Raw genomic sequence first — 72089 nt, 5'->3', positions numbered from 1 at the left:
TCTATTCCCTTTTAATTGCAATGAATAACTCAGTATTCAAAGGCAGTTGGTCTGGATTTTCTACCTGTCAGTTGATTGAATAAGGAGAAAGGAAAGTCTTTAAAGATAATGGAAATTAACACCCTTGAAATAGATATTCATTTAGTCAGAATTCATGTCCACCCAATTCCGAAACCCAGTTCCAAATCGTGTTGACAAAGTTCCAAAATTAGATTTCCGTACTTTCAAATGTCAACAAATACATAGTCTAAAATGTTTTGAAGATACAGCATGATGGGGAAATGGAGTTGATAAATTTTTAGACATTCCACAAGGATTAGGATGTCCAACTTTACCTGAAAGGAGGGTGAAACTATAATTCTGAATAGAAAGAAAATAAAAATTTCATCCATAGTGGTTAAAAAATAATGTTATTTGAATATTTTGATTTCCCTAACTGGAGAATAAAACCAATCTCTTGTGTTGGGGAAAAATTACTGGTTTAGAACTCAAAATAGGTGAGATCATTTTATCAACTAATTGTGCAACTTCCACAAAATAGTATCTGGGCCTTATTCTTTCTTCAAGCATAAAACAGGGGTCATGAAATACATCATCTGGAAGCTCACATCTAACATGGAAGTTAATGGAATCCTAGACTCTCAGAAGTAGAAGGAAACAGTAGTGATAAAGTGTAACGTTTCAGAATTTTGAATTATTTTCTCAGCATATATTCTAAGTGGTGTTTCTAGAGACAGGAAGATCATTACATTTCAATGAATCAGTTTATTTCATCTCTAGAGGTATTTCAATAAGGTCTTCTTTATATTAAGTAAAATCTGTCATTGTTATTCAGTCACTAAGTCATGTCTGACTGTTTGCAAACCCATGGACTGCAGCATGCCAGACTTCACTATTTTCCTGTCCTTCACTATTTCCTGGAGTTTGCTCAAACTCATGTCCCTTGAGTCAGTGATGCGATCCAACCATCTCATCCTCTGTTGCTCCCTTCTCCTCTTGCTCTCAATCTTTCCCAGGCTCAGGGTCTTTTCTGATGAGTTGATGCTTCACATCAGGTGGCCAAAATATTGGCGCTTCAGCAACAGTCCTTCCAATGTGAATATTCAGGGTTGATTTCCTTTAGGATTGACTGATTTGATCTCCTTGCTGTCCATGGGACTCTCAAGAGTCTTCTCCAACTCCATAGTTCAAAGGCATCAATTTTTCGGCACTCAGCCTTCTTTATGGTCCAACTCTCAATCTGTACATAACTACTGGAAAAACCATAGCTTTGACTAGATGTACCTTTGTCAGCAAAGTGATGTCTCTGCTTTTTAATATGCTATCTAGGTTTGTCATAGCTTTTCTTCCAAGGAGCAAGCATCTTTTAATTTCATGCCTACCATCACCATCCACAGTGATTTTGGAGGCCAATAAAATAAAATCTGTCACTGCTTCCATTGTTTTCCCATCTATTTGCCATGAAGTTAATGGACCGAATGTCATGATCTTCGTTTTTTGAATGTTGAGTTCTGAGCCAGCTTTTCACTCTCCTCTTTCACCTTCGTCAAGAGGCTCTTTAGTTCCTATTGTAACTTTTATCATTGATCCTGGATTAACTTCTGGACCATAAATAATCTCTTTTTCCCCAATTCTAGTTTATTAGTTATTTGAAGTAGGTAATCACGTCACAGACCTCTTCTCTTTTCTAATCTATTAATCCCTGATTTCTATAAATGTTTCTACATATGAGTCTTGTGTTCCTTCAAATTCTGGCTGGCTTTAAATTGTAAGCTGTTTCATGCAGGCCCGTATACTTTAGACACCAAACAGAATTCTGTCCATCACTCTTCCTGAAAAATTTTTCTAGAAGTGGAAGAACTAGTATCAGAAAATGACCCCCATGGGCAGTGGATCCTGTCCAAGGTGGTGATGGTGGGGCTGGGGGTTGGGTAGGAAGCCAGGACTGATTCTGCCTCAGTTCAGTTCAGTTCAGTCGCTCAGTCATGTCTGATTCTTTGTGACCCCATGAATCGCAGCATGCCAGGCCACCCTGTCCATCACCAACCCCTGGAGTTCACTCAGACTCATGTCCATTAAGTCAGTGATGCCATCCAGCCATCTCATCCTCTATCATCCCCTTCTCCTCCTGCCCCCAATCCCTCCCAGCATCAGAGTCTTTTCCAATGAGTCAACTCTTTGCATGAGGTGGCCAAAGTACTAGAGTTTCAGCTTCAGCATCATTCCTTCCAAAGAAATCCCAGGACTGATCTCCTTCAGAATGGACTGGTTGGATCTCCTTGCAGTCCAAGGGACTCTCAAGAGTCTTCTCCAACACCACAGTTCAAAAGCATCAATTCTTTGGTGCTCAGCTTTCTTCACAGTCCAACTCTCACATCCATACATGACCACTGGAAAAACCATAGCCTTGACTAGACGGACCTTTGTTGGCAAAGCAATGTCTCTGCTTTTGAATATGCTATCTAGGTTAGTCATAACTTTCCTTCCAAGGAGTAAGCATCTTTTAATTTCATGGCTGCAGTCACCATCTGCAGTATTCTGCCTAGTGGAATTTAAAAGTCTAAATGCATCAACACAGGAAAGCTAATGGGGCCAAATTAAATTCTGTCAAGCATGTGCACATACCAGGGGAAGAGGGTAGTTAACCTCTTCCCCTGGTAAATGTGATTTTCTCAGTTGGGAGCCAAAGGATCAATTGGGGTCACTCAATTTACAGTGTAGCTTGGGACAGGCCTCCCTAGTCTAATACTTATATTGGAAGATTATCCTGATGGTTTTCATATTTTAATGTAACACACATCTCATCAGAGGAGTTTGTTAAAAGGTGACCCTCAGAGACCATAGATTCATTCTCTAAGTCTGTGAGTCTGTTTCCGTTTTGTAAGTACGTTCATTTGTATCATTTTTATAGACTCCACATATAAGAGATATTATGTGATATTTGACTTTCTCTGATTTCACTTAGTATGAGATCTCCAGGTCCATCTATATTGCTGCAAATGACATTCTTTCTTACTTTTTAATAGCTGAGTAATATTTTATTATTTACATGTACCACCCCTTCCTTATCCATTCATCTGTCTATGAAACATTTAGTTTGCATCCATGTCTTGGCTATTGTCAACAGCCCTGCAATGAACACTGAGGTGCATGTATCCATTCCAGTCATGTTTTTCTCAGGATACATGCCCAGGAATGGGACTGCTAGATCATATGGTAGTTTTTTAAAGAAGTTCCATACTGCTTACCACCAATAGTACAACAGAGTTCCCTTTTCACCACACCCTCTCCAGCATTTAGTTTGTAGATCTTTTTCACGATGGCTATTATGACTGGTGTGAAGTAGCAACTCACTGTAGTTTTAATTTAGATTTCTCTAATAATTAGTGATGTTGAACATCTTTTCATGTGCCTCTTGCTCTCTGTATGTCTTCTTTGGAGAAATGTCTATTTAGATCTTTTATTTAGGAGTGCGAGGGGGACTAAGAGCAATAAAATATTATCATGTTACGGAAGCCAAAGTAAGAAAGTATCAAGGAAGAAAGATTTCTTGATTTAACAGAACATTTTTACAAATTGGTAGTAAATTCACACTGTGAAGATTTAAGGAATAGGTCAGTAATGAAGAAAGCAAGTCATAGCAAGCTGCTCTATTTAGATGTAACACAATAAAAATGAATGAGTGAAGCGACAGATGGAAAAAGAATGAAGTAGTAGTGTGATTTATTGTCCTTAGAAGAAAATGGTTGATGCTTGTGTGCTGGAGAAACCAACACGTTCAATGTCAGAAAATGCAAGAAAAAGGGGTAGGGAAAGCCTGAGAGGATAACTGATTGATAAAAACATAAAGGTAAAAGAGGAGGAAACTGATTATCACATCAGACTTTCTTGGAGTCAAGTCAGAGATAATATCATTGGGGAGAGTGAGAAGATGGAGACACCATGTCAATCATAAAATGACAGGTTAACAGGCAGAAATCTTCTTGTCTCTTATATGTGAGAAGTCATGAGGTAGGCAGACAGGGTTTCTTTTGTGGTTTCAAGTCATGAGGGACCCTGGCGTGTCCTGTTTTCGCTTCACCATCCTAGTTTAATGGCTTCCATCTTCAAGGTTCAGAAGAGCTGCTGAATCTCCACTGATCACACCCATGTGTGCTGGTTAGAAAGGAAAAGCAAAAAAGCACAAAAGACTTCTTGCAGCTGCATTAGTTCTATTTCAGCATCCTTCTTGGAAGTATCACAAAAGTTTTGCGTTCATATAGTTGGCCAGATCTTATATTAGCTAAACCTATTGACTGAGCAACTGAACTGAACTGAACTGATTGATCAAAGAGTCTGAAAAACGTAGTCCTTTTTCTCCCTCAATGATCAGAGAAAAGTCAGGGTTCTCTTACAGAGAAAGAAGGAAGATGTTACTGGTGTTAGGTAATTGTCAGTCTCTGCCATAGACCTGGTAAAAGTTTGTGTGTGGTTCAGTCTCTCCGTTGTGTCTGGCTCTGCAACACCATGGACTGCAGCATACCAGCCTCCCCATCCTTCACTCTGTGAGTTCGGTCAGATTCATGCCCATAGAGTCGGTGATGCCATCCAACCATCTCATCCTCTGCCACCCCCTTCTCCTCCTACCTTTAATCTTTCCCAGAATCAGGCTCTTTTCCAATGAGTCAATTCTTCGCATCAGGTGGCCAAAGTATTGGGAGTTTCACTTCAACATCAGTCCTTCCAATGAATATTCAGGACTGATTTCCTTTAGGATGGACTGGTTGGATCTCCTTGCAGTACAAGGAACTCACAAGAGTCTTCTCCAACACCACAGTTTGAAAGCATCAATTCTTCGGCACTTAGCCTTCTTTCTAGTCCAACTCTCACATCCGTACATGACTACTGGAAAAACCATAGCTTTGACTATATGGACATTTGTTAGCAAAGTAATGTCTCTGCTTTTTAATGCACTGTCTAGGTTTGTCTTAGCTTTCCTTCCAGTTCAGTTTGTGGTGAGGCCATTATTGCAGTTTTGTCACTTTGTCTAGCAAAACTGCTTATCAGGAAAAGAAGTGGCCAGGCTCTGTGCTGTGCTGATGAGTTTTGGCCGGGGCTATGGATTGGAGTGTCAGTTACCTATAAGGGAATGAGCAGTTTCAGGCTAGAAGCAAACACATTGCTGATGCCCTGATACTGAGCTCCAGGCTGATGGACTGAAAAAGAACAATGTGTACTCACAGGGCTGGAGATCACAAGAAGGGCAAAGAGCTAGTTGAACAAAGAAGAAAGGATCAGGAAAGTGGAAGACGGTGTGATTAGAAAAGGAAATTTGACATTGGCAAAAATTAGGCAGTTACAAGTACTCAGAGTTTGAGATGTGATTGTTTTTAGCTGGAATGGAAAAATAGATTATTATATTGATGTGTAAGAGTTCTGGAAACATGCCTAGAAGGATCATTGATAAGGATGATAATCAAGAGATTAAAGTAGAAAGGAGCATTGGAGACTAAAAACCTAGATATTCATGTAATAAATAGGAAACAGAATGAGAAGGAACAGTACCAATGTAGAGACTTACCTACAACTGAGGTTGACTGGAAATCACAGGGAAATGGTAATTACGGACATTTATTCAGTACTTGCTATGTGACAGTCAACAAACTGTGTTTTTAACACAAAATGATTTTTAAATAAACTATTTAGGAATAATTTTAGATTTACATAAAAGTTTTAAAGATACAGAGTTCCTTTATTGTCTCCATTCATTTTCCTCTAAATTGAACCTGTTACATAACCATGGTACTTTGGTAAAACTAGGAAATGATACTGGTCCAATACTATCACCTAAATTTTAATTTGGCTTTCTGCAGGTGTTCCACTAAAGCTTCTTTTCTGTTGCAGAACGCTGTCCAGGATACTCTATTATATTTTGTCTTTATCAACAGTTATGTCTCCTTAGTCTTCTAACCTGTGAAAATGTCTCAGTCTCCGGTTTCCTTAACACTTTGAAGAAGAAGAACACTCCCAAAAATCTTGAGGAATCTCTCAATTTGGGGTTTCTCTGACATTTTTCTCATGATTAGACTAGGGTTCGGAGAAGGCAATGGCACCCCACTCCAGTACTCTTCCCTGGAAAATCCCACAGACGGAGGAGCCTGGTAGGCTGCAGTCCATGGGGTCGGGAAGAATCAGACACGACTGAGTGACTTCACTTTGACCTTTCACTTTCATGCATTGGAGAAGGAAATGGCAACCCATCCAGTGTTCTTGCCTGGAGAATCCCAGGGATGGTGAAGCCTGGTGGGCTGCTGTCTATGGGGTTGCACAGAGTCGGACATGACTGAAGCGACTTAGCAGCAGCAGCAGCAGCAGACTAGGGTTACGTGTTTTTGAGAAAATGCCACAGAGCAGAAGTGTACTGATCATACCATTATATCTGAGAGGAACACCAACACTTATCATTGTTAAACTCGACTGCTTGGTTAAAGTGGTGCTAGACAGATTTCTACAATGCCAACTTTTAACTTTTTCCCTTTCTTTACTGTATTCTTTGGAAGCAAGAGGCTGAGTTTAGCCCACACTCAAGGGAAGGGGGCTATTAAGCTCCCTGGAAGCTTAATTATCTATTAGAAGGCATAGTTATCTATACTCAGGATTCTGCTATTAGGAAGATTTGCCCTTTTCCCCATTTATGCAGCCCTTTATATCAGCATGGATTCATGGATATTTCATTCCTTGAGTTGTAATCCAATACTGTTATCGTTTTGCTCAAATTGTTCCCATTTTGGCCTCCTGAGAACTGTTTTTATATAAAGTTTCTGTGGAATCCCCCAACAATACAGTGAAGCATTACTGTTATCCTTATTTTGTAGAAACAGAAACCCAGGCTCAGAGAGGAAGAAACCTTCCCAGTGATTCACATCATATGTGCGCTGAAGCCAGGAGTCTGACCTCAGTGTCTGAGTGCTTAGCTCTCTTGGAGGAAAAGGATCTCTACGAATACAGATCAGAGATAAGCTGTCTCTATCACCATTTCAGAGGTAAGATCTGTTTTTGAGAGGATCATCACAAAAGTAGTCATTGCAGAGAGGACGTGCTTCCAAACGGTCAGTGTGAAGAGAAGGAACCACAAACAGTGATCAGAAATGAGACTCTTGCCAGGTGGGAGGAGAGGAGAGTAATTGAAGGAATAATCAGATGCAGGGCAACTAATACCACAGAAGCAACTGGAGGAAAGAAATCCACTGAGGCTACAATATATTTGGCTGCAGGGCCACAGAGAACCAGCCTATGGTAAGAAGGAAGTTAAGTGAACTTCAACAGAGCTACATAAGGGGAGGAAAACAAGATTTCAGGAGCTCAACACTGTTTTAGAGAAAGGAGGCAAAGAAGTGATAAGGAAAGGGATGCAGAATTAAGTAACATTTTTTCCAGGACAGAGGATGACCTGTGCACAGGTAAGCTTATAGGAGAGAGAAGATTCTGGAAGAGGAAAATACAGTGGTTTACAATGTTAATTTCTGTTGTACAAAGTGATTCAGTTGTACATATACATACATTTTAAAAATAATCTTTTCCATTATAGTTTATCATACTGAATATAGTTCTCTGTTGCTCCATGTCCAGTTCTAACTGTTGCTTCCTGACCTCCATATAGGTTTCTCAAGAGGCAGGTCAGGTGGTCTGGTATTCCCAGCTCTCTCAGAATTTTCCATAGTTTATTGTGATCCACACAGTCAAAGGCTTTGGCATAGTCAATAAAGTAGAAATAGATGTTTTTCTGGAACTCTCTTGCTTTTTTGATGATCCAGCGGATGTTAGCAATTTGATCTCTGGTTCCTCTGTCTTTTCTAAAAACAGCTTGAACATCTGGAAGTTCATGGTTCATGTATTGCTGAAGCCTGGCTTGGAGAATTTTGAGCACTACTTTACTAGCATGTGAGATGAGTGCAATTGTGGGGTAGTTTGAGCATTCTTTGGCATTGCCTTTCTTTGGAATTGGAATGAAAGCTGACCTTTTCCAGTCCTGTGGCCACTGCTGAGTTTTCCAAATATGCTGGCATATTGAGTGCAGCACTTTCACAGCATCATCTTTCAGGATTTGAAATAGCTCAACTGGAATTCCGTTACCTCCACTAGCTTTGTTCATAGTGATGCTTTTTAAGGCCCACTTGACTTTACATTCCAGGATGTCTGGCTCTAGGTGAGTGATCACACCATCATAATTAACTTGGTCGTGAAGATCTCTTTTGTACAGTTCTTCTGTGTATTCTTGCCACCTCTTCTTAATATCTTCTGCTTCTGTTAGGTCCATACCATTTCTGTCCTTTATTGAGCCCATCTTTGCATGAAATGTTCCCTTGGTATCTCTAATTTTCTTGAAGAGATCTCTAGTCCCTTGGACTGCAAGGAGATCCAACCAGTCCATTCTGAAGGAGATCAGCCCTGGGTGTTCTTTGGAGGGAATGATGCTAAAGCTGAAGCTCCAGTACTCTGGCCACCTCATGCGATGAGTTGACTCATTGGAAAAGACCCTGATGCTGGGAGGGATTGGGGGCAGGAGAAGGGTCCGACAGAGGATGAGATGGCTGTATGGCATCACAGACTCAATGGACATGAGTTTGAGTGAACTCTGTTGAGTTGGTGATGGACAAGGAGGCCTGGCGTGCTGCAATCCATGGGATCGCAAAGTCGGACACGACTGACTGAACTGAACTGAACTGAACTGAACTGAACTGATAAGTTCTCTGTGCTATACAGTAGGACCTTGTTTATCCATTCCATATAGAATAGCTTACATCTGCTAACCCTCCTCATGGACATAAGAGAATAGACTTGTCATTCCCAAGGGGGTGGGCGAGGGTTGAGGGAGGGATAGAGTGGGAAGCTGGGGTTAGGAAGGGTGTTTAATCTTGAAGGCAAGGGATCTTCTTCTTCTCCCTCATTGGAGGTTGGCTTAAGAGCAGAGGCCAATGGTACTGCTGGGGTCAAAGTACATAGTCACTTAGGATGTGCTGTGGGGTTTTGATAGTTTCAGTTGTATTAGTGGAACTGGAAGCATGGTCCTCTGGATTGGGAAAAAACTTAGAGCAATATTCCTTAGTCTGGTGAGTAGCTAATAACATCCCTGGTCAGTGTCTGATAGGCTTGATAATGGGGGGTCAAGTTGAAGTCACTCATGCTGAAGGAAACCAATTGACTAAATGAAAGCAGCCATCAGGATTATGATTATCTGGATTTTTTTCTTGGTTCTTTGATATCAAATATTTGAAACTGAATATATTATGCACTTTTCAGACAAAAGACAGTGTTAGTCTTTCTCAAATGTTCAGACTCAGGTGTAATGCACACTTGCTATGTTACTATCAAGTTGTTATGATTAAGAATAAGTGTAAAATTAATGTAAACAATTGTTACTGAGAATGAAAACTTTTTCTCAGGAATTTTTCTTCAAATAATGCCAACTGCAAAATTCAAGGTGAGTGTTTAATAGTTATAATGTAATACCAAAGGCTTAACATACCATTTATATTTGATAGAGACATAAGTTCAGGCAATAACTTTTCTTATCTAAGCACAAAATAGAACATGGGTTGTTTAAAATTTTTTTCATAAATATTCTTAAAATACTATTAAAATGGAATGAATACTACCACCACTAAACTATAACACTGATTGTGCAAGGTTTAAAAGAACAGTCCATTGCAGAAGCATTTTAATCTATGAGTTTCCTTGAAGTCTTTTTTTATATTCCAGTAAAGCCCAAAATATCCAGGGGAGCAGAACTTCATAAAAAGTTTAGGAATTACTGACATAACCTATCCTTAAATATTATAGGTTGCCTTCATCTGACATAATTACAATACTATACTATAAGTGCTCATTTCCTTTATGTGGACCAAAATAATTTGCGTTAAAACATACTATTCATACTTGGTGATTATTTTATTACCATAAATTATTGTATACAATTTTTTGATAAGGATATTATAAATCATATTTTAAACAAAAATGTATGCATGGCATATGTAAGCAGTAACATCTTGAAGGAGAAAACACCCATGAAAACATTTACCTAAAATTTAGTAATACTGAAAAACACTAGATTGTGCAGAGTAATGATTAAAAGCTATGTGTAATACACCGGAACACTGGTAAGTCTTCAGGTACTGGAGGAACAACCTGGCATAGGGAAAAGATCAGCGTAGGAACAGCCACATCCTTAGAAGTGCACATCATCGAAAAATAAATCCCTCAATATAGCATTACACAAAGATTCTTCCTTTGGCACTTAACAATACAGACAAAGGTGTATTGGGTTTAATGTGATTTTATTATTAGGTAAATTTTAGTTACTTTATATAGATAAAAATATACAATATTGCTTTAAGTTTTTTAAGTGTATACTTGATCGTCAACATATTCACATACAGTTTAGAAGCCTGTTTTTCCCCTACTAAACAGTTCATCCGGTAACATGTGGAAGAGACTAACAAAAATTATTTAGATGAAGACTTTTCATAAAAGGTTTCAATGTAAAAGTGGAATATTAATCTGGTCTAAATCTTTAGTGATTCCTCCTGCTACAAACAAATTATGAAATGTTTTAGACAAATTTATTTTTTTCAACACTTGAATTCATTGTCCAGGTTCAAAATTCTGTTGGAAAATGCATAAAACTGACTTAGCTATTGTGTCTGAAGTCACTTTTATATACATTGATTTACTAAAAAAAGAAAAGTATAGTATTTTAATACTATATTTCAGTTTGGGATTTCATTGTGTTTTTATATAATACATGCAAAACATGTCTATGCCTTTCAGCTGTCCTATTTAAGTAAAAGAAAGTCAGATGGTGGCACTTTTAAGTCACCCAAGGATGGTAAAGTTATTAGTGGTCTGATTAATCTGCTTACTTAAAAAGACACAGTGATAAAATATGTTAAGACCCAAACAAGTTATTTATGTGCATATATAAGGTATGCACTATTTTTAAATCAAAGACTGAAAACATTTTACAAATATTATTGTTCATTATAAACTATACAATGCACCATTTTTTCACTTATACCAATACTTTGCACCAAACATTGCTATATTTAATCTTAACACTCCTCAAATATGAGAAAAACAAATAGTTTCCACTGTACTAAGAAGTGAAATTTATAAAGTCAACATATTACATTTTAAAGGATTACAGGTCTAAAACAGTTTTTAAAGAATTTATACATATTGAAATGGGTGCTGTACTTATTAAAGAGCTAAAAATAAAGCTGCTTCTCTTCATTTTAAGTTAATACTCAGGGTTGCATTTAACAGCAGATTCTTTACAGGGCAACATTCAACTATTAAGGTGGAGATTTTAGTAAAGCTAAATGGTGATATGTCTCTTACTTCTGAAAACTCTTGAAATTTTAGTGCTGCTCTCTTACAATAACTAAAAAAAAAATTTAGGAAGATATTTCCACTTCCAAAATTTTTCAACGTAAGGCACACGGCAACATTAAAATCTAGAAACAACTAGAGTAAGTAATAAATATTTCTCTTTTCAACCATTATTTGCTCTTTATCTGAAGAAAGTGGGTGAGTAGTGCAGTTGAAACATGCCTAGATTAATAAAAATGACTGAATTTAAGAAATACCAATAATATTTGTGTGCAGAATGTTATTAATTTTAAAAAGAAGTGTATTTTATGTAAATATACATTTTACATAAAATATACTCCCTACAGTGTTATAGGTAGAAAAAAGTGTGAGGCACTTACATTACCAAGGAGGGAGGAGCATACTGAGATTATCATCTTTTTATACAAGCACCAAACCATTTGTTTTAACCTCTGAGATAAAAGCAGAAGCTAAAAGTAAAAGGAAATAGCTCATATTTGGTACACTAATAATCTACAAGTTCAAAACTCAAAGTATTTGATTTTAATCTGATGGAAGTAATCCCACCAGAGAAAAATTTTTCATATTTAAAACTGTCAAAATATCTCCCTGAAAAAGTTCTGTATATTCTGTGGTATTATTTCAGAATACTGTAAACTGTAGATGGTATTTCACTCCTCTGTGACAGCATACTATTCTAATGATGGTAGTATAGGTGAATAACTCCTCTTATTACAAACCAGATTTTAATGTTTTTATAACAGTAAAAATAACACGTACATCAATGTCTCCATGTGAACTTGCTGACATCCAACAAGGACAGTCTTATTACTCTGTGATGCTTCACAAACTACTCAAAAACCAAGGTGAGGAGTGGGCTTGGAATTACAGGAATCCACCAGATGTCAAATCAGGGTAAGTTCTGGCTTCTGATGGGTGACGATGGGTGGCAGGCTGAGTGTTACTCATGCTATTTAATTCAGCTGGATATGTTTCATTTAAAATTGCTCCGTTCTGAAACTGCAAACAGCAATGCAACTTATTAGAACAGATCCTTCATATATATTAAACCATTAGATATGTGAAATGTAGTTCTAAAATCTTTATCCTCCAAGTTGTTATTGTTAAACTTCAAACTCCTTTACTGCTATTTTAACTCATTCAGTGAAGTTGTACTGAACACATGTATTAGTTGCACTTACAATCTTTCGGTTTCTCCATTAGATAGTATAGGTGAGTGATATGATTGTCTCGCTTTAGATGTGGCACTCCACTGACTATTTGATCAATGAAATGCCTTTGGTTTGGGCAGGAGCCACTGGATCAGAAAGTACTAGTCACGAACCACAGGTACTATTCTCTGTCATAAGTCTGCTTTGACCAGATTGTATCTCAGTAAGTTTTAGGTACCAATAAACTAACTACATTCAAGATCACCACACTGGACTACAGATAACCCAGAACTTTCTGAAAAGTGGCAAGTTATGGTTTGCAAGAGGTTTCTTAATATGCCTTATATACTATATACCATGGGTATGATTTCTATAACCAATTTTATTCATAATATGCTTTCAAAGTACTACTAAACTTATTGTCCTAATTATGGAAATAAAAATTACCAAAGTAAAATGCTTGCTCTTGCCTTTTAACAATGAAATTTAGTCTCATTTCCATAAGTGTTACTGGAAAAAAAGGAGGGAGGGGAGGACCTTGAGACACACAGTTCTGTGGAATAATAATTAGTTGGTGATGAACAGGGAATCCTGGCGTGCTGCAGTCCATGGGTTTGCAAAGAATTGGACATGAGTGAGCGATTGACCTGAATAATTCCTAATAGTTCTGTAGGTTTTTATAGATTACAGAACTTTTTGAATTTAGTATAATTAGTGAAAGTAATGGATTATAATCATACCTTTAACTGCTTCAAATGAAATTTACCTTTCTAAAGCCTATGGAACATTAGGTTTCAGTCCTTCTAAACTCTGTCAAGTTTTCAAAGGGAAGGTAATAATCGCCCACTAAAAGGTAGGTTTTGGATAAATTACTTTAATCACTCAATACAATGCACATCAGCAATTGTCTTTAAAGAGACTGTGCTAAGTCACTTCAGTCGTGTCCTACCCTTTGGGATCCTATGGACTGTAGCCCATCAGGCTCCTCTGTCCATGGGATTTCCCAGGCAAGAATACCAGAGTGGACTGCCATTTCCTCCTTCAGGGTGTATTTCCAACCCAGGGATCGACCCTGTGTCTCTTACGTCTCCTGCATTGGCAGGCGGGTTCTTTACCACTAGCGCCACCCGAAAAAAGACTGTCTAGAGCAGTGCTAGTCAACAGAAATATAATGATGTGAGCCACAAATGGAGTTCCAATTTTTTTTAGATTTAATAACTTTTTTTTTTTTAAGTTGCTTAGTCATTTCCAAGTCTTTGCGACTCCATGGACTGTAACCCTCTAGGCTCCTCTGTTCATGGAATTCTCCAGGCCAGAATACTGGAGTAGCTAGCCATTCCCTTCTCCAGGAGATCTTCCCAACCCAGGGATTGAACCCAGGTCTGCTGCACTGCAGGCGGATTCTTTACTGTCTGAGCCACCAGGGAAGTCCAATAACTCCTTGGGGGAATATGTAGGTCCAGAATTCTTACTATTCATAAGGAAGCAACACAAAACAGTGGGAAAGAAAACAAACACTGTAAGGAGCTGGTGCTAATGCAGGCCCTCTTCAGAATATAATTTTATATAATTCACTTCTCTACAGTTTACAAGTTACCCACCTGTGCTTATTCTGCAGCAATGTTGTGAGATAGACTGTAACTCACTGTTAAATTTTAACTGAACAATGTCAGGAATGAGGATAAGAAATTTTTTCGCAGTCTTTTTCTAGGGAAAAACTCATATGTAATCAAACAAACCAAGTGTATGAAAAAGATCAGGAAAAAACAATTAATGAGAAAGCTGCAAATGACATTTATAAACTGTTATTACAGTCTTTAATGGGATTTGCTTCACAACTAAAATACACAACATGAACTCAATATTTTCTAATGGAAAAGCATAAAGGCAAGCGTAAGAGATTCCTGGGTGGTCACAAAGAGCAGCGATCATTAGGAAGCACTTTAAGGTACCATGTTGGTAGAAGGGTCTGAATGACACATTTAAAAAATTCAGCTTGAGTCTCGTGATAGAAAGCCAGATAAGTTACCTTTCTTATTTTTCTTCAGATACCAGGGAAAAAACTATTTTACCTTGAAGGATAAAATGAAGATAGAACACAGAGGAGCCTAGGACTTTTAACAGAGATCACCTAGGACAAAAGTATTTGAAGGAAGCACATCGATACTGGTTTTAACCCAATTTCAACAGGAAGAGAGTCAACATTTAATAATAATGAGTATAATCTATAAAAATACTGAGTCACTGTGTTCTATACCTGAAAATGTAAATCAACTATGTCAGGAAAAAAAAAAAAAAGAGCTTTGAAAAACCTATTTTTAAAACCTTAAAGCTTTCTAAGTCAGCATGTTTAAAAGGTCAGATTTTAAAAAATAATCAACATTATTCTAAACAGTGTATTTTTAACTAATTTTACTTGGTAATTTTACTTTTAACTTATGGATGTATTCATACTGCTTTTGTCCTTGATTTCTTTTAAATATGATATACTTGTATTAGTAATGTAAAGGTACCAGCTTACACAAAATGGTCACAAATAAAATTAGAAATGTTCTCCCATACATGCTACAGATAAAATGTTAAAATCAGTCACTGACAGAAAACTCATAATTTACATCTGTTTATAATTTATGAAGAGGCATTTGAAAGGACTTACTCAGTTTGAGAACACCTTTACCTTGTTTACAAATGCCTGTGAGCCCGGCGTGGTTGGGTTGTACGGCATCTGAGCCAGCTGGCTGTGCTGAGGGTCTGGCTGGCACTGGTACATTGAAACAGCCCCGGTGTAACACGTCTGAGGAGCTACCATGGCCGACTGTGGATTGAGTCCATGCTGTTGGTTTTCAGGAACTTGTAAACATGAGACAAAATCTTCTAAATTAGAAGCAGTAGTAGGGTACGGGGCTGGTTCAAAATTACCCATGGGAAAGTCTAACTGTGTACCCTGAGGTTGTGGTGGCAACCCAGGCTGACTACAGGGTATCAAGTTCTGGGAGTAAGGCATAGGATCAAGCTCAGGTTTGTAGGGAAACTCTTGACTAGCCCCGGGTAAGTCTGCAAAGACATTGTACTGCTGGAGGTCTTGCTGAGGACAATTCAAAGGCACAGATTGGTTAGAATTCCAGTTTGCAAACATGTTGTTAACTTGCATATGCTTCATTTTCTGACACAGTTGTTGCTGCTGCTCCACTGCTGTGTGCATCTGATGGGGCTGCAGCTGCTGCTGGTCTAACTGGAGCTGCTCCTGGACCATACAGCTAGGGTTCAGAGCCACGGATGGCTGCTGAGGGTACCCTGAACACCCGAAGGTAGGCTTATTTAAAGAGTCTTCAACGTAGGTCAGAATTTCATCTGTTAAGTCAATATCTCTGAAGTCATCTTCACCAGAAAAGTCAGTTCTGAAAAATTCCTCATTCTGTTGCATGTGTTGGATGTCTTCAAAATCAATGCCTAGGTGTTTCATAATGCTGTACAAGTCACTGTTTCTGTTATCTGCAAAGAGCCTGGCATGATCTTCAGAGAGAGTTGGGTTCATGTCCTGAGACTGGCTGATCTGCTCATGTTTCAGGATAGTGTCACTCCCCATAGGTACAACACTGTTTTGCCAGTTACTGCACTCATTCAGAGAGTCACTGAAAAAATTCCTTTCAAAAGGTGTACTAGTTGAAGCAGGACAGAGATAAATAGCCTCATCTTGTTGCATCATGGCATTCAGGAGGGAACTGGGGCTGAGGGAATCCTTACTTAGAGTTGATGTGTCTTTTCCACCAGCACCATTTTTAGTCTTTATTGGTAAGGGATCCATTATGGAAGGAAAGGGGCTGCTTATCTCATATAGAACGGCATCTCCAGTGGTAAACATAAATGGCAACTTCATATTGCGTTTGTTTAAGTGCTCCATTCCTTCTTCATCTCTACAATTGGGCACAAGAAAGTTTGCATGTATTAGAAAAAGCTGTATCCTAAACATTTCCAAAATAAGAAATTTTAAAAAAGAAAAACTAGCACACAAAATACACAGTAGTTAAATTTGCTAGAGGTGAACATAAATTTGAGAGAAATCTTTCTGATGACAAGTACTTAAAACTGTTTATAGAAATTTAGATAGAATTCGTCCAAAAATTTAATTTCACTCTCAGATTCCATCCCTACCTGAAAAAAAAAATTCTGAATGGAATACAGATCCAAATATACAAGTGAGGCATGCTGAAATATAAAGCTCTAAAGGAAGATTGACATATGAAAATTAAAATTTTTTGCATGGGAAAAGAATTCATAGGTTAAGGCATGGAATAAATGTCATAGTTTCATATATACTCTGTAGTGTGTATATGTGTAAAATTTAATGCTGGTATTAGGTAAAGAGCTCCAAATAGGTCTAACAACCTCTTAATAACTAATAGAACAAGCAAACAAAAATAGCAAATGTATAAAAACATGAACAAAACAAACCAGACCACTGATATGTAAAGAATACTATACATACAAAAGAACGAGTAGTCTTGACAAGAGTATGTAGGATATTTTATCAACACTGACCATACACTGGATTATAAAATAAGCCACAACAAATTTCAAAGGACTGAATTCCTTCAGGCTATTGTCTAACCTCAGTGGAATTAAAGTAACAAAAAGACAACTAGAAAATCCCCTAGTATGGAACAGTACATAACACTATGTTTCTAAATAATTCCTGAATAAACAAGTCAAATACTAGCACATATTTTCAACTGAATGATAAAGACAAAGGACTGTAGTTAAAATCATACTTAAAGAAAAACTAATACCTTAACCAAATACATTAAAAAAGAAAAAGGTGGAAAGAAATTCAAATTATACCTAAGAAGAGTAGAAGGTAGGAAATAAGAACAGACATAACTAGGGAACAAACGTATAACAGGAAAAAAATCAATGAAACAAAAGCTGACTCCTTGAGAAGGATAATAAAATTAATGGCCTTCTAGGAATAGTGACGAAGACAGGGCACAAATTCCTAATACCAGAAAATATGTCTTAAAATTATATGAGTGCAGAACTTTTAGAACAGAAAGAAAATAAGAGCATAAGGGAGAAAAATCATGAAGTTGATGAATGCGAAGTAAGTATTTGGCATAAAAATTCAACAGCCACTCATGATGATGATATCCTTCTGGTAAACGAAAGACAGGGATGCTTTTAAACCTGAAACAATAAACTCAGTATTTACAAAAATAACAAAAGACTACTTACAAATATCATATGAAATGATCAAGCATTTGAAGTCTTTCTCCCTTAAAGTTGGGAATAAGACCAAAATGAATTATCATTATTTCCATTGCATTCTACTGAGGGCCTAGCCAGTACAATGGAAGAACTTAAAAAAAAGAACAAAACTAAGTCTAAAGGTTAAAAGAAAAAAATTATTTGCAAACAACATAGGACATATTAGAAAACCTTAAAAAAGTCTACAGACACTTTGTTAGAATTAATAAGTGAGTTGAAGTAAGGTCACTAAAACACCAATATTAAAAACTCAACTATTTCTATATATTAAAATTATATATAATATATACGCACACCATTTAAAATAACATCATAGAACATATCTAGGAATAAAATTAAAATATGTATAAGACTCAGGTAAGAACAATACAGCCCATTATTAAGATAAAAACATGGGTACATACACATGGACCACCACATTCATGGGTTGCAAGATTCAATAATTTCAATATAGTCCCATTAAAAATCTCAACAGATTTTCCCATAGGAATTGGCAACTGATTTCTAAATATATATGGAAATATAAAGGGTAAAGAAGAGGCCAAGACTCTATCCAAGGAGAACAAAAATTCTGACCAAACGAAATGGTGGGCATAAAGATATCAAGGCATATCAAGATACAGAATAGTTAAGACAATGTGCTTTGGAATAAAAACAGACAACTTGACCAATGGAACTGAGAAGCAGAATCACAGATACAATCCTCTGATTGAAATGTAGTGCAGTGAGGAAAAGGTGGTCTTTTCAAAAAACTCTTTTAAATAAATGTTACTAGTCGACTAAATGTCCATATAAGGGAAAAAGACTAATTGTGATCCTTACCCTCAAAGCCACATACACAAATCAATTCTCCAGAGTAGAGAAAATGTGTGCAATGTGAATATTTGACAACATACCTACTTCTAGAACATATGAGAAACTTAATCACTGCCTGCTTATTAGCAAACACATGCTAAATAAAGCACTATTATATTTTTATTTTAACAGAAGGCCCTGGCTTTTCACCTTACTTTCAGATACCCAGGATGAACCCTTGGAGTTTTTGTTAATCATTCTCTTCAATAGCTCTACATCCATAGTTGCTCAAGAAAGTTGGTTAACTCTGATTTCTCAGTGTCTTTAACTTACCTAGGCTTCTCTCTGCACATATTACCTTTTCGGTGCTTATTTCCAGTGTAAATTCTCCTCGAATTTACTTTAAGGTTTTCATGTAAGAGGATTTCTAAACCAAAGTGTTAAAAATAAAAAAACCAAAACATGAAACATTCTAGGTCTTTGTGCTTACGTTAGAGGTCTCTGAGTTGCAATGATATAATCTGGTCTTCCATTTTTATAAACTAAGCGTGCATTTGACTGCACCCAAGCCCATCGATTGTCTTTCGTAAGAAGCCTGAACACTATCATGCCACTCTCTCCAGTCTTAATCACTAAAACAAACAAACAAACAAAATTAAATTAGCAAATCTAAAATCAACACAGTAAAGAAAATCTCTGTAATATTTCTGGGTGTAATTCACGTATCACCAAAGATGATAAATACACTGATGACTTCTAAGCACAGTATATTAAAATGCATCAAGATAGTTCTTCAGCATTGCTGTTTTTTCCTATTTCAGACTAAATTTATTATTTAAATGATTCAAGGAAAGATTAATATGTAATATTATTATCAAGTAATATGTGAAACTATAGGGAGTATAGTTTGGGGGGGGGGGATTGTTTTCATTTTTAAAAGGGAACATGTCCTACAGTCTGATATTTTACTCTACAATTTTAAAGTATAATCTGGGCTTCCATGGTGGCTCAGATGGTAAAGAATCGGCCTGTGACGCAAGAGATGCAGGTTCAATCTCTGGGTCGGGAAGACTGCCTGGAGAATTCCATGAAGAGGAGCCTGATGGGCTACAGTCTGTGGGGTTGCAAAGAGACACAACTGAGCAACTAACATTTTCACTATATTAACAAAGTTGAAATAAATTGATGAGACAAAATGGCCATTTTCAGAGTAATTAAGCTACTCCATTCCTGTGTGGCAGCTAATGAATTAAACGTGTAACTCCAGTTACTCACAGTTGTGTGGTACTGAGTAGAAGCTAATCCAGATAGTTTCCTTAAACACTTTTACATCAATAATAATCTGAAACATGTCCTCGAGTAAAAGGTATTTTCTCAGTCAAGTTCATAAGAAACTGCAACTTACTTCGGATGTGGTACTCAGCACAGTAGAGCATGTCAGCAGCATGAACGAACTGGTATCCTGATCCTCTCATGCACAGCTCTGCTTCAGTGTAGCCTAAAACAAGTTTTCCTCTGTTTAAAGGGAAAATAACCACAAAATTGAAATTTAACACAAATGAAGTCACCTACATAAATTATTTAGTTATTTTCTGCACTATGTTGACACTCCGAATTTCACACTAGCAGGTAGAAACGAACACATTTCTATAATTGCTCTCTTTTGTATATGTCTGCAAATTTCAGTTTTAGATAACTTTCATGGTCTTCATTCAGGAGAATAGTCACTAAAGATGAGTCTAACAGAGTAGATCATATAGATGAAATACAAAATCTTTAATTATATTTTAGAATACTTTTACTTCATTTGGAGGGGCAGGGTTTCTCAAACCTGTATGCATTCCCATACTAGGAAGGAGAAAAGCAGTAACATACTTTGGTTACTGAACTTCCAGGGCAAAAAGTCAAACTTCGTACAATGTAAAACAAGCCAGCAATAAATGGATACTGAATCTTATTAATATAAACACATTATCTGTAATACAGAAATTGCGGCAATACTGTAAGATATAAAATAAATGATCCGTGAATGTGATGAAATTATTTGAAAAGGCTATGCTACAAACTATGAACTAACACTAGCTACTGTGATAATAAAGTTATAAACTATACCATATGGAAAAAAAATATATAAGACAGACACATTTATAAAATACACATTTGGTAAAATAAACCCGAAAAAGTTTCACTTACTTGGCATCACAACCAGTAGGTGTGAAGTCGAGTTTGTGTTTGGTTCTAAAGATGAAATTTTTGGTTCGAATTTCAAGTATGGATGGTGGCTGCAGGGGAGTAGCTATTGCAAACAAAGCCAACTGAGGTGGAAGCATCGAGCCATCTTTCCCTTTCTTGTTCTGTCCATGAAGATATTTCAATCTCCCTTGGAAATTCATTGCCTTAAGAAACAAAAAGTTCATTAAGATGAATGCTGTATCAAGGTTCCATACCACCCCAGTCTGATCACTATGACAGAAAGATATTTTCTGGGCTGTGAGTTTGCCCCGGGGTGAAAAGTGACAATAGTGGGAAGCTGAGTAGGCATTATAGCCAATAGGAAGCTTTTGGGACTGGCTGGTTGCTTCTACAAAATGTCTGTTAGATTTTCATAGCATATGTCTGTCCTCTGGGGATGGGTGAGAGACTTAGTTTCCAGTCAATCTTTTCCAGAGGAAAGCAGTAAGCCACATTTCTGCTCAACTCCAGTCTGAAGTTAAGAGGTCTGAAGAAAGAGCAAAGCACACAGAATGGAATCCAGCTCTTGGAGAATATAAAAAGTAGAATTTCCTTATACAACTTACCTGTTAAATTAGCATGCAATCACTTCATTTTAAGCCTTTTTAAATAAAAGTTTTGTTTTTTTAAACTTCTGAAAAATAAATAAAATGGTTCCTTTTTAAAGGGCTCAATCAAGGCCATTTTCAGTGTTTTGATAATTCCACAAAAGTTCATGAGGCTATCAAATGCTATTGTTGTTCCCTTCTTCCCAGGAAGCCCATTAAAAACATCCTAAAAGATAGTCTGAGACAGTCCTCAAGGGACTGCTAAGAGACCCACTCCTTGTTTTAACAGATCACAATAGGAAGACCTACATAGTCTTCTGAGCTTGCAGCTGCCCTAGCATCTATGTCTAGCATGGGTCTGTGCACAGTGCATGCTCAAAATCTATTTCCTGAACAAATGAATTGTGATAAAGTCAGCAAGTACACATTAATTTTCAAATATACATGGGCTCGATTCCATAGCTCAGAGTATATTTCAAAACTCCAGGAAATCTTTTCTGTAGAGAGAAAACACAACTGTTCAAAAACACTAAAATGAATCCTAAAACCGTATAAAGAATGCAGACCTCTATTAGGATAAAGAATAATTTTAGAAGACAGAGGAAACAGACAATCATGACCATGATCAATTTGGTTGCTTAAAACAGTACTGACCAGGCCAAGGGATGACTCTGACGTCCATACGACACCAGTACAAGGGAGAAAAGGCCCAATTACACAAAGAAATTTCATCTAGAAATACATACTAATTGACCATCAGTACAAGGAAAACTATCTCAAAGCACAATTCTAATTCTGGGTAAGCAAAATTCAGACATAAACACCCCAACAAAAATCATGTTGTGAACGGATCCGTGGTGGAGTGCTCTGTCTTAAGGATACAAGTGAGAGCCTGGACCATCTACCTCCCCTCTTAGCGTCCTCCCTCTGCAGGTCATCCTGGGAATTCACACAGGGTGTTGTGATGGAATTCACTCCAACGCATGAGAGTTCACACTACACAAGAGTGTCTCATACCAGATGACCCTGCAGTGACGAATAGGCAACCGTTTTTCTACATGGCAGTTATTCTAGCCATATGGAAAATGCCGTGATAATTTTTCCATCTAGCAGGCGTTAAACCCAAAGAAGATAATAAGCAGTGTGCCACCAAAAAAGCGCTACATAATTATCTTATACCTACAAAGTCCAAAAGAAGGGCAAAATACAATGGTCAATGTTATTCCATTCAGTCTTCGTTATACTGCATCCGAAAGGACAGAGGCTCTGAGTTACGGAAGATATTTTCAAAAATCTAAAAAGACTTTTAAAAAGTTACTTTCCTTTATAAAACTATTTAATTAAGTAGATTTTTATAACCCAAACTCAAATACATTCAGATTTGTTTCACTTTTCTTTTTAATTTTCTACAACTTCATAGTAAATGCCAGTATAAGATGCTACACCTTACCAGAAAACCAGATGAATTATCTAGCAGACACCTGAGTCGGCAGACGAAGCACCTCTCCATAAACGAAGAGTTCTCTGGAGGAATCTGGTCTGGGTTATAATACATGGCTGGCTGGGAGAGTCCATTAGCTTCTATAGAAATAAATAGCAACACAAAGTTACTTTCCGTTTTGCTAAAAATTAAGTATTTGGGCTTCTCAGGTAGTCCTAGTGCTAAAGAACCCGCCTGCCAGGGCAAGAGACATGAGAGACATGTGTTCGGTCCCTGGGTTGGGAAGATTCCGAGGGAGGGCCTGGCAACCCACTTCAGTATTCTTGCCTGGAGAATCCCATGGACCGAAGAGCCAGGCAGGCTACAGTCCACGAGGTCGCAAAGAGTCAGACACAACTGAGCAACTTAGCACAGCACAGCACAAGTGTCTGAATAGCTGAAATCTGTGTTCATTTCTAAACCAAAGCTATATTCTCATTATAAAAAAAAATCACTTTCAGAAGAGGAGCTAGTGAAAAGAAATGAAAACTTATTGAATAATACTTTTACTACATAGAACTTTACCTATTCAGCTGTTTTTATTTCTACTGAGCTATCACTGTCAACAATTTCTATCTTTTCTAACACCTTTTTTCTCCTTTTTAACATTTTTACATATGTACGGAGACACTGCTTTTGTTGAAAAAAGTATTTTTTAATTCCTCCATCTGCCAGTTTGCTTTTATATTTGGTGCATTTTAAACACAGAACAATCTATACACACTCCAGAATTAACCTTATACATTCCATCCCCTCTTTCACAATAATGTAAGAATTATTTTTATACACTATATTACTGAGTATATGGCTATACTTTATCACTTGGAATTCATCAATGGCTGTCATCTCTCGAGGTCCTCCTTAGGTCATCAGGCTTCTTGTGACCTGGTTCTGGCCCACGGCTAGAGATTCATGTCTTTCCCCTTCTTCCTCATCTTCACTGTGGAGTTCCATGCTCCTAAAGATTCTCTGCCTCCTTTCAGAGAATTCAATTCCCAACACTACCTTTGGTAAACATTCTTACCATCAATTCTTTGTCCGGAGTCTGGACACTGTTGAGGATTTAACGCCCAGTGCAGCTGGCGCTGAAATTCAGCTCGGTCTTCGGTATGGATCAGTTCATATACACTCTGATGGATGACATCAGACTAAAGAAAAAAACAACAAAGAAATTAACAAGTAGTGCTGATTTTTAAATGATCTTCCTTGGTGCCTCAGTGGTAAATAATCTGCCTACCAATGCAGGCGACACAGGAGATGTGGGTTCAATCCCCAGATTGCGAAGATCCTCTGGAGGAGGAAATGGCAACCCACCCCACTATTCTTGCCTGGAGAATCCCAAGGACAGAGGAGCCTAGCGGGCTACAGTCCATAGGGTTGCAGAGTTGGATGCGACTGAGTGATGGAGCACGCATACACTGATTTTTAAAAATGTGGTTTATTAATTTCAAAACCTAGTTGCTCGATTACAGGGTGCTTTTTAGTGGTGATGTATGCAAATCAAACAATTGCAAAGCTCTCCTGGAATTCAAAACAAGAAAAGCTAGAAAGACACAAGCACTACAGCTGACAAATCAAAGGTTATTTGTCATCGCTTCCCTATGTGAACCACTTTTTAGTCAAATAAGTCACGTTCCTGTTCCTTAACTGCAACACGTTAGGTTCTGATGATTTTTATTTATTGATCTTTTAAAATAGAGCCTCTTATACAGAGTGAAGTAAGTCAGAAAGAGAAACACAAGTATCATATATTAACACATATATATGGAATCTAGAAAAACAGTACTGATGAACCTAGTAGAGAATGAACTTGCGGACACAGCAGGGGAAGGTGCAGAAGGGACGAACTGAGAGAAGAGCACTGACACACGCATGCTATCATGTGCAGAACTGACAGTGGGAAGTTGCTACATACCACAGGGAGCCCAGCCTGGCGCTCTGTGATGACCTAGAGGGCTGGGGAGAGGGGAGGGAGGCTTAAGAGGAAGGGGGTACATATATATAAAATTATGACTGATTTGCGTTGTTGTACAGCAGAAACCACACAACACTGTAGGACAATTTTCCACCAATTAAAATTTTTTTTAAAATCTTCCTTTGACAAAACTTGTCTGAACATTCAGTTAAATTTGACTTCTCTCAGCTTGAAGTATTACATATTTCCTTCCCTGCTCTCTAACAATTTTCCTGACATGAAATTTTGACTTCTAGTAGATTCCCTAAGATTAAGGGATATTGCTTTACAAAGGTCAGAGTCTTTCCTCCACCTCTTGCTTCTCAGCATTTACTACAGTGCTGAGACCTTAGCCTTTCCACCATTAGTGTTCTAACTTTTTTATTGCAACTCACAGCAAGAAATATTTTCCATCCATTGTGTGTGTTTGTTGTGTGCATATACACAGGGAGAAAAGTTCCACAGAGAGCTTTTATGTGTGACAATATTGTATTTCCTGTTTTATTTTAAGCAGCTAAACAGAATGATTGGTGATCCTCTGTATCAATTTCATCAACCACTCATGAGTCATAACCTGCAGTTTTAGAAATGGTGCCATAAACCACCATCAATGTCAGATATAAATGTTTTCTTAAAGAATATCCAGGTTAGGTATAGATATGAAGAAGAAAAAGCAGATTGGGAAATAGCTAAGCTTTTTTATTTCTTAACTGTTAAGAATCAATCAAATAATAATTAAGCTAGTTATGTAATGAAGTTTCTAACAGGTTTTTCCATGGACATTAATACATTTCCTTTAAAATTCAAAAATACTTAGGTTTGGTGTCAGGAGCCAGATTCCACCACCTTAGCTATCCGGACTTGAACCTTCCTATGAACCTTTTCTTCTAACATGAAGTCATCTCTATGCCATTCATTACACAACTGCCAGAGTTATCTTATGACATATAGATTGGAGCACATGCATTCCCTTCAACAAAAGTATTCAGTGGCTTCTATAGTGTGTATGACATAATTTAAACTTCAGGCCATATAACAGTGCAGACAGTGTTATTCGACATCAGTCTTGGCATCACCTGTTGAGCCTGTTAGAAATAAAATACATGGGCTCCACTGTGACATACTGAATTAGATTATATGGGACTGACGCTCATCAATTTAATGACGTTTTATCAAGTTCTTCAGTGATTCTTAAGAACATTAGAAATTAAGAACTGCTGATATGTAACAGTAGCGAGCATTCAAGTGTACTTACAAACTGTTCCCAAATCATATTGGATGTTTTCGCCCCTCAAATACACAGAACACCTTACGAATCCACATTCACCATATACTTAGTACCATTAAACCAGACACGCTTACCTCCTTCAAGGCCTTCCAGCCTACTGCCTACAGGATGGCTAGCTCTTCTTCTCTGCATCCCCTCCACATCTGGAGCCCACAATCTCTTCAGATTAAATACCATTTCCTTCAGGAAAACTTTTATAATCCACACAAGTAGGAATTAAAGGGATAAGCCACAGTAGTTTGCTTGTACCTTTACATATCACCTCATTCATTTCATAGTTACCACTTGCCCTCCAACTTCCATAACTAATTTGATGGCAAATATTCTCCTGTCTGCCCCCATCCAAACCCCATCTGCTCTTTCTTATACATAAGAATTCCTTATAAATGAAAGAGGAGACACAAAACCCATGAATCACATGTACCTTTAAGGAAATTATAATGCAGTAAAATATTAAAAGCATAAAAATATATTAGCTGCAAACATATAATTTTTTATTCTATAACATATGTGTTTCAATTATATTTTAATCTAAAAATTGTCACTTGTGTCCCTAAAGTATACGATAAATAAAAAGTAGTAAGTTAATTTTCAAAAAAGAATTTTTTAAGGACCTAAGGAAGCTATATTTACCTGCTGAAACCCCAGGTAATCTTGTATGGTGGAAGAAGCGTAGAAAACCAAAGCATCTGTAGTGACAACCAGTACAAAGCCATTTAGTGCCTGCAACGAGAAAAGTTAGAAGACTGGTAATGTGACTAACTAACAGTATTATCATCCGTTAAGCACTGACTTCAATTAAGGTTATTACTGTTACTGATGCAAAATCTCTTAAACCGTTAAAATGATTACACCCCAGAAATGCAGACACACCACACCCCTAGTGGTGAAAAGAATCCATTCTTTTGATTTGGCCAAAGGAAATCTTAGAGCTCACTGAATACTCAATCACAATAACTTGAATAGAATATTGATTTCTTCTTCCTCATGCTCTACAGATTTTGTTTTTAATATACTGGACATGTTTTCTAAACATAATTGTATACATATCATTTACTGCACTCTGTCACACTGCTTTTAAAGGAAGATAGCATGTAAAGATGTTGATTAGAGCCTTAAAAGAAATTTGATAGCAGAAAATCTCTGTGTAAAGGTAGTTTAAGCACTAATGCAGTTTGAAATTTAGATACTCTCAAAGTATTATAAAACACTGAAAACATTTTTATTTTAGAAAAGGAATACAAATGGACTACACATTAGAACTAATATATACATGTAAGACAAGTATATAGCAAATTTTCTAGTTAATATAATTACTAATAATATTTAGGTTTAAAGCTATCATATTTTATAGGTGTTATTTCTATCTGTTAACCTATATACTATGCTACTTTTTCCACTTTGCCTCCGTTGGGGCAATTATTTTTTATTATCCCTTTTTCTTTCTTTTAGTTTAGAAGTTATGCTCTCTTTTCCTGTTCTTTTAGTGGTTGTTTGAGTCCTATGTTAATATCTCTATATGGTAATAAAAGTATTTAGATCACCCTAAGAATTCATTGTGATCACATCTTTTAAATCTCAAGCCCTCACTATTGCCTGCTTGAGTTCAACTCAGTACTTGTTTTTCTTCATGCTATGTGCGCTGATTGTTAAACCCTCCTGAGACACTCTTTTCTCTGTAAAGCGAGACATGGAATGGTTTAGTTTAAGAACCACATAGTTTGGAGTCAGAATTTGGACTAGATTCTTCTGTCTCTTACCAACAGTGTGGTTTTGTTATTTACCAGTTCGAGCTTTAGTGTCCCTGACTGAAAAACAGGCTCTTATCAGGTGGATAGGATGACTGTGTCTCACCTAACGCAGTATCTGGTATAGAGCTGGCACTCACCTCAGGTGAGGCAACATGCAGCTGTGGAAATGAGCAGATCAAGTATTACCAGAACTACAGGGACATACAAATGATAGCAAGTAGTCTGCTCAGCACTTAATAAAATGTTACACACCAGACAGGACGCATGCTCAGTAATGAGATTCACAAATGAACAAGCCGTCGCCCCTGTGCTTATGATGCCCACACACTAGTAAATACCCTCACTGTCAGACGGGGTGAATTATTTATAATTTGAACTGTTATTTCAAAAATGAAGCTGTAGATTTTAATAAGCACAATATTAGGTGTCACCAGACAGAACGTATATGCATAATGAAAAGATACAAAAGTTACTTATTGTTTTATTTTCATTCCTTATAAGACAGTAATAAATTTAATAAAGAAAATAAATATTTTAAACTTTTGTTAAATATTTAAAAATATTTTCTTCATGTGCCTCCTTTGTTAAAACCAAAGGCAAAGACTCACCAAAGTTATAAGCCAAATAGTGTGCTGTACCTCTGGACATATCCTCTTTGGTAACTAGTTGATAACCACACATTATGGTAACTGTACATAATGAAATATCCCATCTTCACATGTCTACTATGCTTTTGGTCCTCAACTTCATATGGGAGAATAGGTACTGTCCTAAGGAAGGGTTTCCCAGATTGTGGTAGTGCTAAACAACCCGCCTGCCAACGCAGGAGACCTAAGAGACAGGGATTCCAACCCTGGGAAGATCCCCTGGAAGAAGAAATGGCAACACACTCCAGTATTCTTGCCTGGAAAATCCCATGGACAGAGGAGCCTGGGTGGGCTACAGTCCACTGGGTTGGAAAGAGTCAGACATGGCTGAAGTGACTTAGCACGTCCTAAGCAAATTGTATAGTATGTGATGCCTCCTGCTGGAGAATAATCGACAAATGGCATAAAACAGAATTAATGACGGACTATTCATTTTAAATATTTAAATGCTTCCAATTTTTAGAACAATTAAAAAGTGAACACCAGCTTGCAGCAGTATATTTTTATTCTGGGCCCTTGACAGGATATGTTGACAATCTGTCCAAATGTTTTAGAGAGAAAATAAAAATCACTGGCCTATAATTTAAGCCAGTTTAAGATAAGAAGTATGAAGCATGCCACATTTGTCTGTTTTCACCTGAGATAAAGAACTTCCTTATTACGTTACTACATAAACCGAGATGTATTTAATCACATTGTGTGTGTGTGTGTGTGTGTGTGTGTCTGTGCGTGTGGTGTGTGCGTGCACGCACACGCTCAGTCATGTCCAACTCTTTGTGACCCCCATGGACTGTAGCCTGCCAGGCTCCTCTGTCTATGAGATTTCCGAGGCAGGAATACTGGAGTGGGTTGCCATTTCCTTCTCTAGAGGATCATCCCAACTCAGGGATCAAACTGGCATCTCTTGTGTCTCCTGCAATGGCAAGCAGATTCTCTACCATTGTATGACCTGGGAAGCCCACTATGTTTAATCATATTAAGCAGCAATTATTAGAATGCTTTCCTGTGACCTAAGGGGTCTTTGTGTTTCAGCTAATATATCAATACATAGAAATCCTCAGCCAGAGGCAGGAGGATGACTCATGGTTATTTAACTTTTTTCTAACATAATGGAAGCAAAAGTTAATTTTCCCTATCAGGGATTTGAACACAATTATAAAATTATAATTTGTTATATACAATTTTATAAATTATAATAAAGTGTTATAAATTGCCAGGTTACACTTAAGCATTTACTTAATGAATGGAGTTACTGAAACTTACAGCTACTTTTTATCACAGTTGCAAATTAAGTTCACATCTCAGTTCATTGGGTAGAATTAAAAATCGTTATGTAGAATTAAAAGTTCTGTAGAATTAAAAATCTGTAATAATAGTACAGATTACAGCACACATCCTTTAAATTTTGAGTTTGTTCTCTTTAATATTTTTAAATTGAAGTAGAGTTACTTTGCAGTACTGAGTTAGTTTCAAGTGTACAGCAAAGTGACTCAGTTATGCATATGTACATTCTTCATAGCATACATCTTCATTCTTTAACAGAATAAATATCTGAGAATTTAACTGAGAATCAAGCATTTTATCGGCTCCAAGAGAAAGAAAAATAGGAAAAGATTTCAAATACTTTCACAGACAAATCTACCAGAAACTCTCAGAGTTCTAATGCATGACAATAGGGCTGATAGAGGCTTAAAAAAATCTATAGCACGTTGCTAAGTCATACACAGCCGCTAAAAGAAAATATAGTTACAAGAACACATTGTTCAGGTTAAGAACAATTTCAAACTATTAAATAAAATTATTTTAATGGAACTATATTCCTAAAAACATATACCTAAAACCAATGTCTTAATGGGAAGCTTTAAAATGATCTAGAATTTCTTGCTATTTAAAGAAATGCAACAGGGAAAATGATAACTAGACTTCTAATACTTCATAAAATTCCATTTATTCATGTACTAGCATTATACCAACTACTGTAGTTCAGATGAAATTGCTATGAATCACTGAGTCCTAAAGGAACGAGGGACAGTTAAAAGGCTGTTAACTAATTTTCCATTTATAATGGTTCTAATGAAAAAGAACTCTATCTACTACAATTTACCTGTAGTAAGAATTCTCCTTCCTGCAAGTTCAGGCCTTCTCTGAATTTGCTTCTACAGTTGTCCTGGATTCCATTTCTGTCAGCTGGGGAGGACTTTAATGCAACTAGGGAAAAAAGAGGGAAAAACAAGGATACAGTAGTTAGTTTTTAAAATAAGTGATTTCAAAGAGCTCTAAGAAAAAAAAAACAAAAACCTATGTACACCGAAAAAAGAATTTGAAAAACTGGTATCTACTGGTACTGCAACGACTAAGTAAATAGTCCTTTGCCAACGGGTGGTTTCTAATGTCAGCTGACACTCTTAAAGACAATTTTTGATGAGTTCAGTATATGATTTTTGGCATATTACTTAAGAAGTTTCAAGTAAACTGTTTCCCAGGTGGCACGACTGGTAAAGAACCCTTCCTGCCAATGCAGAAGACCCAGGTTTGACCCCTGGGTGGGGAAGATGCCCTGGAGAAGGAAATGGCAACCCACTCCAGTATTCTTGGCAAAGCCCATGGACAGAGGAGCCTGGTGGGCGATAGTCCCTGGGGTCACAAAGAGTCGGACACAACTGAGCACACATAATTATTATTCAAAGAACTGTATGGCACTGCTATAACACTCCTCTGGTTCTCATCTATTTAGAATAATAAGGTTCCTCACAACCTAATCTATAAAAAAAAAATTAATCTCTCTATATAATCATCTAACTTCTGTGAACTAGGGGTGGAAAGAGAAAGAATCGATCAAACCCCTTATTAAAGAGATATATGTCCATTAAAGTTAGGGTCCTCTAGTTTTAGGGTAAAAAAACCTGTTAGTATTGTTATTAACTTCATATGAAACTTATAAATCAACTCATGGAGAATTAACATCTTTATGATGTTGAATCAGTCTGTCCAAGAACATGTATGTTTCTTCATTTGTTCAAGTCTCTATTTTTTGTCCCACTAGAATGCTTTAAAGTTGTCCACAAAAAAAGATTTGCACATGTATTTTTATGTCTGTTCCTAGGTATTACACCTTGTAACGTGGCTTCTCTTTCATTAAGTGAAGTGGTATCACTCAGTTGTGTCTGACTCTTTGCAATCCCATGGACTGTAGCCTACCAGGCACTTCCGTCCATGGGATTTTCAGGCAAGAGTACTAGCTAACTGCTTGTGGACTGCTTATGTGAAGGAGAGGCGGATGGGATGGGATGGTGAGATGCTTACAGTAGGAGATACCATGCTCTCAAGCAGCATGTATCACCACCTTCCCATCTGTCTCCTGAGTGTGTATGTGTGTGTACTCATTTAGTCTGGGAGATAGCACAGCTGAACAAAAATAATAACAGCCACCATTTACTTATTCAGTGTTTTCCTGAGCACTGTCGAATGTTCTCTCAGTTAAAACATGTGGGCATTGGTATCACAGAGAACTGAGTTCAAATCTCAGCTCTGCCATTTCCTAAATGTGGGAACTTTTTGAGCCTGTCTCCTGGTATGTAAAATGGTAATTGAGACAACAAAAAATTACCCTGCAGGAGCTGTTGTTAAAAAATAATTCAAATATATGTGAAATTTCCAGCACAGAGGAACTCAGTATTACTTCAGTAAATGGTAGCTTTACTTATTAGCAGTACTTCCCAGAGCTTATGGATTTCTCTTTTCTAAAGTATGGACTTTTAGACACTATTATAATACCTTTCTATTTTACTGATCTTTTTGTAACCTGTGATATTTGAATAAGAGAAGCCATTAAGCAAAACAAACCTTGACAATCTTTTTAAGGTCTCTTACTTCATTAAATTTTTATGTGCTAAGTATAATTGGGCTCAGTGATAAACCAGAGATTTATTAATAACAAAATTTCCTCTCAGTTTGAGAAAAGTGTTCCATATAAAACATTTTCATGTTTGAAGTCTATTTTCTGGTAAATCACCAATGTATGTGTCACATTTCAACATTATGCCAAGTTCTGGCCTTTGCAACTTTTAAAACATGTCTCTAAAGAAGAGGCCAAAACACTGGCCTCTGAATATAACAATTCCAAAAGGCCACAGAACAGATTTCCTTAGGCCAAAAAACAGTTTGAGGTAAACTAACTGATCTAATAGTTCGCCAAGACCAAAGGAAAAGGTTCAATATCTTCTCACTGAAAGGTAGAGGACGGAAAGGTTCTTCTCCCCTTTATATCCTATTTCTCCCCTTTATATCCTGTAAGTTCTCTTGTTTGCTTTCTAGCGGCTGCACTTGCTGGAATCCATTGAAGCCTCACAATGTCAGGGTTAACTACACTCTCCTACTTTTCCAAAAGCTCCAGCCTGAAGGAGAGGAGCACTGACAGGCAAGAATACCGGAGTGGGTTGCCATTCCCTTCTCCAGGGGATCTTCCTGACCCAGGAATCGAACCCAGGTTTCCCACACTGCAGACAGATTCTTTATGGTCTGAGCTGCCAGGGAAGCCCAATATATATACCACCATGTGTAAAATAGCTAGCTTCTGGAAGCTGCCGTACAGCACGTGGAGCTCATCAGTGGCTCTGGGATGACCGAGAGGGGTGGGATGGGGGTGAGGTGGGAGGGAGCTCAAAAGGGAGGCTGTGTATCTATACTTATGGCTGATTCCCTTTGTTGTAAAATAGAAACTAGCACAACATTGTAAAACAATTATACTCCAATAATACAATACAATAAAAGGCAAAAAAGTTATACCAAATATTGGTAAGATTTGTTCTTAAGGAAACAAAATCCAAACCCTGATATTATGAAAGAAGCAAAGTCATCCTAAAAATAGATATGAATAGTGTCAAATTTAAATGTCTAAATTAAATCAGGAATCTTTTAAAATTAACTTTCAATCAAAACAATCTATGTCAGTTTCCACTAGTATTACTGGACCGCTGAGAAGCTGAATAAGAAATGAAAGAGGACATTCATCTCAGTAACTTGTTTCTGGTCTTGTATGGGAGATATCAGCCAATGTAATTAGACATTAGACAGACTCTGCCTTTAAGCAGGGCATAGAAGCTATGGAAATAAAGAACTAGAAAAGAATGCCAAAAATATTAAGTACCAGCATGGAATTTAATTAAAATATTAGAGAAACTTGAAAGAGACAAAGTATAAACTCTTTCTAAACAACAATACTTACAGTTCTAACTGTTGGAGGGACAATACTTAATAGGTATAACTACTGCTTAAGTAGGAAAAGTGACGAGTGCATTTTGGAGAAGGATCACTAGGGTTCTTCCAAAGACAAGCAAACAAGTACTTCTGTTGCTCTCATCTTTAAGGCTAATAATCACTTAAGAATTTAAGTAAATATTGTGCAAAGATCAGTCCAGGAAGGGTACACTCCCTTCCCATTCTCACCTAAAAAAATACTAATATGACTTTTTAGAAAACTCAGATCCTAGAGACTTGCCCCAAATTATATAATTTTTGCCCTTCCATGATTCTGTCCTCTATTTCTTGATTTCATACCTACCACCTCTGCCTTCTACGAGATGTATTAATTAATAATACTCACTTTCACATGCACATTTCTTGCCTTGATTAGAAAGCAACAGAAGAGTAAGAAGCAGATGTGGGGAGGTGACCTTCCTACCACCGGAGTGCCCTTCAATAATTTCCTTAGTAATAATGTGTGATACTCAGAGCTCACACTCTATGCCAAGCCATTTCCAGGTATTACATCTTACTTAATCTTCACAAGAGTTATAAGAGACTGGCCTTATTGTCCTTTCAGTAGATTAGGAAACTAAGACTTAAGGAGGTTAAGAAACTTTCCCAAGGTTATACCTTGAAATGGTAAAGCCTAGATAAGAACCCAGAGAGCTAGACCCCAATAGCATGAGCTATTACCAGCCACCTACCAGACTTCTCCCCCATGCTAACCATCTGTGATCTTTCCTTTCCTCATCTTTAAATCAGGACAGTGATACCTCTGGAGACAAATTCTTATGAGGGCTAAAATAGCATGCGGAGTACTTGGGTAATGCCTGAATCTATAACTGACAGTCAAGTATAGAGAGAACAGGCTGTACACTGAGTTTATACACCCTCAAACCATGATGGCAGCTGACACTAAAAGTTACACACCAGGGATAACTGAGTGTTTTCTCATCTCTAACCAGGGAGCATTAATGAGTGTCTGACAGGACTGCTATGATGACTATAAACATAAATTTGAAGGTATTTCAAACTTATAAGTTGTTATAAAAACTACATGCATAATCAGATGGAGAAGACATGTTAATCATCACACCCCTGGAATTAAATACATGGTAGTTTACAGAAACAAAATATACTATCTGAAAACAAGTCATGAGTCAATTCTGCTACTGGGAAATCTCTGCCCTACTGCACAGACCTTGTTAAAACCCTTCCCTCATCTGTAGGAACAGCCATCTTCCAAAGTCTGCTGTAAGGCTCTGACTTTGAGCATTCAGTGGGATATTAAGGTTATAGACCATCACAATATTTCAACTATTTCCTCTTTGAGAGATCAGTGAAACAGCTGTATAAGAATTTAATTGATAACAGAATTTAGAGTATAAATATGTCACAGCATTATCAAATTATAAGATTCTAATTATTACCAACTGATTCAAGCCTTTTTCCCCAAATTCAAGTCTTATTCCCACATACACTTAACTGTATCCATGTTTCTTAACATGGCACTTTCTTTCCTTACATGGCAAAGCTGAGAGTTCCATTTCTCCCTACAAGCCAAATATTTCCTCTTCATAAACATGCTCTGAATTGTTAAGAGAGAAATTCACAGGGAACAAATATTGGCATGTAGTAAACTATACTTTGTATTTTGTTACTATTGTTGGCATTTAAACAGAAGGATGTCATGATAAATGCCTTGCCAGGAAAAAGCATAAGTCTTTTTAATCTCTGTTGATATAAATTCAATTTCTTTTACAATAATATTTATCACCCCCTTTATTACCTCTGGCAGGAAAAGTTTAAGTTCTATTCCCACATTCATATAAGCATGTAAGAGAGCAAAACTACCACCAAAAATTAAAAAGGGCTAAATAAAGCAGTATTTATTGAATATAAGGACTTCCCTGGTGGCTCAGAGGTTAAAGCGTCTGTCTCCAATGCAGGAGACCTGGGTTCGATCCCTGGGTCGGGAAGATCCCCTGGAGAAGGAAATGGTAACCCACTCCAATATTCTTGCCTGGAGAATCCCATGAATGGAGAAGCCTGGCAGGCTACAGTCCATGGGGTTGCAAAGAGTCGGACACAACTGAGCGACTTCACTATACTATACTATACTATTGAATATAAAAAATACTATATTACTTAATACTACATACCCCAATTGAGTATCAATGAGTATTTACATATAATTTCCAATTACATATAAGTGTACCTAAAGGGAGTTTCTTCTAGATCCTTTGAGGTAATAAGATATTTCGTTTCAGTAACATGAAGTTTGCTTTTTGGTAAAGGAAGTATTGCCCTTTTGTGAGAAAGAAGAAACTGAAGTTTAAAAAAAAACTGAGATGACCCAGAGGGATGGTACGGGGAGGGAGGAGGGAGGGGGGGTCAGGATGGGGAACACGTGTATACCTGTGGCGGATTCATGTTGATGTATGGCAAAATCAATACAATATTGTAAAGTAATTAACCTCCAATTAAAATAAATAAATTTATATTAAACAAAAACAAACAAAAACCCATGTTGCATTCTAGGAGAATATATACATACTATATTTTCCTAAGTCTCTAGGAGACAAAGATGTATATAGTTCAGTGCTTTCTGATGATAGTCACAGATTATTTTTTCTACCTGGAAGTTTCTACTCACCAAGGCAGAATAAAAGTAAATCTGGTTTTTAAAAATCCAAATGTTAGTTTATAATGAGTGAATGTAGGCTAAAGTGATAAAAAAAAACCAACCCGTCATTCTAAAGTTGAAAAAGTCCTTAAAGTTAGATCAAGTGGAAACTATCTAACTTACTCTCCATCAAGTGGAAACTAACTTTGAATGATATTACTCAAAATTTTTCAGTTTTACATTTTAGTTACGTGCAACTCTACTGTAACTACATGTTAGGCCTCTGAATTAATGAAACCAACTAGAGCAATTAGTTTACCTTTTCAGTGGGAACTGAGCTGCATTTGACTTTCCATGTAAACAGTGAAATTAAAACTGCATTCTAAGTAGGAGAATTTAATCAACCACAGCAGTGATTCTCAAACTTTCTCAGACATCAGAATCATCTGGAAGACTATTAAAACACATTGTGGGACCCCGGCCTCTAGAATTCTGATTCTGCAGGCCTAGTATGGGGCCCCTCAGTCTGCTTCATTAACAAGTTCCCAAGAGATGCTGAAGAGAAGGTACCACTGCTCCGAGTGACTCAGAAAATCAAGATTGAGGAAGTAACTCACAATGTTCTGCATCTCATTCCCTCAAATCCTCTAAAATTATCATTCATCTGCTTAAAGAGTTCATTATTAACATGAATGTCTTCAGGAAGGAATTCTCCTCTCAATTTTATAAAGATGAAAGTAGAACCACAAAACTGACGACTGAAACACAGGGCAGTAACAAAGAATTCTATACGTCCAGCTGACCCGTGAACAACATGGGGCTTGATCTGGGCAGGTCCACATATACGTGGGTTTTTTCCCCAGTAAATAACACAGCACTACATGATCCATGACGGGCTGAATCCACGGATGCAGAGCTTTGGCTAGAGAGGAACCATGGGTGTGGAGAGTTGACTATAAAGTTTCATGCCTATTTTTGACTAATCTTCATGTTGTGCAAGGGTCAACTGTAATAAATTTTAATTTCAGAATCTGGTTCACAAAGATCTTACTATTTAGGATAAATCCACTACAAACTTACAACATCAGGCAGGCAAGCATTCGTACTGTTCATGCTGAGAATAAGAAAGCTGTGGAACAGTGAGGATACAGGTCTAATCTAAAGCCACAGGGTTAGGTAACTGAACCACCTCCAAGTCCCCTTCCTGCTGGTGTTCTCCTTACACAACAATCTCCCTCTACTGGGCCAGGACAAGCAGAGGGGAGCTACCTCTGTGACACAGAGCCTAGACACTATCAACAGTCCAGTGGACAACAGTATATTCTGTAAAACCGACCATAAAAGCACTTTCACACCATGCGGGCAAACTTAAGGCTGAATGCAGTGAAAGTGGCTTGGTCATGTCCAACTCTTTGCAACCCTATGGACTGCAACCTGCCAGGCTCTTCTGTCCCCGGGATTCTCCAAGCAAAAATACTGGAGTGGGTAGCCATTCTCTTCTCCTGGGGATCTTCCAGACCCAGGGTCTGAACCCAGGTTCCCCCCCTTTGCAAGCAGATTCTTTACCATCTGAGCTACCAGGGAAGCCCAATTTAAGGCTAAAAGAATTCAATACAGACAACTTTAGGTTCCAGTTGGTCCAATTTTACTGTCTCACCTCTCAGCCTCCCACTGTGGGCACCTGGATGGCTTAATGTTTTCTATGGACAACCAAGAACCAGAAACTACTTCTTCTAGTATTATTACTTTTCTGTGGACTTAAATTTCATTTTAGTTTGTACTTTCAGGTGTAATTTTCTCCTTGACCCTCTAAGAACCTGAAACACCAAATGAGGTCATCTTTGAGCAAGCATCACCATAATGACGTTTGCTGAAACTATCACAATTTCATGTTACACATACACGCACACATGTGCTTTCCTCTCTCTCTGCCCATTCCTAAAACGTTTTATGTTTGGTATTTTCCTCTTATTCTATAGGCTTTCCCCAAGAATATTTTTTTCATTTTCATGGTTTAAAATACTATTCTAATGACACTATGATGACTCCCAAATTTAAATCTCCAGCTATGGGCAAATAAATGAATTTGACCAACAGATTAAAAATGATTGATCACCCCATGCACCTCTGGTCAATTAATCTATGACAAAGGGGGCAAGACTACACAATGGTGGAAAGACAGTGTCTTCAACAAATGGTGCTGGGAAAGCAGGACAGCTACCTGTAAAAAAATGAAATCAGATCATTCTTTAATACCATACACAAAAAATAAGCTCAAAATGGATTAAAGACTTAAGTGAGAGACTGGATATTATACAACTATAAAAACATAGGCAGAACACTCTGTGACATAAGTCATAGCAAGATATTTTTGATCTGCCTCCTAGAATGATGGAAATAAAACCAAAAATAAATGGGGCCAAATTAAACTCAAACACTTTTGCACAACAAAGGAAACCACAAACAAAATGAAAAGACAATCCACAGATTGGGAGCAAATATTTACAAATGATGTGACTGACAAGGGATTAGTCTCCAAAATGTACAAACAGCACGTGAAGCTTAATACCATCAAAAATAATCCAATCAAAAAATGGGCAGAAGACTTAAATAGATATTTCTCCAAAGAAGACATAAAGATAGCCAAGAGGCACATGAAAAGATATTCAGCATCACTAATACTGAAATGCAAATGAGGTATCATCTCACACCAGTCAAAATGGACACATGGCACCCTAATGTTCATTGCAGCACTGTTTCCAAGAGCAACCTAAATGTCATCAACAGAGGAATGGATAAAGATGTGTGTGTGTGTGTATATATATTGTGTGTGTGTATATACATATATATATACACACACACATATGCAATGGAATATTACTCAGCCATTAAAAAGAATGAAACAATGCTGTTTGCAATACCATGGATGGACCCAGAGATTCTCATACTGACTGAAGTAAGTCAGACAGGGAAAGGGAAATATATGATATCCATTATATGTGGAATCTAAAACGAAGTGATACAAATTAACTTATTTACAAAAATAGAAACAGACTCTCAGACTTAAGAGATAGAACTTATGGTTACGGGGGCAGGGGGACAGTTAGGGAGTCTGGGATTGGTATGTACACACTGCTATACTTAAAGTGGATAACCAGCAAGGCCCTACTGTATAGCACAGGGAACTCTGCTCAATGTTATGTGGCAGCCTAGATGGGAGAGGAATTTGAGCAAGGATGGAACATGTGTATGTATCACTGAGCCCCTTCACTGTTCACCTGAAACTATCACAACACTGTTAATCAACTATACTCCAATATAAAATAAAAAGTTTTAGAAAGGATACCACACACAAAAAAATCAGAAAGTCAAAAAGCCATAAGAGCATTAAAAAATAATACATACATATATAATTACTGAATAAAAATGATTAGTGGTAGTGTTACTGTGTCTCATTACAGACCCTCAAGGGATTAATTTTACATTATATGTGAAAATAGTTTCTAAAACACTATAACAGGGCAGATGTATATTTCCATTAACCAACAGTGAAGTCTCACAAAAAGTCTCACAAAGTCTCTCAAACTAAAATTTAACTAAAGACATTTACAACCTGTACTGGGGGCGGCGGGGGCGAGGGGGGCGGTAAGAGAAAACTACAAAAGTTGGGCTGGCTTTAATATTTCCCCAGTGGTAATCTTCCTTTAAAGAGACAGCTAAGCCCATAAATGTATAACCAACTGGAACTGCTCATGGCCAAGCAAGTAAGGATCAAGGATCCTAGAGTCATATAACACTAGGAAATGATCAAAGAGAAAACACATTAAAGCAGTAAATTTAAAAGAGACAAGAAAGAAGCAAAACATATTATAAAGAACATAATGAGTGCAGGTTCTGATATGCATGTCACTGTGTTTTTAAAGAATACTTGCCAAAGCAAAGAAAAACACTCTAGATAAAAGTATCCTATATAAAATATCATAAAATAATTTTGTCATTTTATTTATTTATTCATAGAATTTAAGGGTTTCCCTGGTGGCTCAGTCAGTAAAGAATCTGCCAGCAATGCAGGAGACTTGGGTTTGATCCTTGGGTTGGGAAGATCCCGGGAGAAAGAAACGACAGCCTGCTCCACTATTCTTGCCTGGAAAATCCCATGGACAGAGGAGCCTGGCAGCCTACAGTCCATAGGGTCACAAGACTTGGACACGACTAAGCCACCACCCATAGAATTTAATGCCTCTTTTGCTGTAAGTTGGACTATACGTGGAAAAGAGACATTAAATTCCTGACCCATATAGGTCATATCATTAAATATAAGAGCCAGGACTTGAATGTACTACACCCTGACTCAATAAGAAAGTCCTACCATTCTTTTCATGTATCCATGTTTCCATCTGCATGAATCTGGTTATATTAAGTCCATAAATTAAAATTTAAAAGAATCTCTAAATTTTATGAGTTTATTTATGGAAGGTATCATAAATGTTACAGTTTTCATGTTTCCAGATTCTGGGGAAAAAAACACATAAATTATCATCTGAAAACAGTGGGTTAACGAAACAACACTATTGGATGATTTCAAATGTGTTGATCTTTTAGGACATTTCTAGAACTCAGAAATTACAGTTGCTATGTATGATACTGGAAGTTTTGTGAATTACTTGGCCTACAGTATTTTTTTTTAAAGAACTTAATTTCCTTTTTTAAAAAAAAGGAAATAAAGTTAGCATGCATACAAATTCAGTGAATGTAAAAAACACATATACAAACATTTTAAACTTTTATATCAACCCTTAAAAAGGCTCTATTTCTTAGTTGGTTTTTACTGCTTGTTCAAGTTCATTCTTCAAATATATACTTCAAATATATATATACTTTTCAAGATAATGTTCTGAAATTGAGAGAAACACACAAGCTAAAGATGAATAAACACAATAACTCTTTTTTGAAAACCTAATGAACTGGAAGCGAATAATTAAATATCTACAAAAGGAAGACCAAGAAAAAAAGCACATACAATTTCTAATTTAAAACAGTCTACCAAGATCCATGGTAAACACTGAGGCTGAATATACTCTAGATCATCACATAACAGAAGTTGATGCTTCTCATCCTCTCTTCTCACGGCATTTTTAGACTCTATGAATTTAAAATACTCCAATGTGTAAAATGTTCATGCTTTATAAGACAGTGATTATTTAAGCATGCACAGTGACTCATGACTCACTGCCCCTATGTTATCCAGCTTTCTGTGTTGTGTGTAGTAAGCTGCTTCAGTTATGTCGCGTTAGCTTTGCGACCCTATGGACTGGAGCCCACCAGGCTCCTCTGTCCATGGGATTCTCCAGGCAAGAATATGGGAGTGGGTAACCAGTCCCTCCTCCAGGAATCTTCCCTACCCAGGGATTGAACCTACGTCTCTTGCATCTCCTGCATTGGTAGGTGGGTTCTTTACCACTAGCTTTACCTGGGAAGCCCCATCTAGTTTTACGAATGACCAGAAAATTGTCCCCGTGATAGCTGCAAATGCAGAGCTCTGAAATTACAAACTCGGGTCCCCAAACTCAGCTCTAGACACAACCACCTTTTTCCTGTTTCTGAGTTTTCCTTTCCACAAATTAAATCTGTACATCTTCATTGTAAACATGTCATGAAGAGTAACTCATGACTGAGGTATAATGAAGGATGTAAGATTTCACAGTTAAAGACTATATTTAAAGGGACAACAAGTACTATGGATATTTTACAGAATGAACAATTCCACATGTCCTTGACACTATTGTCTCAAAGAAAGAAAACTTTTCTGCTTTTTTTTTACTTCATTATAGATACTTGTGTTTCAACACAGAAGTGGATTAGTCATTCTCATTAATTTTGGGGAGGGCTGTCAAAAAGTAGAATAATGTAAATGATACTTACATGACGATGAATATTTTTTAAAATGATAATGAAATCTAATTTAACATTGTTCACAAGTTGAAGTTGCTCTTACTAAGAATAAACCATTACCATACTGATTCAGACTGGCTAACGAGCACAACGTCCACTCTTTGATCCTGGCTTTAAGAGACAATGAAGAAGGAAACAACCCTTTTCCTTCACGTCACTCAATTTCAAAGACTAGGTCACATGCAACCCCCCAAATCTAAGTCTCTCTTAATAAACTATTATTGATCACAGTCATTATTTAAATTTTATTCTAAATATTCTCCATCTCAGAGGTAACATATGTGAGTTTAAAACTCGCTTGTGACATAGGTCTTCCTTATATTTTCTACTTTAAAAAAAATTAGAAAAGGACAGTTTAGTTTTAACATCTGAAATCTGATAGAAAAGTATGACCACAATGTTAAAGATTTTAGGCTTTCACACTGACTTGCCAGGTCACAGGTCCACTTGGTCATTTTATGTCCAGAGGCTTGCTTCTCTTGGATTTAATCTATCAAGCAGCAAAAACTGCACTTTCCTATGTTCCTATTTAATTACTAACATCAGAAAACACCAATTTGGAATTAAAATTTGTTTTCTAAAAACAGAGAAGACTCTACAGAAATACTTCACAGATACATAATTTAGAAAAGCCTTTCAACTGTTAAGCTGGCAAGAATGGAAGGTAACCCAGAAGAGGAATGCTGCTGAGGAAACTGAACAGAACTTAAAACACTTACAATTCCAATTAATCTAGTATTAATATGTGGTTGTTAATCCTTAAACATGTCTAAATGTGTCCATGGTGCAGAAATTAAAATGTCCCTATACTCTGGGATTTTTCATCTATCGAATGTACAAAGAGAGTGCTTTTTCCTTTTAAGTTCAGAGTCCTATTTGTACGTCCCATCGGCGCTGACATAACTTAAAAATACACCTAGACTGGCAGACTACTGGGAAGTACAACAGGGACAGCCAACAAGGAAGAAAACGACCCTGGCCCAGGAGCAAGATAATAAACACAACGTGAAGGCAGAGAAGCCAGGAATGCAAGGGGCTGCAGGGAGAGCGCTGCGAAAGGGCAGTGAGAAGGTCAGTTCAAAGCAGACTGGATCCTTCAGCACTTCCACATGTCTCACTGTATGATTCAGCCCACTGATGAAAGACCATGTAAAAACCTCTTACTGCTCCAGCTCCTTAAAACAAACATTCCCTGCCTCTGTAGATTTTGAAATAAGAAAAGAAAATAATTGATAGAACCAATCACAGTCATTTTAAGTGGCTATTCACAGCAAGATTATTTGGAAATTGCAAAATATTAACATCATAAACCAAGCCCCAAAGACACATTTCATATAAAGTATATAATTCAGAATTTCAACATGAATTTTACATTGTTATTCAGATATGTTAATACAATTAATAGACTTTCTGAGTGCCCACTCCGGGGCAGGCACTGTCCTAAGTATTTAAGGTGTAACAATAAACACAATATTCTCAAGGAGCTTCTATTCTAGTGAAAAAGATAGGCAATACGTGGCATGTTTAAATGCACCAAAAAAAAAAACCATAAAGCATTGTATTATGAAAATGAAAATGCTGTAATGGTTACTTCATCTATAAAATAAGTAGAAATTACAAACTGAAAATTCTCTGGACTTTACTATCTACAATACCTGTAGTTCAAGAGTTTTCAAGGATTAAACATTCAAAGACTTCCTCCATTATTTCCTTAGTTGAAACCAAAACTAATAACTAACAAGCTTCTAATCCTTTTCCCTCCCTTGAAAATACTCCCTAACTGTTGCATTATAAATATTTCATGTGCACAATTATAAAGGATTTCACATACTGTATTTGTCACAGTTTATAAGACACTCGATCTTGAACTATTAGAGGGCAGAAAAGCCTTTCCCCCCCTTTTTTCTTCTTCATGAAATTAGCACAGTGCACAGTATTTAGAATAAATAAAGCACAATCTTGAATTACAAAAGGTATTTAAAAACCATTTTAGTTTCATAATGGTACAGAAACACCTTCTAACTTTACCATAATGACTGAGTTTTGTTCAAGTACTCTAAAGTTATAGTTTAGAATGTTCTGATTAATTAAAAATGGGTCAAGATTAATGTTGTACTTGAAACTTAAGTGCTGCTTTTCAGACAGTCATGGAAATAGAGTCATGGCTTCACAGTTTAAGAAGATCCCATCCAAGTTGGATTATTTAAACTTGCAATAAATAGATGTATTTTCTTGGAAAAATATCTATTGTTACAGTAGAACTTGAGTTTCCTTTCTAACAAGATTGTATGATTACTCGTTTATATTGTTCTTTCCGCAGGAATTAACACACCCCCTGTTTGCATCCTGTTATTCACTTAGAGCTTCCCTTCGCTCTACTCTCTCCCTAACAGTGGGAGAGTGGTTTTCACCACACACAGAAATCCTAATCACTGTCCTCAAGCTCCACATTTCCCTATTTGCACTTAGTATCTGTTTAGGTCATAACGATCACCTGAAAATTTTATTCTCTGTGTGCTTTCAAAATGCTGCATTGCCTTCCTAGACCACTGGTGGTCTGGGGGAGACTTTGGGATTTTTCACTGATTATTTCACTCACCTTCCACCTAACTCTATTCCTGTATTGAACAACCCTACAGTAACTGCTTAGAGTACACATTTCACTTAACCTCAAGCAAACACACATAAGTCTTTCTAAAACTGTCTACATCTGGATTTGTCTTTCTAAAGACAAAGAAAAAATATTTAAGTTACACAGGGCATAAAATCAGATTAAATCATTGTCCTAAACTTATCTAGATTGCTTATAAAAATACAGATTCCTGGGTTCTGGATAAACCTAATCAGAATCAGCAAAAGAAAGGTCACATCCTAGAATGTGCATTTAACAACCTTTCCAAGTTATGCTGAGGCACACTTAAGTATAAAAACCAGTAATTCAAAGGACCTCAAATGAAGGATACTTTGATGAAGGAATGACACTAAGAGGGTAATGAGAGCTTACTGTCAAATACACTGAACCAGAATAAAACATAAACTCATTAGTGAAGAGCCCAGAAAACCCTTTTTAACAAGTAACAATTCCATAATGAGCCCTGCTAAACTATGACATCCTTTATAAGGTAGATTTTGGAAACGCTTCTACTTGTGGGATTTAACAGGATACACATCCAATCATGAAAAAATGTGTATAGATAGTTTTTAATTAAATATGCATATATTAATGTGTGTATGCATATGTGTAAGCATAAACACATATACACACACAGAGAGAGAAAGACAGCCTCAAAAGCAGTAAGTATTAATATATTAGTGCTTAAATTGCACACTGGCTATCCTCTAAGCAGCTTCAATTCTGCCCCGCTGCTTCTAAACAGGAAAATCCTACACATCTTCCCCCTCTCTTAACACATAAGCTGATTGCCCGTGAGGGAGGAGCAGGCAACAAAAAGGCAGAATGGCCATGTCAGTGCCTCTTCACCAGAGTGAAGGAGCGCTGCCTCCCTGTTTCTAGACTGTAAACTCTCTACGGGCAGAGACCGCACTGTGTGTGTCACAGGCGCCCCGTCACAGGTCTGACAGCACCGCGTGTGAAGACATGCTGAGGGTCAGGACTGCATCCTAAGAAGCTGGGAGTGCCCTTGAGGTTACAGTCGACAACAGGGGCTCCCAAACTGGCCACCACACCAGAGTACTTGATTCCAATGCGCTCAGTAAGGCTCAAGATCTGTTAGGAATGCCCAGCGGACAACTGATGCTGACCGTCTGGGGACTAATAGTTTGAGAATCACAGACCGAGGGAAAAGTCTTCAGGATTTCGCTAGATATATGGTTCCCAGAAGACAGAAGTAACCGAGATGCGGTCTGCAGAGACAACAGAGGGAGTCTGGAAAGTTAGTTTCTAGCTCCTGCTCGCAAAATGACTGTACAGCTGATACACAGACACACCACTCAGTATCTCATAACTCACCCCAAAGATGCAGGGTCTGGAAAATTCAAAGACTTTTTATACAGAACAGAGAAAATGTTAAGTATCTACTATGAACCTTTAAATATATAACCCTCCCTTAAATCATCATCCTGAAATCAGTGTATATTGCCCAGATTTGCAATCACTGAACTATACAGTTTTTTAACCCAAAATAAACGACATATGGCAGGCAAACAAACCTATAAATAAAAAAGGTGCTCAGACTAAACACAGCAAACCATCTAAACACAAACCTAAAGTGAAATAACTGTCTTGCGATATTCTGCACACCAACTGCAAATTCAAGCATCTGTAACTGTGTCAAGGGCAGCACTGTTAGCATCATCTGACCGCCTGTAAGAAGCGCAAAATCTCTGATGACAGTGAAACCTACTGAATAGGCATCTTCCTCTTATCAAGGTCCCTATGTGATTGTGAGCACGTTAAAGGTTAAGAAGCACTGACATAAGTCATTGAGATTGTATCATTCATTCTCTACTGCTGTTGGTCAAATGGCATGGTACATTTAAAAGACTGAACAGTTTCTAAAAACTCTGACATAAAAGCAGAAAAAGAGAAGACAGACAGAAGAGAAATCAAGGAATTGGTCTGCATGAAGAGACCCACTGAAACAGTATTTCCAAACCAAAACTTCCATTTAAAATACTTTATGACTGCAACAGACTGCACGATTAACAAAGATCACCTAGTTCAAATCCCCTGCTTTCAGCTGAGTCAAGCGATGCTAAAAGATTAAAGCAAAATAGTTGTCAGTGGCACACTGGCGACTGAAAGCCAAGTCAAGTCCACTGCCTCCAATAACGAAATGCTCTTCCCAGTGGAAGAAGATATTTTAATTACATTTTCCTGGAGTAAACATATAGTTAATTATAAAGCAGCAGAACTATACATAACTTTCAAAGGACGAACGAAATGATATATCTGTGAAACACAGTGAAGGAAACCCAGCAAAAATATATCATAGTAGTTAATATGTCTCATTCTTTCCATTAAGAAAAGACTTTAAAAATTTGAGTTGGAAGGAGAAGAACCGGAAAGTGTCATACTTAACATGTGTTATAATTTTCAAAGAATGACATACGTATCCTTTAAGTGGCAGCATCTGTTTGATGAAGACATCGGGAGAACTGATTTTTAGAAATATTAAAAATTAGGCTTTGCTACCCAAGTTTTATTCAACAGCAATAAACAAATCTTTTTCACATAAGGCTAATTTTTTCAGTTTTCAACACAGAAGCAGTAACAGCCATAAGCAACATAAGTACTTGGTAAGTGATTATGGAAAAATTAAACCCTTCTGTCTTACCATCAAAGAAGCTCTTGGCTCTCAGATAACTGACACTGAGCCTAAGAACGGAAAGTTTGTCCAGCTTGTTAATAACATCTTGTGGGAAGGGCAGCAGGCTGGCCAGCCGGTCCAGTTCTGTATTCAGTCGGTCTCTATGCCTCTTTGAAGGATTCGATTTGATTCCTTCAGCTGGGACTGGCTTGACACTGAAAAACAAACAGAATTCTGTAAAATACATGAAAATCTAGAGAGCAAACATTTTTATCATGTTATAACATCTCAACTATTTTTCTAACAAAACATCTAAACCTACTGCAAGTTTATATAAATTTTTTTCCAAAATGCTTCTTTCACATCTTAATTAAGAAAAACAAGATAATAGGTAAACTCTTTTGTAATGTTTTATTAAAAACTATAAACCCATCACAGGAAAACGCCAAGTACCTCTTCCACACCTCATACATCTGTGGTACATGGTTCCCAGTTAACAAATCTACTAAGGTTTTTTTCTCCCTCAAACACAGCCATTGCTAGGGGGTAGAAAGAAATCTCCATAACTTATGTAAAATTATGCCTCCTTTGCTTTCTTTCACAAGAATCATCTTGGCATCATTTAGGTTGTAGATAAACAGAAATGACCTTAAATAAAAAGCTGTTTCTTCATCACCCTCAGCCTCCTGTATTAAACACTTTTCATCCTGACAGTGAGAACTTCTCAAAGCCATTCTTGCATCTCCACAGGGTCCTCCAGCCATCTAATGGGGTCCTCCAATATTAAGGCAAGAAAAATCTGACCTCAGTTATTAGTATTTATTGACCGACAAATATTCGAGGTTAGTTGCTTACCTGCAATTACTGGCAAATTTTATCTTTATGACATAATTTGTGTCTCAATTAGAAAATCCAATGAAATTCCATCATTTAGCATGATTTTCATCTGAGAGAAAAGATACTAATGGGTAGGAGTAGAACTTGAGTTCAGAAATGAGAAACTGAACTTCACACAAAGGCCTTACCCAGGATTTCATAACAGAAATCCATAAAAGTAAATTTACAGATCATCAGATACCCAATGTTAAAATATAGAGAAGATATTATTTTAAAAAAGTCATTTTTAGATCATGTCTCTGCACCCTTCCATTTACCAGAAAATACAAAGAATATTAAGAGCATTCTTAAGATGAAGACTTCTTCCTCCAGTTTTACTGGAGAAGACAAAGTATTTTTGATGACTCAAATTATAGTATTTTTAAAAGTATAAATTGGCTTGAGTATAATGCTATTAATTTGATTCAATCAAAACATTTCTAAATAGCATGCTTTCAGTGTTACATGAAGTAACATGAAGAAGTAATACTTTTTTTAAAGAAGTAATACTTCATGCAAGAATATGATAGAAAGCAATACGAAAATTCAGTGAATTTTTTACACTGTCCCTAATGGGTAATTTCTTCAGAACTTGTTTATTTCTTTTTGTTTCTGTTATAGTTCATGTCATTCCTACAAAAAAAATAAGAGTATGAAATTGGTAAAGTGGCATAGATACAAAGTAAGTCCTAGACACTTTCCTCCAGACTTTGTGCATGACTCCATACCTAGTCGAAACTGAAGACTCTCTCTCTAGCTATTTTCCCTAGTCACGTGTCAAATGAAACTCAAGTCACATCTAGTTACTGCATTTCTCCAATTAATCAACTCAATTTCAACTTTTACTTACAATGCGTGTCCACCCCATTGAATAATTTTCTACCAACCAATCACCTGTTAAATATTTGTTTGCACCTATTATGTCCCGGGCAGTCCCAGAAAACATTCTTCTCCTTTACACTGAGAGAGTGTTACAGGGGCTGAGGACAGTGAGCAACTGCTTGAAAAAAGATTTTTATACAAAAGGGGGTATATGAGCTGAACCTTGAAAGGTGAACAGGATTTCAGCAGGCGGCACAAGTGAGAAATGGTAAACAGTGAGAGGAACTATCTGAGAAGCTCAGGGTGCAAGAGAGAGACAGGGAAGCGGGTTAGGGCCAACTCCCTTCAACAATATTGACCACCCACCACGTGCCACACCCACAACACTGAGCTGTGAACAAAACAGACGAAAGCCCCTGTTCTCCCGAAGCTTACATTCCGATGGGAGGATCCAGAAATAACACAAATGAAGAAAGAAACAAATAAGCATATAACTTTCCAGGCTGGTGAGTGTTGAGAAGAAAAATAAAGCAAGATAAGGAAGCAAGGAGTGATGTGGTGCTGGTTTTGATCTGCAAGGAAGGTCTCTTGATGCGATGGTTTAGCACAGACAAGGATATAGTGAAGGAGTGAGCCATGTGGGCATCTGATGAAAAAATTCTTGAAAGAGGAGACAGCAGGTTTCCCCACAGAAATGGTATGAAGTTGGCCCTTGGTATCGGGAAGTCAGCTTCAGCTCTCAGCTGGGGTTTACATGACCAGTCTTGGGCTGCCCTAACTCTGGTGACGGAGGGGATGGGATGACAGCAGACCACAGTACAGCCAGTCCTCTTTTCTCAAACATAAATCTGTCACTCCTCTGATCCAAACCGCTCAGCAGCTCTGCACAGCCCACGTTCCTTGACCTAACAAACGAAACCCTCTCTTGATCTCTCTATGGCCCCGAACTCTTCCTCTGGTCTCTGATGCCCCAGGCAAAACCTTCCTTGCCTGTTATTCTCCAGAGCAAAGACAGGACGCAAGTCACCCATACGTACTCATGCTCTCATACACGTTACTCCCCAGTATCCCTGTGCTCTGTCACAGCAGCTTCAAAGTGCCGCTCAATTAGATCATGTTTGCTGTCTTCCCCGACCCACTCCTATGATTCCTCCCATCCGACTAGGCACTGTGTGCATCTTATGCGAGTGCCTTCGATAGCCATTCCACGAGGGAGTATTCTGGGCTGATAGCATTTCCCACAACTGAAAATAAAATCCAGTTGTGTGCTCTTGGGAGCTTTCCAGTAATGATTATAAAACACTGGGGAGAAGACAGTAACACAAACAATGAAGCAAGACAAGCTGCTAAGACACAGAAAGAAGTAACAGAACAGTCGGAGAAAGAGGTTCAGCGGTGCTTCTACACGTGATATTGCTGCCTGTCTAGTACTGGCTCTTTGCAGAAGTCAGGCCTGCACTAGCAGAAACTATTTCTTTACGCACTGCAAACTGTCCACAGTACTAATGTATTATTATGCACGTACTGGAATATTTAGCAGAAGATCAAGTTTCCTAAGTGCTATGCAACCTATATTGCATATACTTATGTGTTACTCTTGTTACGATGTTAACTTCATCATTTTGTATCTCCAATGTTCAGCATAGTACTCAACACAAAGAGGACTCTCAATTGATGGCTGCTGATCAGAAGAGTCCAGAAAGGAAACGACTGGAGCCTGTCCAAAAGGAGTGATTGTGGGGTAGTAAGGATGGCCTGGCTTGAGATTTTTTAACAGCACTTTGAATCCACCACAAAGCTCATATGTAGCCAGACTCAAATGGTCACTCAACCAGACTGACTTGCTGACTTCCTAGGTACAGGGAGTAACAGGAAAAAAAAAAAAAAAATTGGTGAGGAGAGGTCACAAATGACTGGGATTTGGAGCTCGGGATAACAACTACATTTTCTAATGGAAGGTATGCCAAACAGAGAGAAGGTACTCAAGGATAGACCTCAGTGATGTCAACATTTAGGTATAAAGTTGAGGAAAGGCAGTGGGCAAAAAGAGGACAGAGAAGAATCAATAAGGCAGACAGGAAAAGAATTAGGGTAGAATATTTTGCAGGTCACAGAACAAAGTCAGATGCACAAAGTTACTAAGGAAAGCCAGGGCTGAGAAGTACTGGACTTGGCATTTCAGATCCACTATTGTTAAAGCTGAAGGAATAGACCTGACAAACCTTTTCACTGATTTTGTGAGAAATAGTCACAACTATTTTGTGAAAATACTTCACCCTTGTCCAGGCCTATTTAAGATGCACCAAACAGTAAAAAGAGAGAGTAATTCTACATCAATCACACTTGACTTGAGTTATGCAAGTATTACTTCTGTATTCTCTTCAAACCTATGCCAAAACATACTGCCAACCATCTATTTAAACAAAAGGCTAACATTTGAAATAGAAATAAATGTCTCCAAAAGATTGGATTTGAGATATTTTGAATTCAGACATCTTCTGAGAGACGGTAGATGCTGATCATGTAAAGGAGTCAATTTATTATTTTTTTTTAAGCCTTAACCACAAAAATCTTGTCCCAACCTGTAAACCAAAACTGTTGTGAAAGCAAGCCTTCAGCTGACTGCATGCCATGCTTTGCTTTAGAAGCCGTGCGTGCCGTAAGTACTGGTGTAAAAGGCCCAATGGTATGTCCAATGCCAGCTAGCATGCTCCTTGTAAAGCCTTTTTAACATCCCGAGCTAAACTGTCTCTTAGGCTCATAATTTGTGCTCAGTATTTGAAACACAGTTAAAAAACATAAGGACCCAGTTTAACCATAAAGTACTGTAATCGTAGATGTTCATATTTTTATGTGACATTTACCATAAAACCTCAAAATGACATGCAAAGACTGTTTCAGTAATCCTATGAGATTTAGGTGACATTTTCTAACGGAGATTACCTATCACAGGACTGAGTCTGCTCTATCAGCTTTTTCCTGTGGATGATTTAATCTACTCTCACTGCTTCAAGCTACTTACCAATAACTTGTTTATTTCCAGTCTCTGTACCTGAATGTCCTCAAGTTCATGTTTTTCAGAACTCTGAGCACCCCTTCTCTGCATCTACAACGGTATGACTCTCATTCCAATAGCTAGGATATTGAAGTATTTCTCGATAAATCTGTCTACCATATCCCATTAAGCCCAGCTCCAAACACATTCATTCTTCATTTCCTCCCTATGGCTTCAGTGCATACTTATTTATCTCTAAATGTGGAATATCTACCATCATAAATTATATGCCTAATGTGATACTGGAGAGGGCAATCTATGACATGAATAAAGTCAGATTTCACATTAAGCTCAATACAGCTGGGTATCTACTTCCCTATGTGAGGCAAAAAAGGTCTACAAAAACTTCTGAGCATTCTGACTGGCAGTTCCTTGTACGGAGTCTTAGTTTCTCCGTTACTCTCCTGATCCCACTCTGTGGCAATGATGGCTTCTTCCCTTTCCTGCTTCTGCTATGCTCAAGGAGCAGTGATAAGGTACAAACAGCATGTAATCTTTAGCACAAGACTTTCACAATGAAAGCCAGAACATGAAATACGCCCTGGAAACCACTGTTACTTCCAAAATCCTAAAAGAAAAAAAAAAAAAAATGTAAGGATGATCCCTTTAGCCTCTTCTGTTTTGAATATGCACTTTTTTCTAAGTCTTTTCCTTGGAACCCATATAGAATACATCTACCATATGCAAAGCACTAAAACATGAAAAATTTTAAGTGGTGGGCAATTGTTAAATTAATAAATAGTCTCAGATATCTACTATGTGCATGGTACTAGGAGGCTCTAGTTGCTACAAAGACAAAGAAAAGACACCTATCTTTTCAGAGCTTTTCTTTCTTACTAGGAGAAGATGCACTCTGTAACATGGCAAAAATCAAACATAATGTATTGCTCAATAATGTAGGTGCCTTAAAAGTTATGTTGGAGAATTAAGGAAGGTAAGATTCAGCTATAGGTAGAATAAAGGGGGAAGGTTTCATGGAGATGTGGCTTCTCAATCAGGTCTTAAGAGATACGTAAATCGCTTCCAGTTCCATGATGGCTGAGTACATGGCTTTCTGCAACTATCCTTCTCTTCCAGAAAACCATGCCAAACAAGGAAATCAGAGACAGAAACACAAAATCTGTCTTGGATAAAGCAAAGACATAGCTAAACCCAGATGTAAACACAGATATAAACAATAGGAAGATGAAAAATAGGTAAACAATGAAATCGATGACAATGGAGAACAGAAAGGAAATGTAATCAGAGTGTATCACTTAACTCAGCAGTATACAATATATACGGTTTAAAAAATAATGAAACACTGCAAGTGAATTGAATCCAAAATTGTGATAAAACTTATATTGGGAGGATGAAGAACAGATTAAATAGCATTGATAACCATAACTATCACAATAAAAGATCATCAGATAATGCTTAGTATGCCAAACTTAACATTATACATGTATTTTTTACTTCTTAATGTACATATGTTGTTTAAAATGAATACTTTTCAAAACAGTATTTCATTAAAAATAAGGTAAAAGAGCGAACTGAAAAACATAAGACAAAGAAAACTAGTATGTAAAGGACATCTCTAATAGAAAAATCTGCAAACATACTATTATTCCACACATACAATCTCAACATAGAAGTTCAACTGCCCACCCCATCTTTTTTGCCTATGAAGTTGACAATGAATATTTGCAAAGCAAAAATGCAAGGATATAGGCTCCCCTACAGACCACCAATAGGAATATAACTTTTTTGGTAATCTGACGGTATGTTTCAGAGCATAATATCTGGCTCAACCTTAAAATTACATCATACTTTTGTACCCTAAATTTCCACTTATAGGAATTTTTCCCAAAGGAATGAACTAAAACTTCATACAGAAATTCACAAAACTCAAGGATATTCTTTGAAGTACTACTTGAAGTATTGAAAGATTAGAAAGAAAAAATTTCTGCCTCAAAATAAATTACAGAACATTAGCAGAAGGGACTACTCTGCTGCCACTGAAAACAATGTTTTGCAGGAGGTGAGGCTGGTAGTAGCTCAATGAAAATAGAAGGAAAGGAACCAAGAAGGCAGGGCGTGAAAGTACATATGGAGTGAAACAAGCATACCATCAGGTAGGGGCAATGTTGAATAATTTATTTCAGAACACTATTCGAGAAAAAACATTGAGCATTATAAGGAAATCTCCATATATGGGTGTACCATACACATCACTGAACATATTCACCTGGACAATATTGTGAAGTTGGAACAAACACAAGCTTTGGAGCCAAAAGATCTAGAATCTGATATTCCAACTCAGCCTTTCATTTACTACCTAACAACTCTGAATCTGAACCTTAGGTTCCTATAGAGGAAACTGAAATAATAATAAAACCTTTTCATAGTACTACTATAAAAATGAAATAAAATGATGTCTGCAGAGCACTGTGCATGCCTGTGTCACAGTAAACACTAACAAAGAGTAGTTTTTTGTTACATTAAACCAGTATGCAAAAAAAAAATCAATTTTAAAAGAAGCATAGAAATAGAAAGGTACTGGTGTCAAAGATCTGATGGTATTAACTTCTAAGCAACTGTCTTAATTATGTGCATCAATAAGCACGTACTATGTTAAGTTTTTCACTAGTGGAGTACCACATGTCATCACCCACAATTGAGAACATATTCGTAGACTGCCTCTTACTGTTTCACAGGAGAAATGGTCATTCTGTGACAGTGTAGGCTAAAAGTATTTACGAATGAAATTTAAGAGTTTCTGTTTCATCTCTATCATTAGCAGCCTTTACAGATTATAAAACACTTTTCTCCTGCTAATTTTAGTTGTGAGAGTGGCAGTGTAGGTGTGGACTGCCCTGCCTTATTGATCAATCACTTGCTCGGATCAACAAAAGCAAGGAAACCAGACTGCACCTTTTAGTTTAGAACTAGTGTTTTTCAACCTATATCTCACTGTTTCCTCTTTTCATCATTTATTTTGAATAGATTGCTGCTGCTGCTGCTGCTGCTGCTGCTGCTACTAAGTCACTTCAGTCATGTCCGACTCTGTGCGACCCCCTACACGGCAGCCCACCAGGCTCCTCTGTCCCTGGGATTCTCCAGGCAAGAACACTGGAGTGGGTTGCCATTTCCTTCTCCAATGCATGCTAAGTCGCTTCAGTCACGTCCAACTCTGTGTGACCCTATGCACAGCAGCCCACCAAGCTCCTCTGTCCACAGGATTCTCTAGGCAAGAATACAGGAGTGGATTGCCATTTCCTTCTCCTTTAACAGGTTACCTATAGCTAATCACTTTCATTCATTTATTTCATAGTTCCAACATCTAAGAGCCTCTACAGCCACTATGTGTAAACTATCTGAAGGAAACTACTTGAATGAAAAACAACAGTGGAGAAATAAGTATATAACTAAAAAGACTTTTTTTTAAAAGCTACTTAGGTAATTGTATCATAGTACACTTATAACTAACATTTTCAAGAAAACATTGCAAAATTTTATTCAACTAAGTAGGCATCAATACAACTGAGATTCATTTAGTTTAGATAGAATGAATAGCAATTTCGTAAACACAGCAAGGAAGACACTGCTTTTCTATTACTGTTATTAGTGTGTTACCAAAGTTAAAGGGTCACCTAAAGGCTGAGAGTTATTTCTAATTCTGACACTTCATGATAGCTGGTTTGATCATCACTACTGTTGGTATCATTTTCAGGTGTAGATTTTATTTAATCAACACCTATTATTTGCCAACATTCAGCACTAATTTTCTGCAGAAATGGTAAACTGAAGTACCACTAAAACTTTTTATGTATTAATAAAGCTTAAAAACTACAAAAACACATCCAAAGTTATTTTCATTGGTGGGGGGGAATTCAGACTCCAATTCAGTACTGTGTTTTTCATCCATCTTCATGATGCAAAGTAATTAAAGAAATGAATAACAGGTCCTTCACCACCAAAGAAAAATATTGATAAAAGAAGAGGAGGGTTTAAGTAAAAAGATTGCTTTTTCTTAATTTAAGGTTTTGGTTGTTTTTTTTTTTTTGGAGCAGGGTTATTTTAAGGAACATTTAAGGAAACAGAGTAGAACCTATTCCTAAGATATCTTTGAAAATCTCTTTAGGAACATAGATTGGATTCAGGGCTGCTTCAGGTCCTTTAATTTTCTACCCTTCATTACCCTAAAAAGAAAGGAAACATTTATTGAGTGTCTACTATGCACAAGATACTTTAGTAGGATTAAACTGAACACGTTTAAAATCATTTTGTACTATCAATAATGATAACTTTGAATGTTGGACTTCACCACTAGGGGGAGTTTATCTTGTTTAATAAATACCATCGAAGACAGGGAGATTTTCAGGTTAAAATGATGTCACCCATTTGATTCCAAAATTTTATAGAATTCTGTATTTAATGGTCATTTTATTAATAGTTCTATGATTATGTTACAACGTATTTTCTTCTAAGTAAAATACAGAGGCTCACAAGGTCAAAGTTAAACAGATCTTAATATCATTTTCAGCTCAAACAAGATGAATTTTTCAGACAATATACCAACATATTAGAGTGTCTATTAGTTATAAACTAGTAATTTAACTTAAAAAACATTAAAATACTGGGTTTATGGCTCCATTCTTAAAATGGACTCTAACTGCATTTTAAGTTCATCATTTTTCATTCAGTTAAAAACAATTTATGAACAACTTCCCGTCATTCTGTAAATGTCAGCACTAGGCTTTTCTTATGCAGCAGTGACATTTTAAGGCGTTCGTAGGATTAGAAGCCATGCATGATGCTCAGTAAAGATCTGATAAACATCTCTACTAACTAAATAAAATAAGGGTGAATGTGGAAATACTTTGGTTGTATTATAGGAGATATTAAACACAAATATATTAAAGTCTTAGAAAGCATATTTAATTGCTAATAATAAAAGGTACATCCTTAAAAAAAAGAAAATGTGCAATAATATATTAAAAGGGAAAATCTTTAATAAAATGTTAACAAGAAGCCCCAAATGTTAAACTTTAAAATGAATACAAAAATTAAAGCATTTCATTGAAGTCACCTAGGTCCTGTGTAACATACTTCCTGAAATGCAATAACTTACAAATTCTCAGGTTTTCTAACTATACAAATAAAACCTATGATATACATATATATATTATACATTATGTCAAGTGTACTGTTGTATTAACTAAAATACACAGAGGTGTCTGTGATGCCTTTCAATTTTAAATAACCATCAAGGACCAAGTCAAATTAGACAAGCACATTTTTTATAAGAAACCATTCTATAAAACCCAAGTATTGTAAACCAATGTCAACAGAATTGCCAAGACAAAAACTGCTGACTTGACAGTATTCCTAATGTCAACACGCTGCAGGATAAGTCTTCCAAATTTTAATCAGTCTATTTATAGATGAATATCCTCTGTTGATGCCAAGTCTAAATCTGAAGGACTGCAATCACTGAAATTCTAAAAGGAAATTAAAACCCCAGAATACTGAAACCTTTAAACTGGTCTTTAATATTAATTTTAAACTGCTATTTTTCTGGTTTGGATTAGTGACCTAAATTTAGTCTTAAGCCACATGCACACTTCTGATTTGTTCTGAGTAACCGTTTAAAGTGTTCTTAAAATTGTTTATGAAAGTTTGAAAAATGTGAAGTAAAATAACTCAAGGATAATAATTAGGAATAAACACATGAACATTGCCAACTCGCAAAAGTAAATCTGTGTTAAGCATGGATTTTTCTTTTTTTTTTTCTGAAAAAAATTAAAGTATTTGCCATAATCACATAAATATCCCACCAAAACAAACAAACCTAAGTTTGTACTTTATCAGAATTGACCAAACTTTGAAGTAGAGGGAAAAGGGAATTAAGAGAATGATGCTAAGAATGAAAATGTCTGTTTCAATAATTCCATCTCCAAATCATTTGCAGACCCTAAAACCACTTCCAAAGTGATAAATCTCCCCCAAAAGATGACTTAAAATACAAATCTTCTACTGTATCCTGGCTACTACACTCACTCAAAGCTGCTATCACCTCTGTACATTTTATTGATATGTTCACGCTGAGCGCTACAAAAATTACTGCCAAATAAGTAAATAAGAGTATAACAGAAGGCCAGTTTCAGGGAACCAAAAAATACCTTCAGAGGCACTCAGCCCCTTTCTTGCACACAGCACGTGTTTAGCTATTTAAAGCATCTCGCCCTACCAGGAGTAAGAATGGTGACCGTCCTCTAACCTAACAGAGGAGGATATTAAATGTGAAAGGGGATTTCAAGACGGGCTTAGGTTAACTAATCCACCAGCCCCACAGGGCAGAGGAGAGCTGTCAACAAATTAGGACCACAGCACAGTGAACAGCGCTGCAAATGGCTGGAGGTGTGAAAGGGTGCTCTGGAGAAGGGGTTGGGGGGGGCAGAGAACGGGGGGCACAATTTTTAAAATGCAATCATTAATCACGGAAAAATCCAAGGCCTGGGGTTCTCGACCGGCCTCCAGATTTCGATTCCACAGAGTGCACAGGGAAGGGACCTAATCCCCCGGCCTCGGGGATTTGGGGGCGGGGGGCGGCAGTGTCCCGCGCCTGAGCGCCCACCTCCCCACCGCACAGAGGACAGGCTCCGGAGACTCACGTTTTCTGCACCGGCTTCCGCCGCTTACGACTGGCGTAGGTGATGTTAGCGCTGCTGCTGTTCATGGTGCCTGGCTGGCTGCGGCTCCTCCCGGGCGCGGACGGCCCTGTCCCCCGGACCCGGCGGCAACTGGGACGGGGTTCCACTTAACCGCGGCTGCTCCACCTGCGCCCTCCCGGGGCGATGGCGGAGACACAGCACCCCAGGAGCCGCAGGGCTTCTGCAGCCCGGCACGTCCAGGTGCGCGGCCCGGGCCTGGCGCCGGGGGGCGAGGGGCGGAGACCGGGGAGGCTGGAGGCGCAGGTGCCGTCTGTACCAGCTGAGGCGGCGCCGCGCTGCCCGCAGGTGAGGCGGCGCGAATGGAGGAGGAGCCTGGGCTGTCTGTTTGAAATCCCGGCCTGGGTCGCTCGCTGTGGCGGCGCGCCCCGTGACCGTCGCTGCGGCCCCTTGGGTGAGGGAGGCGCCGCCGCGCTGCGCTGCTCCCGGGATTTCCCCGATCCCGGGTGCTTCCCGCCTGCGGAGCTCGGACTCCGGCCGCCGCTACGGGTGCCACCAGCTTCCGCTCGGCTATGCGGCTACCTCTGGTCTGAGCCGGTGGTCCCAGTCACGCTTTCAGAACCTAGCGTCAAGTGGACTCGCCCTGCGATGCCTCCCGCTGCTGCTTGCACCGGCTGAATAGCAGAAGCGCCCCCGACCCCTCTCCAGCCCCGCCCCGCCCCTCGTAGCCCCGCCCCATCCTACTTGGCCCCGCCCTTCACTATATTTCCCTTGAGGGCCCCACCCTCCCGGCACGTGATGACGTAAGGCGTAATGACCCCCACCCTCTCCAGTAGCCATCTTCTTGAGGTCAAGGGGAGGAATCTGTGGACACATTTCCAGTCCATAAAGACATGTGACGACAAATTATGTGTAGCCAAAGTCTTTGTAATCAGACAACCTCAAGGAAAGAAATGCCAAGTAGTGAGCTTAAATTCACCTTTGCAAGAGACAGTGAGTCAGCTAACTTTTGGCTAAGCATTACAGTGAGCTGGCAGATAACCTGTCGAACTATGAATCTTCCTAGAGGAGAAGGCTTCAGGAGGCCACATCTGAGTTGAACTTGAAGGCTAGGCATTTTTCTTGTCTTTTTGTTTTGAGTTTGATTTTTGTCTCCGTACAAGACAGTATAGTATCTTTTCCCCAGTCAGAATAGCTGTTAAACTACAGTCAGATTTCAGGAAGGTGGGAAGGCAGGCAGCAGGAGGCATTTGCGAATAAGCAGTCTGGAATAGCTGGAGAGAGAGAAGCTGGAAGTGCAATCCAGGAATCTAGGGTCAAATCATAAAGCCTGATCGAGTCCACATTTTATTCTGCAGTCAGTGGAAACCTTTGAAGGATCCACAGCAGGCAAGAGACATTCTAGTGTTTTGGAAGTTTTCAATGACAGTGCAAGCTGGATTACAGGAGAAAAAGACTGGATGCAGAGAGTAGTTAGAGTTGTTGAAGTAGTCCAGGTGAAAGTCCAGGGAAGTGACAGTGGGATGGAGGGGAGAAAGAGCAGATAATAAGGACATAGACAAGAGAGAGCAATCTCAAGTACCTCCAACATTTCTGACTCCTCCTGTGCCTTTACCCAGAAAAGTAAACACAGGAGTGTGTTTTGCTTGTCAGGAGAAGGGCAATCAGACTAAGAAGTCTAGATGAAATCTTGCACCATGTCCATTCCTACATTTCAAAATGTCATCAAGCCATTTCCATCCGGTGAGTTTGTTACCTCACATTCAGAACATCAATAAATTGAACATTGTTTTCTTTAGCTGAAACCTCACTGTCATATACTCAACCATTATCCTATCAACCCTATGAAATATCTTCAACTCTTCTACAACTTACATCTAAATATTCCAACAAATACTATTAAATTTTGTGTATTGCAACATCCCTAATTCATCTTCTGCCACGTTATTCTTCAATAATAACACAAAAAATGCCCAACTCAAATGCTTTATCATTTGAGATTCCTATCCAAATATGGTGTGCTTCCCTCCTAGCTCAGTTGGTATAGAATCTTCCTGCAAGGAGGGAGACCTGGGTTTGACTCCTGGGTGGGGAAGACCCCCTGAAGAAGGAAATGGCAACTCACTCCTGTATTCTTGCCTGGAAAATCGCATGGACAGAGGAGCCTGGTGGGCCACAGTCCATGGGGTCACACAGAGTCGGACACAACTTAGCGACTAAACCACCACCATGCTCTCAAGGGATATTGGAATGGAGAAGCACATGATTAAGTATGGTCTCCTCGTAGAGAAAGTTGACATAGTCATTGAGACAATGGTAGCTTTCCCAAAATCATGATGGTGGAGTTGAGGTCTGACGGATAAAGTCTTAGAAGAAAAGAGGGGAAGACACTGCAAGTCAATGAAACAGTACAAGCAACATCCCATTAGTGGAAGGAGCCTGGCAAATTGTATGAGGGACTAAAGCAAGTGCAAGATGAGCAGGGGAGAGAGGCATGAATGATCAAATTTATTCTTCAAAATATCACCATATCCTCAGGGTGTAAAAGAGGTAGGAGCAGAATGCAATGGAAATGATATTCCATGGGAAGCCATTTACAGTAGCCCAGCCAACAGATGGTAATTATTGATACAGGGTGGAGGTGATAATGTAGATGGAAAAAAGCAAATAGGTTCCATAGAATTCAAGGAGGTCCTAAAAGATGGAATGGATGGATATGTGACACTGAAGGAAGATGTGTCAAAAACAGTTTTTTGCACTATGCATCAGGCTATGTGAAGATGGCAGGTAATGGTGGGAAACTATTACCCACTCCAGTATTCTTGCCTAGAGAATCCTGCAGACAGAGGAGCCTGGTGGGCTGCTGTCCATGGGGTTGCACAGAGTCGGACAAAACTGAAGTGACTTAGCATGCATGCATGCATTGGAGAAGGAAATGGCAACCCACTCCAGTGTTCTTGCCTGGAGAATCCCAGGGACGGGGGAGCCTGGTGGGCTGCTGTCTATGGGGTCACAGAGTTGGACACTACTGAATCGACTTAGTAGCAGCAGCACTTATAGTTGAGGTAGCTCTGAGCTATCTAAGGTGTGTCAAGTAGCCCACAGGATATATAGGTTTGTAACTCAAAAATGTATGAGCTGGAGATATCAATTCAGAAGTCATCTGCATTTAAGTGACAAGAGATTACGTGGACTGTCGGGTGTGGATATATGATAGAAAAGGAAGACAGGACTCAAAGGAACTTTAGTTTGTAATATCTAGTAACTGCATAGAAGATGATGGTCTTGTAAAACTGTCTGAAAGAGAGTTTCCAGAATGTTAGCAGGAGAATAAAAGACTGTCTTGTTGGAGGACAAAGTGGAAAAATGTTGGAGTGGTTCACAGAACTGTATGCTGTTGGGAGGTTCAAATAAGACGAGAACTGAAAATGTCCTTTGTGGCTTCCTACCATGGGGTAATTTTGTGACTTTAGCGAACACTGTTGGTGGGCTAATGGACCTACAAATTAGATGGAAGGGGAACAGAACTGAATTGGAGATGAAGTGATATCAGCAAACACAGACAATTCTTCAAAAAAAAAGTCTGTGACAGAGACCTAGGACGGCAGCTAGGGGGAGTAAAGGGTTAAATTAGGCCCCCTCCTTTTTTTTTAAGTGGGTGATATTTAAACAGATGAGAAAGAGATGAGAGAAAGATTGAAATTGACTATGTTAAAAAGACGAAAAACTCTAAGATTAGATGCTGAAAATAATGAAGGAAAGAACACTAAAGCAGAAGAGGGGAGTGAGGATTATTACTGTAGTTTAAACAATAGCAGAAACAGCTCCTCTAGTGCTAACTCTTTAGAGTGGTTCACAATGAGGTTATAAGAAATGCAGTCTCTGGGTGTCCTTACTGACTCAAAATCTGAATCTAACAAGATCTCCCAGGTAACTGAAATGTACATAAAGTTTAAGAAAGATTAATCTACAGAAGCTGGGGGACAGAAGGGTGGTGGGTGAGATAGAATAGGCTGGTAATTTTGGATCAGAAAGATAAAGAAGGTGTGATGAGGAGGGATTTCTAGCATGACCTACAAAAGTACAGGTGTGTTTTGTGGTTGATAGTTTATGTGTTTTGTTTTGTTTTAATTTTATAAGACTATAAGGTAAAAGTGATCCAGGATGTGGCAATAGGGCACTATGTGGACATCAACTCTATATCTTGGATATGTGATGAGAGAAAATAAACAGATACTATTTTGGAGATGATAGCTTTGGGGAGGGCTAGCTTTTAGTTTAAGGGAAAAGATGAAACAAGGTCCCAAAGAAGACAGTGCATACAGGGGACTTTGCTGTTTACGGATTAGCAATTCCAGGTGCACAAGATCAACCATCTTTATCTTACCTTCTCTTTTATTTCCCCATCTCTGTATTTTTACCCATAGTCATTCTGCCTAAAAATGTATAATCAAATAATCTCTTTGTCTAAAAACTTTAAGGGTGAGAAATGCATAACAAAATATAATTTACCAATACTATATCTTAAAGCACTTTTCAGAAAACAGATATACTGAATGCACAAAATCCATGAATCAATCTTAATTTGCTATTTTTTTTAAAAGTCCACCTTTTTTTTTTTTAAGTTGTTATAGTTATTTAATGCAATTGTTCACTATCTTACTTTGTCCTACACCTATATCCTTACTTTCTGTTCACTTTAGGATTCTGTTTGACTTTAGTAGTTGATTCTTATACCAGGATGAAAATAGAATATTAATAAGATTTTCAGAATTCATTTCAATAGTGACATCATACTCTTCCCTTAAAATTTGTGCTTAATATGTCAGTAAAATCAGGCTTTGGAGTAGAGTATCATTAAAAAAAATAAGCTGCCATTTTCTAGAGACTATCACTTTTCTACTTCTGATATCACTACTGTAGAACGTTTCTCAAAGTGTGGTCTGGACCTTTGATAAGATTTTGAAGTTTTGTATATGAGCAACTTTTATGAAGTAATATAACTTTTTCTACCACAGAGCTAAATATAGATCGACAGAATAGGATAGAAAGTCAGGTACACCATGTACCTATGGGAACCATATCTATGACAAAGCAGGCAAGAATATACAAATGGGGAAAGACAATCTCTTCAATAAGTGGTTCTGGGAAAACTAGGCAACTGCATGTAAAAGAATGAAATTAGAACTTCCCTAATGGTCCAGTGGTTAAGAATCCGTCTGCCAATGCAGGGGACACAGGTTCAGCCCCTAGTCCGGGAAGGTTCCACAGACGGTCCAAGGCAGGACAGCTAAGCCCATGCACCACAACTACTGTGCTCCCAGTCTAGAGCCTGCGCTCCACAGAACAGAAGCCACTGTGTTGGGAGGCCCGCTCAACGCAACTAGAGAGCAGCCTCTGCTCACAGAAACTAGAGAAAGCCCACGTGTGGCAACAAAGCACCTAGCACAGCCAAAAATAAAGTTTTTTTAAAAAGAATGAAATTAGAACATTCTCTAATACCATACACAAAAATAACTCAAAATGGATTAGAGACCTAAATGTAAGACCAAATACTATAAAACTCTTAGAGGACAACACGGGCAGAACATTCTCTGACATAAACCACAGCAGATATTTTTGATTCATCTTCTAAGAGTAATGAAAATAAAACAAAAACAAACAAATGGGACCTAACTAGACTTAAAAGCTTTTGCACAGCAAATGAAGCCATAAACAAAAATGAAAAGACAACCCACGGAATGGGAAAAAATATTTGCAAATGAAGCAACTGACAAGAGATTAATCACTCAAGTATACAAATCATGCATGCAGCTCAATATCAAAAAACAAACAACCCCATTAAAAAATGGGCAAAAGATCTAGACATTTCTCCAAAGAAGACATGCGGATGGCCAAGAGGCATATGAAAAAGCAGTCAGCATCACTAAGTGTTGCGTGCATGCTAAGTCCCTACAGTTGTGCCTGACTCTTTGCAACCCCATGGACTGTAGCCCACCAGGTTCCTCTGTCCATGGGATTCTCCAGGCAAGAATACGGGGGTGGGTTGCCATGCCCTCCTCCAGGGGATCTTCCCAACGCAGGGATTGAACCCCCATCTTTATGTCTCCTGCACTGGCAGGTGGGTTCTTTACCACTAGCGCCACCTGGGAATCCCCACTAATTATTAGAGAAATGCAAACCAACACTAGAATGAGGTATCACATCAAACCACTCAGAATAGCCATTATCAGACAGAGAACTCTACTCAATAGGCTGTAATGGCCTATATGGAAAAAAAAAATGTGAAAAGAGTGGATATATATATATATGATTCACTTTACTGTACACCTGAGATCAACAGTGTAAATCAACTATACTCCAATAAAAAATAATTTAATAATAAAATAAAACCACACTTTGCAAAAAAAAAGAAATTTTCTTGTAAAATTATTTTGCCTGTAAGAGTGTATGAATATTTGACTGTCTTATCCAAAGCAAGGTTATGTTTTTACTTAGTTTAGATGAGATTAGTTTCTGAGGTTCCCAATGTAGCTATATGTATATGGGTTCCTTTTCACTGATAAATATTATGAGAAAAAGAAAGTTTTAGGAATGCTATTATAAAAAAGCAGCTGTTTTAGAATTAATAATTGAATGCTAACCGTATTCTGTCAGAGTATGTGCACTTATTCATTTCATCTGGCAAGGTTTTAGCTCCTAGAATATACTGGACTGTGGGATACAGTGCTGATACCAGACATATTCCTAGCCTCTTAGAACTTAATTCTAACTAGAGAGAGAAGAATTCATTAAGTAGTTATACAAATAAATGTATGTATAATTGCTGCTCTGAGAGGTGGTATGAAATGACTACTCTGAATAGGTTAATTTGACTTGCTTAAGGGAGGCTGCCCTTAGGAAGTATGAGCCGAACTGTGAGGCAAAGGTAAACGTTTTGTAGGTGACATGGGGAGGGGAGGTGTGCCCCATGCAGACATTTATTACTATTTTTACCTTCTCTTTAGTCCTGCAGCTTCTTAGCCCAGGGCTTCAGAGTGATCTATTTCACTTATTCTCTGTTTCTACATCTCAGATCACATATTGTTAGTTACATTAAATATTTAAGAGAGTATAGCCCATCCTTCACAAACTGTGTACTGAGGCACCCCAAGGGCATCACACAAAGTCAAAGAGGCACCCTCATGGGATATTTAAAATTTTCAAGGCCAACAAAGTGACATCAGCTTGACAGTATGCAAGACACTACCTTCAATTAGCTTAGAACTTTAATGTGAAACTGTACTCAGTCCTTTTGATTACATCTTAGGAGACAGTTTTGTAAGCTGCTGTTGTAACACTCAGGAACCGTGGGAAAACGACTGTGGAACAGGAAACGAAGGTATGGTTTCCTATTCAATTCAAAGTTTTCAGAAAGATGTAAAGTACCCAACAAACGTGCACATACTGTTAACAATATAACAACATTTTTTTTTAATGTATGTGCATTATTTTGTGAAATAGCAACTAAGTAGTTATGACAGATATACATAATAAGTTCAGACCTAACTACTTAATAAATGGAATTGTTATTAATAGGTATTTCTTTTAGCCTCCATAACATGAAAAAATTTCTGAGACACTAAGAGAGCCATGAACTGGGAAAATTCGGGAATCTCTGGCATAGCTAAATCTTTCATTAACCTGAGAAACCTCAGGGCCAACAAGATAAGTGGCCTGCGAATCAGCCAAGAATTCAGGTCTCGTGACCTCTATTCCAGTCAAAAAATATATTTTATCTCACTGTGAACTAACTTGATTCATTTCTTAAAAAATAATCTGGTTACAAATTGCCTGCCCTGACTCTAACACAAAAGAACAGATATAAACATCTAAGGGCTATTTCTAAACGCTTACTGCCCTCTTCCCTTGCTTGGATATTCTACACAACGTCGTAATCAGAAGCAAGAAAAAAGTAACACCTTTTTGGTTAATGCTAACCTGAACACTGATAAGAAAACGAAAATGATACGTAGGAATAATCTGTTATTCATCAAAATTATTTCTATTTACTTAGGAATAATGCTTTGTTGTCAGGAATGTTAAGATTTTTTGAAAAAATGTTATCTGTAAAAATATTAACATGTATTAGGTTCAGATTTTGCGTTTTGCTTGCTGGGTCTTTTATTCTTATGAATGTAAAACTTGATTATGAACAAGTTATGAAGTTTTATATTTTACAGGCCAAGACTCATGTCTGACATTAAATTTGCTCGAGCCCCTGATATTCCAGGAAACAGACGGCAGATAAGCGAAAGAAGACTCCAGTGAAATTTCTGCACTTCTCTGGTTTGGGAACAAACTTAAAAGCCAATGTCCCCATTTTGCAGCATCCACAGACTGAAGAATGTATGTGTACAGTAGTTACTCGTGCCTTTTGAGAATTTAGCTGCTTTAAGCTAATATCAAATTATTCATTTTGCTGTATCCACTAGCTACTTACATATACTAAACTGCTAGTAGCTTCCATTACCTTACAAATATTTTTCATTTGTTCTTATACTGTACATTTGAAATTTCTTCTTTATACACTCTTTTGCTTATACTGCCTGACTTGCACAAAACTGTACAATGCATCAGGAGTCAGCATTTATATGTGTAAGAGGTATACTAAACTAATTGCTTTAAAAAAATCTTTTGGGAAAAATGTTAACTTGCACCCCAAGTAAAATCTTCTCACATTAATGCTATGCAATGATATGAGGGTTCATAGAAACTTCCTAAAGCAAAGTCTATAGCAAGCATCAGAAACATTTGCCATTACTGGACTGGTAAGTAGATACTGATAAAGGAGATCTGGTTACATAATTAATCAAAGGGGATGTCGCTGAGGGTGGAGTGTCCTGAGTATCAGTGGGTTCTCCACCCTTCCCTCCTAAGGCAGGGTGAAAGAATTTCCCTTGTAAAACTTTAAACTTTCGTTGAGCTTCTTTCCTGCCTGAACCTAGATCGAGTTGCCATCTGCCTTTATAGTGACAAGGAGTCTTGAAGGGAATAGGTTATAAGGATTCAATTTATTTCCAGCTTTTGGATACATCTTACTCTTTACATCCCTGCTTTAGTTGAATCCATTCTGGTTATCTGGGTCTATAAATAATAACATAAAGCAAATGGGTTTCAGAAAAAAAAGCATGGAAATCAGTAACTGGTTTGGAGTACATTGGTATTTAATGAAATGCTAACTGGTTACTTTATAATGTAAACAATTCTTATCTAAATTCTTCAGGAAATAGGACTTTAAAAATATTTATTAGATACTGTGTCTTTCTATATTTCCTCATTTAAACTAAGATTTTTGTGATCTCAGATTTATGTCATTTTTTTGCATGATTCTTTGAAGCAAAGCACCGCTACCACCACCACCACCAAAACATACACCTGCGTTAGTAAAAATACCAATCTAAATCCAGCTGGAGTGTTTTGACAGTATTTAAAAAGCATATGAAAAATTGAAAATGCAAACTTCGACTCATTTTTCCTTGACTAACTCAGAGTTGAACGCTAACTTTGCAAGAACTAGGTTTTCTATGTAGTACCATGAATTTAACCCCTTCTTTTAACTGCAACACAGTATAATTAATAAACCTAAACAGAGATGTCTAAATAGACATTATCTAGTAATTGACATTTTAATGTATAGAAGTGTCTGTACCTCAATCATTAAATGTGCATATAAAAAAATGTTCCCAAAGTTGATTTAAAAAAGCATGTGGAATGAAAGTTGTGATTATATTTATATTAATGAGATATTAGAGATACATTAAAATTTTTCCATGTATCCAAATACTTTATTTGTATATTCCATATTTTAAATTTTAATATTGAAGTATACACTTTGGAAGATTTCTCAAAGTGGAGTTTCAGCCTTCTGTTTTTCTTTTATGCATAATTAAAATTCAAGAGAATTTAGCATCCCAAGTTTTTTCCTTTTAAATGTTTTCCTTGCACTGTTAGCAGAAAATGCAAACAAATAAAGATAAGGGACAAATATTGCCAGATTGGCCGTTTTACCCAGTAGAAAGAAAGCCACTAATGTACTTTAATGATGTCCTTTCCCCCATTTTAATAAGAAGGTTTGTGTTGTTCTGACATTAAATGGATTAAGCAGCAAGCCTGCTGAGAAAAATACTCGAAGGTATTAAACCCTTGCAGTGTTGGTTTAACTGTAAGTACTGTAAAATAAGATTAAGTCTGAGTTTGGAAGAAGAACTAGATTTGACATAAGACTAAAAGGTAACAATATTCACAGATGCCTGAATTAATGCTTCATTGAAAAATATAATTAGCACAAGATTTGAAAATATGTCTCCTTTGGCAAATGTCTTCAGAGAGTAATCAGTGCTAGAGACTGATGTAGTGGAAAGAGCACTGGGCAAGTGGCCAAAATCTCTGAACTCACATTTACTGCTCCAGCACTCGCTAGTTCTGTGACCTTGGATGAGAAATTTCAAAAGCCTTTGAATCGCATGAGGTGGATGTGGCTGGTTGGCAACCATTCCCCACTTTGTAGTGTGCATCCCTGGACTGCAGTAGCTCAAAGGCTAAAAATTGCACTTCCCAGATTCCTGCACAATTAAAGTTGCAGATGCAAATGATGTTCAACCAATTAGATGCACCGGTTGAGATTTAGAAGGCAGAAGTCAAGTGGAGGTCATCTTCCTGCTGCTTGTATTGTTTTCTGCTAATAAGTAAGATGGCAAAGACATGACTTTCGTGTGATGGCGTCCAGCATCCAAGTTCTACATTTCATGTGTTTTAAGAGGCTGTTGTGGCAGCAGTGGTGGTTTCTTAATTCCTTAATTGTAGCTGCAGTGGGCACTTTTGAACTCAAATTCTGTAGTGACTTCTGGATTCCTCACCTTTCTGACTGAAGCAGAAGTAGAGGTTCCCCTAGTAGGTCAGCTCTGCAGTGTTCTGGAGCACAGCCTCCATCTCTAGCCTTTCCAATTATTTTTTAAGCTTTTAATTCCCTGTATTTAGTTTCCATCTCCTTAAAGAACCTGGGTCTTATTCTGGTTCCTTTCCTGATACATACATATGGACATTTCATTCAAACCTCATAGGGTCATTGAGAAAACCAATCTGTGCTACTCAAGTATATTGAATATTGTTTCCTCCTTTAAAAAAAAAAATAATGGGTGTTTGCGACATTACAAGCAGCTGTTAAAAATGTCTCATGGTACTTTCTTGTCATTAATTTTACTTGGATAATATTGGTCTAAACACATTGGTTCTGTTGGGCAAATAATACAGAAGCAGCAATTGCATATTCTATAGGTATCTAGATATTATAAATCTCTGGTCCTAGGAAAGCCCATGACTTTGGATGGAACCTTTCTTATAAGTGAAATGAAAATCTTCCCTTCAATTTTATATGTTCCTGTTATTGTTATATTTCTAAGATGATAATAATTAGAAGCACTGTGGATGATTGTGCAAGTGGAAATGGACTGACGTCAAGATTTTGAGCAGATTTGGAAAAATTTGGCTGTGTGCTCTCTGACCTCATACTTTCTAAAGTAATAAAATAACCTAACCTTTTTCTACCATCCTTTTCCCCACAGGAAGTTTTTGCTGCATCTATTCATGGGGTTGCAAAGAGTCGGACATGACTGAGCGACTGAACTGAACTGAACTGATGGCACCAAGAGAATTTTTATCTTTAAAAAGATAAAAATGCCACATGCCAAACCATCATGAAGGCATCAATATTTTTCAGATCAGGTACGTATTTCCTGACTTTGCCTCACCACTCTCTGATGTCAACCTGGCTACTGACTCATCTCCGTTTCTGTGTGTGTCTTTTTCTGTGCCCTTGAGACAGACACACACACACAGACCCTTATACATCCATGTATACAGATAAAGCTAGGGATAATGTTGGTCTCTCGGGACTTAAATTCATTTACTTGGACCTCAATTATGATAAACACTCTCCAGTTTTCCCCAATGGGAGAATTCAGAAAACAAAAGAATTACACTGAATATTTATGACCTTCTTATATTTGGGGGGCTTGTGGCTCAGCTGGTAAGCTGGTAAAGAATCCGTCTGCAATGTGGGAGACCTGGGTTCGATCCCTGGGTTGGGAAGATTCCAGGGGATCTTCCCAAGGGAACAGCTATGTACTCCAGTATTCTGGCCTGGAGAATTCCAGGGACTGTATAGTCCATGGGGTCGCAAAGAGTCGGACACGACTGAGTGACTTTCACTTTATATAATTTTAAATATTGGACAAAATCGCTCACTGGCTTCAGTAGTGTCCAACTCTCTGAGGCCCTGTGAACTGTAGCCCGCCAGGATCCTCTGTCCATGAGACTGTTCAGGCAAGAATACTGGAGGAGTGAGTTGCCATGCCCTCCTCCGGGGGATCTTCCCAAACCCACATCTCTTCTGTTTCCTGCATTGGCAAGCGAGTTCTTTACCACTAGTACCACCTGGGAGGCCCATGGAACATAATAAACTGCATCCAGTTGTCTAGTGTGCTGTGTATAAAAGCCTATTTACCGCCATATATGTAAAATTCTATCATATAAACCCATTTTCTTGATTTCATGTAAAAGTTTGTTTGGGGCCAATTCTAAATCTTAGTAAAATAATTCCTAATAGTTCCTAATGTTCCTTAGTAACATTCCTAAATCTGTACCTCAAATTCCCCATTCCATTTTAAATACTGCCACAAACTTTGTTCTGAAAACACTTTGTTCTGAATAAATGTCACTTCCCTTCTTAAGAACCTATAATTTCTTCTTGTCCACAAATCAAGTTGAATTAGCCATACTAAGATATCCCAGAAACTAATCTATCTTTGCTGTATTTAATTGTTTCTTCCACATTCCCTAACACGTCTCCACTTCAGTCAGACTAATTTACTTGTGATTTCCTGAATATGTCAAATTCATACTTTTCTCTTCATCATGTTGGAAAACCTACTCTCCACTTATTCAGCTTGAACCTATCAATCTCATAAAGTACTGCTTTGTACCATGTGTTTGTTCTTTCCATTAACTTCTATTTTATCATTTATTTTTTCATTAATAAGCCATAATTCTCATGTA

At 37.7% G+C, this 72089-nt stretch overlaps 1 protein-coding gene and 1 non-coding gene across 2 annotated transcripts; one reads left to right on the top strand and one right to left on the bottom strand.

Moving 5' to 3' along the window:
* Window positions 1–12252: 12252 nt before the first annotated feature.
* Window positions 12253–59062, bottom strand: AHR (aryl hydrocarbon receptor). Its single transcript, XM_052639036.1, has 11 exons — window positions 58998–59062; window positions 47616–47803; window positions 30601–30704; window positions 26732–26821; window positions 23881–24004; window positions 22827–22957; window positions 20790–20992; window positions 20002–20111; window positions 19087–19228; window positions 15217–16453; window positions 12253–12387 (listed from the first exon to the last, which is right to left on the bottom strand). The coding sequence occupies exons 1-11, from the start codon at window positions 59060–59062 to the stop codon at window positions 12253–12255; spliced, it is 2529 nt and encodes an 842-aa protein (XP_052494996.1).
* LOC128047135 (small nucleolar RNA SNORD31) lies at window positions 21029–21089 on the top strand. Its single transcript, XR_008199321.1, has one exon. It is a non-coding gene; the product is annotated as a small nucleolar RNA SNORD31 (small nucleolar RNA).
* Window positions 59063–72089: the final 13027 nt, after the last annotated feature.

The sequence above is a fragment of the Budorcas taxicolor genome, chromosome 4, assembly GCF_023091745.1.
Source record: "Budorcas taxicolor isolate Tak-1 chromosome 4, Takin1.1, whole genome shotgun sequence".
Taxonomy (NCBI): Eukaryota; Metazoa; Chordata; class Mammalia; order Artiodactyla; family Bovidae; genus Budorcas; species Budorcas taxicolor.
Note: the sequence above shows the minus strand (reverse complement) of the source record. Positions and strands in the feature narration are given on the sequence as shown.

Bases quoted from the DNA above. Each gene is read 5' to 3' on its own strand.
- AHR (XM_052639036.1), bottom strand. From the start codon at position 59,062: ATGAACAGCAGCAGCGCTAACATCACCTACGCCAGTCGTAAGCGGCGG. The intron at 47,804-58,997 runs GTGAGTCTCCGG...TTTGTTTTTCAG, and splicing joins CGGAAGCCGGTGCAGAAAAC to TGTCAAGCCAGTCCCAGCTG. The intron at 22,958-23,880 runs GTAAGAATGTTT...TTATTTCTATAG, and splicing joins CTCCGGACAAAGAATTGATG to AAGCTAATGGACTCTCCCAG.